Here is a 72,089-nt window from a genome sequence, read left to right as displayed (position 1 = left end):
GCTTTTATCTAGTGAAATAGAAGGCTTTGCAGACTTTTATGAAAAAAATTACTGATTTGGAAGCAAAAGAAAGAAAATTCTTGAAGCCTGAAACAGTAGATGTCCATGAAGTTCATAGACTTCAGTTTGCAGTCCCCCGATAGAGCAGTGTTAACTGTATTTATAGCTGGCAGACACTAACAATAACTTCTGTAAATGATCCATTTGTCTCTCTTTTAGAGACCCTTTAATCTCAGACACAAGTCAGTCACTGAATGGGCTAACTTGCTGGCATGAGCAGTTCATACAAGCAGCACAGTAAAACCCTAGTAGTACCTTTCATAGATTCTTCAGCATGAGGTCACAGGTGCAGTGAACAAGCCAGGGTACCACTGTTTAGCCAAAAAACTAAGCAAAAGTCACTATCTCTGGGTCTTCCTATCAAATACTAAAGAGAACTAATTAAAAAAAAAAATTCATGGATGCCGACCAAGGATTACCACAAGGGTGAGAAGTCTTCTCTTCCCACAGGCAACCCTGCCTCAAGATTTGCATAAATCGCTGTTGCCAATTGGTGTCCTTGGCAGAGATGATCAAACTCCCACAGAAAGTAACATCTTCATGACTCAAACCTTGAACTGGAGAAAATGACCAGTGTGATGGTAGTCAACTTGAGCTAAACGTTTGAAGGAGAGGTGAAGGGACTGCCCCTGCCTCTGCCCCTGCCCCTGCCCCTGCCCCTGCCCCTGCCCCTGCCCCTGCTCTCTTTCCAGCATAAACAAGATGTCATCACCTTCCCCATCAATGACTACCCACTCTCCACGTATGAGAAAACTGATGCCCAGTGCCTTCAAGGACTATTTTTTTTTTCATCTCTAGCATTGCATTAAAATGTATTGAAGGAAAAACAAGGACAGAAGAGTGGTCTGCTGTCCATAAGGGGGTAAGCACCAGTATTAGACTGATAAGCAACAGTCTAATAAAAACCTTCTTAGACCGAAATCCATGACCAAGTCAGATAATCTGGGAGTGTGTAAATAGAAACTTATTGCACATTATCCAACACTATTCCTCCAAGAACATATGTGCTTCACAATAAATTAGCTTTTAACAAGTGTTCCAATAGTAAATGCATTAACATCTTAACAGCTTCAGTTACAAATAAAGTGTCCAGGCCAGGACACTGAGCTTCCTAAACAGGCAGTATGGCTGGACCTCATTCAGATATGTCTCTAGTACAGAATCCATCTAGACACTGAATCCACAGTGAGTCCCTGTGTATCTGGAGTAATGGGTAGCAATGGAAATCTGCAGGATCTCTTGCAGTTCTCATAAAGAACCTTTGTGACTGGAGGCCAGGAGGGAACCATGGCTGGGAAATCTGCAGGATCTCTTGCAGTTCTCATGAAGAACCTTTGTGACTGGAGGCCAGGAGGGAACCATGGCTGATCCAGGGAAGAGAGATTTTATTAAAACGAATCATGGAAAAGCATTCACTTCTAATATCGTATATTTTCAGTAGTTGCTGCAGCTTTCATTCAAATTTGTTGAGAGCTTAAAAGACTTTGATTGTTTTGAATGTTGGAATTGAAGATTTTAACACCATAGCTTAGAGAAGATATCTGTCATAAACCTGATCTGTAACGGTGGCCCTTGTCAAGTTCATAAAGCAAATCAGATTTGTGTCCTATTCCCAAAGTCTCATTTCATTTTTTTTTTCAGTTTAAATGAATATGTTACTACAAATCCCTGTGACAACTGTCTCACTTTTAAACTCTAATTATAAAACAGAAAGGACAGAACACCCACAGGACATTACCGTAAGTACACATAGTAGACAAGGGTTCAGTCACTTTGTTTTGGTTTGGTTTATAGAGATTCCTATTTTAATTTTTCTCACTATAACATGAGGCTGCCTTAGAAAGGGTAAGCTGTGGGCTGCTACTATCATACAACTCCTTAAGACCATCAGGATTACAAGATGTCTATTCAAAAGGACTCCACAATCTGGATCCAAGCAAGCCAGGCAATAGTTTAAAAAGATAAACATCCAACCAGGGGTTTAAAAGCCAAAGTTCTTCCAAACAATTTGGAATCTACCATTTCAACTTCTAGCTTTCTATGTTAGCACGCCCTTATGGCCATTACTAAGCTGGCTTAATCTCTAGACCATGGAATGGGACGACTTCTTTTAAGCTCATTTTCAAGTGTTCCCCAAGTCACTATGTTATTTGACTCACTATTACCAGTTATTTGTAGAGCTATGTATTTCTCAGCTATCTCTATATATGACATTCAGAAGTTTATCTACTTTGGGCTATTCGTCATGGTGAAATCTAAGATGTGGGAGATGTTTTCCCTTCTTCTGTAAAAGAGAAGTATGACTGAATGGTACAGTTTTATCCAAAACAATTGTGGTTTACAACTGTCGACCTGCCATAAAGAACAGTTCCCTCACTCACTTGCAAAAGTGGTTCATATGATAAAAAGGACTACAGTCACTCAAGAGAGAAGAACAAGCTAAACAACATATATCAGATATGCTAGATTAGGAGAAGGACACATGAATGCTGAGAGTGAAGGGCACATTCTTGAACCTCCAGTTCTGAGTGACCCCAAAATGAAGACAGAGGACTTTAAACATTGTCCTTCATGGGACAAACTTTTGCACTGAACTTTTTCTATTCGGAGCCTAAAAATATAGGTGAGACACAATTGTTGCCTAAGCAAATAGTAGAACTACCATGAATGACATAAACTTGGCTGTTGTATTTCCTAAGATAAAATAATACCCAGAATCACCTGCGAGACCCCAAGGATCATAGAGCTTTTCTAGGACCTATTGATGGGACTCTTCCTATCGATACTTCCAATGATGACACACAACTTTTGGCATCTACTAAGCAAAGTCCATGAGAATCCACCATGACCCACATATCTAGAAATCAGGGAGTACCAGCAGAGTGTAGAAAACACAAGGCTCCAAGTATGGTTAGAATGCTAGCATTATCAAATACCAATGCCTAAAGAGGCCAGTGGAGAAATACTGAGAGACCAAACCTACTTGGCATCTCTCAGCTTGGAGTTCCTCTATGTTATACCACAGTGCAAAATGGCCACCAGATGAAATGGTGATGACCAATGGCAACCTCAGACCTGGAGGAGTCTTTCTTTACCTACAGTCCATCACAAGCATAAACTTTAGAGAAAGGAGCAGGAGTGAAGACAGAAGAGGGTAGGAGGAAAGAAGATAAGAGAAGGAGGTGGGGAAAAGGGCATAGGAAATAAGAGAAGGATCCAGAAAATATGCTACTTAGCTATAATCCTAAAGAACTTGAATTCTGCTCTAGCCAAACTCTAGCTGTGTAGCTTTGGGAACCTCAGTGGATTTCACTGGTCCCTTCATCAGTGACCGACACAGTTAAGCTTCATGGGTATTGTGTGGCTTCAATGAAACAGTGTGTTCAGACAAGTATTTTGTATCATGAGCAGAGTGGAAGAATCCTATAGAGCTTCCTTACCCCAGACATAACTAACTCCCTCTGATTTCATTGAAAAAGATCACGTTTTCTGCTCTTCAAGAGTGATGGACTCCAGTTACCTAATGAGTTCTTTTATGACTGGAATCTGGCCCTATGTTTTGGAGCAGCTATAATTTAAATAGGGTGAATTGAAACCCGTGGTGCAACTCAATGATTTTCAAAAACATCATAAGGACCTCCATGGAGGTCTGAGGACCCTGCAATAAGCTACTGTCTTAATTTTACTTTTCTTTCAAACCTAGAATGTATAGTTGAGGTCTATGAGCCAAAAAAGGGAAAGAAAAAAATAAATATATCAAACAAGAAACTGAAGCAATAAACTGAAAGAAAAAAAAAAGTTAATTTACCTTCTTGGACACTTGCAGCCATTAGCTAACATGTTCAATTGTCTAGGCAAAAGAGTTTTAGACATAAGCACATGAGGTTGAGTCTGTCCCATATTGGAATTCCCCACTTATTTATGCAAATAATTTTATCATAATAAACTGACTGCTGGATGAACACTTTGTATTTTTCTTCATATATGTTACCTTCTTGCCATTAGCCTAAAGGACTCCAAGAAGACCTATCTCCCTGACTCCCTAACCCCACCCTACCCTACCCCCAACTTTATGGACAGCTTTTCTGTCTCTGTCAATCATAAGGACATCCATGGAGGACACAATAAGTACATGGGGAAAGATTTGAGCCCCCCCCCCAATAAAGACAGCCTCCAAAAGAAAAAAAAAGATATTAAATTACAGCTGTCACACAGGTGCGGCCACCAGAAGCAGCAGGCTGTGAAGTTTTAGGGGAGTGAATCTTCACACCTATTTGTGAGACTACACTGTAATATAATAACACCTTCTCCCATCTGCTCCACTCATCTCATTGTGAAAGCTTACAGTCCCATAATACAACTCCCCAGATGTAATCAAAGCTATATTTGGTCTCAAAGGGGAAAAAAAATCCAGTAACTTATTTTCCATTAGAAAGAACTAATAAATGAAAATTGTCTGCTGATCATTCTTGGCATACTCTCTGACTCTGTGCATGAATTTATATAATTATATAGCCTCTGGTTATTAATGAAAAATGGATTTTACATGAAATCCTGTTATGGCTTCATGCTGGTGGAAAGTCGTGATTCTTCTTGAGATCCAACAAAAATCAAAACACTGCATTTTAAATGTCTTTAATTTCACTCTACATAACCTCTTAATTGTACTGCAGAAGCCTTAATTCCATTTGATTTTATTTCAATATTTACATTAGTTAGTCTGTGGTACTCAGGAAAAGACAGTCTGCTGTTAAAACTTAGATACAACTTCTATACAGTGACATACTAAAAGAAGTATAAAGACCAAATTTAATGAAAAGAGAAGAGAAGAGAAGAGGAGAGGAGAGGAGAGGAGAGGAGAGAAGAGAAAAGAAAAGAAAAGAAAAGAAAAGAAAAGAAAAGAAAAGAAAAGAAAAGAAAAGAAAAGAAAAGAAAAAAGAAAAGAAAAGACAAGACGAAAAAATTGGGAATGACCACCAAATAGAGTCTCCACAATCCCTGATTGTATAAAGCAACATATAGGAAGTAGAACAGGGAACTTTCAGATTGAATTGGTTAATGTAAGATAGGAAAGAAAGTTGTGTGTATATGTGTGTGTGTGTGTGTGTGTGTATACATACATACATACATACATACATACATACATACTAGCACCAGGCCAGATCACAAAGTCATGAAGCAAGCCCATAAGTACCTGCTAGTACTTATTAATATCACAGAGAAAGTGGTTGTGGATCAAAGGTATGCACAATACCATGAAGCAAGCCCTGCCTACACACCTGACTAACTCGACTCCCAATAAAAATCAGGTACTAAAATGTTAACAAGGGAGCTAGAAGTTTTACTGTGTCTACGTGGCTTCAGGGTCTACAGCCAGCTCTGTGCTACCTACCCAGAGCCAAGTAAAATTTAACCAAGATTCAAACCATTAAGGCTCATAATAGCTCAAGGAGCATAACTTGGAGAAATGGCTGATGGGATGCAGAAGCTGAATGTACACTCGCATTGGCTGGGGTTGTTGGGACAATCAGCCGCAGCACAACCCATGAGCAGCATAACCACAGACCTGTCTGTCCCAGACAAGGATTAGTCGGATAGCCTCTGTGTATATGCATGACTTGCCCAGAATGTTTTTTTTTTTTTTAAAGGAATTCTTCAGGTCTCCATCTACATGGAGTACAGGTCCTCAAATTGCCTTTGTGATGGTAAGATACTTCCAAGGTTGAGACACCTAATTGTTTTTACAAACTATGATCAAGATACTGGTGAACACAAAAAGGAGTAGAGTTTTCAAAGTAATTTCATTTCAATTTTTAGAGAAGCAATGTGTTCATAATAATAATAACTGAACTATTTACTTACTTAAACCACAATAGATTTTCTTCAACTTATCTTTAATGTCACAATTTGATCATAAGAAAATCTTGTTAGGAGCTGAAGGGGTTTGCAACCCCATAGGAAGAACAACAATATCAACCAACCAGACTCCCCAGAGCTCCCAGGAACTAAACCATCAATCAAAGAGTACATATGGAGGGACCCATGGCTCCAGCCGCATATGTAGCAGAAGATGGCCTTGTTGGGCATCAATGGGAAGAGAGGCCTTTGGTCCTTGGAAAGCTTGATGCCCCAGTGTAGGGGAATGCCAGGACAGGGAAGTGGGTAGGTAGGTGGGGGAACACCCTCATAGAATCAGGGGAAGGGTGCTGGGATAGAGGGTTTCCAGGGGGTAAACTGGGAATGAGGATAACATTTGAAATATAAAGAAAGAAAATATCCAATTAAAAAAAAAGGTGGAAGAATGGAAGGCTCTAGAATGTACTGGAAGGAGTAAGCAAGGGACTGAGATTTGAGAAGGTGAATACTTCAGTTAAAATCAGTTAAAATATGTAGTCACGGATGCTTCTTTTTGAAAGCTGAAACAAAAATATGAGTCTTTAAAAATATTAAAGGCTTATTTTATTTTAAAAGAAAAAGAAAAGAAAATCTTGTAAGGAGCAACATGAGACACAGTTCCAACTGTACACTTAAAGGTTTTCAGTTGTTTTATGATTAGTGGGTTATGTGACGAAGAGCTTCCTAATGTTCAGGACCTCAGCTACAGGATCAGGTTTAGGAATCACATGTGTAGCAACCCTAGGCACAGTGTGGAAGGATGAGCTTCAAGAAAAAGGTGCCGGTGTGTAACAATGGGGAGATGGACAGCATGCCTGTGAAACAGAAACGGGAATGTTCCAAAGCCAACCCTTATTACTGTCAAGGAAATGACTAACAACATATTAAAAGTACAGTGGCTGGGAAGATGGCTCAGCTAGCAATCTGTCTACCACATAAGCATGAGAAACTGAATCCAGACCTCTAGAACCCACATAAATGGTAAATGCGCCTATGAACATCTGTAGCTCCATTTCTAACTAGAAATAGAGAGGCTGTGGATCCCTGGAGCTCAGTGACCTGCCAGCCTAGCAGAATCAAAGCACTGTAGGTTAGTGAGAAACATTGTTCCAAAACACACACACACACACACACACACACACACACACACGCGCGCACGCACGCACACACAAATTCAGAGTGGCAATTGTTTGCTTACCCATAAAGAGAATTTTCTCTAAAATAGTGCATAGTTTATTTAATTTATTAAGAAAACTCATTAAGGAATTCTCATCATGAGATAATCCAGAAAGACAACAGGACTGTGTTAGTGGATGGCTTAGATGCCAAAATACTTGAAAAATACTTGATTTATGCATGGAAGCATATACAGGACTCAATCTGCTTCTCAGAATCTTGGAGTCAGTTACAGAATATACTGTTTCTATTAGCATAATAGAAAGCAACAGTTGTTTTCTTTGACTCTGATGGTGTGTCTGTCTAGCTCATGAAAAAATGTTATTCTTACTGATAAAAATAATTCCGATGGGAACCATGTACTAAGCCTAGCACCTTCACAGAAGCAAGCAAGGGTGTGCTGAGAACCACACAGACCCAGTGTACTGCTGCATCTTGCTGAATCTCCACTCTTTTACACCATAAGAATGTCAGTCTGCTTCTTGTAGTTGTGTGTGATGCGTATCACTGATAAGTATAGAGCTTTTTGTCCCCATGAATAGCAGTCCAGAGGATCATTTTTCTTCTCTCCTTTGAGGGAATAAAGAAATCACAGGCCATACTTTACTGAACTTTCAAGTAGGACATTTGGTGCTTAGTGCTCAATACTCGGTATTGAATAAGAAAGTACCCTTCCGTGGTGAGCAGCTTCTGCCCAAGCAATTGTTATTGGTGCCTGCTTTCCAGAAATAGGAAGATCTTTTTAACCCCCAGATACATACAAACTCTTCCAGGAAAGTAACACCATAGCATTTTCTGTCACTTCTCCATATGTCGTTTTTAGTGTTTATGTGCTTTTGTTTTGTTTATTTTTTTAGTCCTTAATTCAATTTTAACTGAAATTGTATTTGCAACTTTAAATAACTGGCTGGGGGGGTGTATTTCAACAGTAAAATATGTACCTAGTATGGATGAGGTCCTAGGCTCAATCCCCAGAAACTGCCCCCTTCCACAGATAGGTGATAGACAGACAGACAGACAGACAGACAGATAAATAGATGATAAATAAAGGGATTGATGATTGATAGATGATTTAGATGATTAGTAGATGATAAACATAGGAGAGAGAGAGAGAGAGAGAGAGAGAGAGAGAGAGAGAGAAAAGAAATTACAAAGCCAGGCCACTTCAGTCACATAGATCAAATTATATGCTATGTATTCTCTCACAAATGTAGACTATTCTATACAGATTAACTTCTTAAATGCCCATGTTTCTATTGTGTAAAATTTAATATCCATGAAATTGTTCACTAAATAATCATTTTAAGGTATTTTAGAAAGCAAATTTTAAAGACATTGTTTCTCATTATTATATAGGTTCCCTATGACCATTCTCCCCAAACTTTTCTTCGTTACAAGAAAAAAAAATCCTTCCAAGGTTTTCTTCTGAACTTCCCTGAGGTCCAATGGCACCAGGCTCTTCCAGGGGCTTCTGTTCTCAATTCCCAATGGCAAGTAAACACTAACTCCTCACGTGGACCACTCTCTTAAAGAAATGCTCTTCTGTTGCTGAACTTGCCAATTTGAGTTTCACGTTACATTGAAGAACTGTTTCTGAGGGAAATGATGGAAGGAACCCAAGGACCACAGTTTTCCAGGCCAGAAAGATGCACAGGATCACTAGAAGACAGAGCCTATCTCTGCTGCACTTTTAGGAAGTCCCAACTGTCTTTTATCTGCACCTGGGACATTCTTGCCCATTCTCAAAAGCCTCAGCAAAATTTCCAGAACTACTTCCTTAAATTCCCTGGCACTCTAAAGATAAACAAGCTTGCTGAATGTTATTAAAGGCATTTGATCAAAAGCCTAGGTTGATTTCATTATCATTTCTATAGAAACCAAAGGTAGAAATATAGAAAAGCAAAATATCCAAACCTACAGACTAAAGTTAAAATCCACCCACACAGATGGTTCAACTTGCTGTACAAACCTAGCGATCTAAGTTTGATTCCAGGATCATGTGGTGGAAGGAGAAAAGCAACTCTTGAAGGCCATCCTCTGAACTCTGACCTCTGTAGTGCACAAGCATGCACACTAATAAGAATGAAAAAATTCTCATACAATACTGTAAGTGTAGGGATACATGTAGTTATCAGCTATTGAGACCTGTGGCTAAAAAATTATTCTTTTCTTGCCTCCTGAATCACTATTAGACACTGCTCTCCTAATACGCCCTTCATTCATCCATATGCACACAGCTTAAGTTATCTAATTGATTTTACTTAGCAGATTTGAACAGTTCATGCTCTCCTGAATAGCTTCCCCACATGGTATCTGAAAGCTCTGCTTCCTTTTAGGGTGCTTGGGTGTGTAACTATCCAGCTGGCTAGTGAAAAAAAACAAAACTGCTCAGCTTAACATGGTGGTTGCCCAGGCTTGTAATCTCAGTTTTGCAGAAGTGGGGCAGCTCAGAGGTACTACACATTGAGTTCCAGAGCAGCCTGGCTATGTAGGAAGAGCCCTTAGTGGTCCTGGGTGGTGGTGCCTACCTTTAACCTCAGCACTTGGGTAGCAGAAGCAGAGGATCTCTGTATTTTCCAGACCAGCCTAATCTACATAATGAGTTCCAGGACAAAACAAAACAAACAGTAAAGAGTGTTTTAAACCAGTTCAAAGTTGAAAAATTAAAACACCTGCACAAATAACTAATTTATATAATTAGATTTTGCCATTCATGTATGTGTACATTATATATATATATATATATATATATATATATATATATATATATATATGTGTGTGTGTGTGTGTGTGTTTATCTATATATTTTTGTTTATATATATATATATATATATATATATATATATATATATATATATATATATATATATATATATATATATATGATAATCCCTGAGTCATCATCCCCCATATTGTAGTACTGTATCAGAAACCTTTGCTTATCTTTAGCCATAGTTTTTAAATTGCCACGTGTGAGCCGTGAATTGCCAGGAACACAAAAGGCTCCGAGTTCAATCTTTAAAAAAAAAAAAAAAAGGAATGAAATAAATTAAACTGTCATTTCTAAGGTGACTAATGGCAATGGTACCGAAGAGCTGACCCCTTATTTTTAAACATATAAAATACCTTGACATTTTTCATCCATAGCTACTATACCCATGTTTAAGAGTGCTAGACAATATTAGGTACGTTTTACTCCTACCGTCAGCAATATCGGGGAAACTACATTCTTTGGTAATGCAATTTTAACTCTCCACATCCCAAGCTAATTTCTTTCATGGGAAATTTTTGATCAAAATACGAAGTCAAAAAGGAATTAGAGACAGAGAGCAAACACAAATAGGACGGAGAGGTGTATTTCACCTGCTTTCATACCACCTGAAACAGGAAGTAATGGCAAGAGTTTTTCTAAAAATGCTGGTGACCTCAGGTCCTCACACACACACACACACACACACACCCCACACACACACCCCTGGCTCCTCAGCAGTTCTGACTGTTTTCTTCTAAATAAACACCTCAGGGCAGGTTGCAAAATGAACAGAGCAGAAGGAAACCTGTAGAAATCCTAAGTTAACATCAGCCCAAATGGCCGCCTTATAAAAAGAGGGGTCTCTTAATACTCGGCTCCAGCCTTCATACTTGCATGAATTCCATAAAAGCCTTGAGTTGTGCCTGACAGGCGAGAAGCACAAGGCGGGGGTGTGGAGAAAGTAGTACCTGTGGTTTGGCAGATTCGCCTAATCCTGTACCACACTTTCTGCTGGAAACAGTGTGCCTGTGAAAGACTAGCCCTGCTTCAACAACATGGGCACACGTTGCCAAATTGTCAGTCAGAACTGGCATGATCCCCACTTGCCAATTTGTCAGTTTCCTACTGGCAAGTCTCCTGCTGTCTACACAGGGCTTAGTAGGTGGTGAATCTTAACATACATCTACTATGGGCCAAAGGGCCTAACATTGACCCAGGAGTGAATGCATAGCCACTTCCATGACTTTTCCAACCTGAACCTGTACATAATATAAGGTTTTTGACACAATTAAAGTCCTCTAAAGAGTGTAAATTGAGGAGTTTTCTCCTGTCCCTTGAAGACCCGAGTAGAAGACAAAAAGATCTGCTTGGCTTGTGTTTTGTTTCCCTGTACCAAAACCAAAGTAAACTGTTATCTTAGCAATGATACCCAATCCAGTTGATTTAGAACAGTCGTTGCTATGAGCTCTCTGAGCCATTGTTTTCAAATAGCTGCACTTTGTATCACTGCTGGCCTGCAAGCAGCTCTCTAGGAGATGCTTGGGGGCTTCCAGGTTAGCACACAGCACTCTCCTCCCCTTGGTTCTGGGAGGAGGAAGGGAGTCATCAGAGCAGCTGGGGTGAGCTGCAACCTGTGGACCTCTGGCTCTGTGCACTTACTCCGGGCCACTGTCAACAAACTGTCCTCCCTCTGCGAACAGTTTGTAAGAAGCAAGCCAACTACTTCACCCATGCTCGGGTCGCCATGGTATCCAGCCAAAGGTGCCTTGCATGCAGCTAGGCTTATGTAATTTCAATTCTATATAAAAATTCTAGGTGATAACAAAGGCTCAAAGATAATGGCCAGAGCCTGAGGATTTGAAATGGATTTACATTCTTTTGTATCAGAGAATATGGAATCTCTGGAAGGAAGAATTTTTTGTCAACTGCTGGGAATTACCAAGGTTTGTTAGTATACACCTGACTTAAGTTTTCACCTTACACACACACACACACACACACACACACACACACACACACACACACAAACACTGTATCTCAGTCCATGTTCAACACAATTAGTCTTCAACCTTCTGAGTGATTGGTTCGTCTTTCCCTTCCTGAACATAGTTTTTTCCATCAAATGCCTAATATACCTCTGATTCTGATGAATGGCTTTATTTCTACTAAATTTTAAAAAGTGCTTAAGAGTTTTATTTTTTCCAAAGGGACTATATAAGAGAAAAATCAAAATAATACAGGGTCAGAAAAGATATAAAGTCCTAGAGTTTTACAATTACAATGTCCTGGAGCTGAATCTTTAGATGCTCACCATCAACACAACCCAAATGGTACTCAGAATGGAGAGCTGTGTGTGTGTGCAAAAGCACTGGTGGGGTGCTGGGCTGCAAAATTAGTGATAAGACCTGATGTTCCGAGATGAACCAGCCAAATGGCTAGCTCAGCGTGGGAGACTCTTTACGGACCAGAGCACTAGTTATTTATTTGATACCCTTCCCCCACCCAAATCAGTGTTCTTGCTTACAAATCTAAAGGCCATCTAAATTACTATTTAATTACGTTTTATAAGCTATGTATCAGGGCTTGGGGAAGGTAGCTCAGTCCATAAGATGCTTGTCATATAAGCAGTGAGGACACATTTCAGTGTCCAGAACCCAAGTGAAAAGCCAGGTGGTGCGTAGTTGCAATCACAGCATTGGGTAGAGACAGAGCCAGGCAGATCAGACTAGCCTAACTTGGGGATACCAGACCAATAAGAGACACCAACAAAACAAAGTAGACAGTGTCTGAGGACGAATGACACCCAAATTGCCCTCTGGATCCTATAGACACATGAACACACATGTATATGTACCATGTGCTCACATGTATTCACACATGCCCATACATGCATACACACATATATACAACACATACACATGAATCTATATATCAAACAAGAAATCTAACTACTTTCAGGGATCACGCATGTTTGCAATCCCTGACTTAATACTATTAAACATCCCAATTTGTGTAGACACAGAATCAGGCAGATCTGTTTCCTTAATTGCTATCTAATTGTTTTCTTCACTACACACACATTTCACACAATGTTTTCTAAACAAAGCTTTCCCTAAGGCTGCTTTTGACCTTTTAAAGCAGAGGCAATAAGCACAGAAATTGTGATGTGCGCAGAAAAAGCACTGGGTGTGTTATAAAATACTTAAAAGTCACCGCTACAACTGTCATGACTTGTCATGTACACTGCCATGATGCTATTTTTTTTTAATATAATGGAGATAAGGTTGCCAATGACAGACAAAGAATACAGTCACACACAAAAGCCCCTAGTACTAAAGTTTCCTTCAAAGGACCAGGAAAGGCACAAGGATGTAGAGGAAGCCTTGTTCACATCTTCCAGTGACTTCAAACCTGCTGATGCCTCCGAGAACTATCTAGAGCAATATTGTGCTTAGAGGGGGGTTTATTTTATTTTTCATTTCTCACTGCATCCATCTGGAACAAATCTCCCTGGGTGTGTTACATCTTGAAAACACTACGAAAAAACATTCATTAGATCTGGCCCCTCCAGATCACAGAACCCGGGCTGCCCAGTACACCCTGATACTCTGACCGGAGCAGGGGGGTGGGGGTGGGGGTGGGGGCATTGCTGAGAGGAAGGGAGTTGTTTCAGGTGTGGCTTCTGGCATTGCAGTTCCTGGGAGGGAGGATGTCTGGATGAGTGCGCCATCCCTCTGGTCTTCCCAGTGTACCTATGCAGTGTGCCAAGCCAGGAGGTGACTGCAGCTGGCTGCTCACAGAAGGAAACTGCTGTCATTGATGTCTATTAGAGGGGACCCTCACAGTGTCCAAGAGTCAAAAGAAGCAAGGGAAATTCCAGTCACATTATTAGTATGAAAACAAGTACAGAAGTTATTTTAGCTTTTTTCCCCCCTTATTAAAGTTGGCCTTCATTGAATCCCTAAAATTTTATCATCAAACCTTTTTTAGATAAACATACACACACACACACACACACACACACACACACACACACACACACAAACAAAGTGTAACTTAAATCACTTAAAATCCCTGAGCCTCATCATCCAGAAGATATCTATCTAGGCTGTTTCCCTCTCTGTATTGTTTAAATGTATCCATTCTTGTACAGAATTGAATTATATTTCAATTTTCAAAGTTGAGCCAAGGCTTAATCTTACAGATAAAAGGGTACTGAGGTCTCTCCATCTAATCTTTGCATATATAGGTGCTGATAGAATGCTTTCTTGGCGCTGCTGTGGGGGCTGGGGGACTAATTTGCTCTGGTGCCACCTCCTAGGGCCTCCCGGTACTTATATCACCACGCTTGTGCTGGTTTCCCCAAGTATTCCTCCTATATAAACTCGGGGTTTCTTTTGCTGTAAAAACAAAGCTATCAGTAACATATACAGGGCTCTGTGTGAGGAACGTGCGCATGCACACACACACACACACACATACACACACACACACACATACACACACACACACCACTTCAGGCCTATTCCTTTGGAGCAAACACAAGTAGGCCTCTCTAAATCCTTTGACTCATGGCCATGGCTACTGGGTTCTTTCTCTCCTCCCTAGCTACCTACAGAACTTTGAACAAGCCTGTAGAAGCCATCATTCCTTATCTATCTTCTGTTTATGTAACCTGTTACCTGTGGCTGACTTAGAGAAGGGAGTGTCAACACCCAGGAGAAGCTGAAAGTGCTTAGCGGATGCAAAGGAATCCAGTCTGCCTTTCATCATAAATTGCAAACATGTGGCTTAGGAGAGGGAAGCCTGAGGAAGGATATGATTTGGATTTCCATTTTTTATTTCTATCACATCAAACCTTAAGCCATTAATAAGTGCTGGAGCAATAAAGTTCCTCAAAGACTGGTGGCAGTACTGGTCTTTGGAGATATATCAAGTTGTTATTTTTAAACACACCTTCCATCCTAAGATGGGAACCCTTGGGTTTGGGGCTGCTGGCAAGATGCTATTTTATATTCATAATTGATAGGGTTTTAATTCCATTATCCCCTGCTGATTGTATAACTATTTGAAACTAGAGTCCAGAACCCAAAGCACAGCGAGAGGCAAATCAAGGCAAATAAGACTGTTGTTGGCAAATACACAAATCTGGGGATTCCCTTCAGGGATAAAAATTCTATTGAATTTCAAAGGAAAATATTCATAATGTGTTTTCTTGGTATATTAAAGGCATATTGAGTCCTTTAAGTGAATATCTGTAGAATTTGGTCAACATCAACTACAATAAATAAATTTCAAATGGTTATCATTAAAATTAAGACAAAGCTGTACATGTCACCTAAGGAGCCCCGTTCTTCACTTCCAGCATGAGGCACTCCATTCTGGAGAAGTAAGTCCAACCAGTTCAAAGAGACAGGGAACCAACATTTTAAGTACTCAAAACACATCAGACCAAAGTAATTGTGGAGCATCTACACAATGTAAAATTAACTTTTAAGTACCAACAAGAGGATAGTTAAAAGAATTACAGTTCACCTACTTAATACAATATTATGCAGTCACTAACAACAGCCAACAGAGCTTAGAAATACTTAATGTTTTACAAAATCCAATGCGCAACACAACTTATACATGCTAGTACAATTTTTTAAAGGACATGGAATCTATCCTAGTAAATATTATGTGACATTATTATACCTCTGCCTGCTGAGGATGAATGGCCTGAAAGTCATTCCCTGAACTAGACTGTATTATCTAATGTGTCTACAATCCACAGGTTTCACATAGTTTGTTTGTTTGTTTGTTTGTTGCAACTTTAAAGTAATTACCTCCATAAAGAAGCTTTTCAGTCAAATGTTCAGTGAAATTATTTTACAAATATTTAGAGGATGTCTTTTAAAAATTGAATGATTTTGTTTTATAAAGAGAGAAATAAAATTTAAATTGACACCAAAATGATAAAATTGGAGGCATTTTATATAGAAGGAAGATGATGGATAATTAATATCTTTCCAACAATTAAACCACATGTCCATCATCAAGTAAAAATGTTTGTAAATTAACCTTAAAACTTTGTGGTAAATAACCATAGAACATCTTAAAAATTTGATTTATAGAAATCCTAAATATGACATTTTAATATTATCATGTGTGAGTGTGTGTGCATGTGTGTGTGTGTTTGTGTGTGATTTAACACTATTTCCAGAATTGAGCAGCACTTTGAGTAGGTTCATTGTGCTATTAAATAAACTGTTGTGTAATACAAGAAAAAAGTATTATTTTTCTTGCAACTGTGTGTGCTGCCTTCCATCTGAGAACCACTGATTGCAATACCTTAGTAATTTGCATGATCACTTTGACACTGGGCAACTTTTATGGAATTTGGTAAGCAATCTGGTTTGAACATGAAATGAAAACCTACCTTTTAAGGGTCCTGTCCTCAAACCTACCTTTTTACAGACGCGTCATTTCAAAAAATAAAATCATGTCAGCAGAAAAAAAAAAGCTCATCAAGAAGGAGTTAGAGGAAGGAAAGATTAATATCCATGATGAACTGCAATTTAGAACCATGCGCACACCGTCACAAGTGTTTGATGTTTAACCTTTATACATTTTTAATTCAAGAGCCTCAGCCACACTGACTTTATTTTTCCTTTTAAGCCCCTTAAATACTTTCAATGTAAAATTCAACTTGACCAATAACTATTAAACAGTTCTCAAAGACAGTTGTAAATTAAAGGAAGAGTATGTAAAAAAAAAAAAATGCCATTATGCAATAAAGTAATAAAAAGCAATCAAGTTTGGATAACAGAAACACATTCTCAAAATAACCAAATAGTTTTCATCCTATGTAGAAATATTATGATTAATAACAAAATGAATGTGAGGTCACATCTGCTTGGTTAGGTTAAGCCATGTAGAGTTTTTGAAAAGTGCTACGTCTAAGCAGAGAAAATCGATCAAGCATGCCAAATAAAAATTAAAGTGTGAGCCAATTACAATTATTCTAGTGATCAGCTGTGATAAAAATAAAAATGAAATTTTCACTTTAAAAACTACGTCTCAGTTAAGAAGTTTTAGTCTTCAAATATAATCCACTTTCTCTATTGTACTCCACAACAAGTGATTTCACATTCTTTTGTAAGTAAAAATTTTAAGAAAATTAATAACTCACTGCTGCTACACTAAGAGAAATAAACATTCCCTTCTGTTTACTCCAATCAGAGTTTAAGATTTCTACAACAAAGTACTTTAAATGTCAGTTACTTTACATCTATAATGTCATGTTATTTTAGAGAAAATTTTCAAACATTGAAGCTAAGGTTAATTTTTTTCCATGTACTAAGATTATTAAATATTTCAGGATATATCTTTCTTCTCCAAGAAACAGGCAGTTTGTAAGCAATCACCGCAATTACCGTTATCACTCTATGTAATAAATGCTTTTTTAAAGTCCGCACCTTTCTTACCACTGCAATACAACCTCGGGCTCACTATACTGACACCTCCCCAGGCTGATCAGTAATCCGGTCAGTTAATGAGCTTTATAGGGAACTCTCACAATTCAGCCCAGTTTAATAGACATAATCCTCTCCTACAACTTCTTTCTAAAGTTTGCTAACAGGTCTCCATCAAGGATGGAGCCAGAAAGAACACGTTGGTGTCCTGAATCGGAAACGTGCCTTTGATCTCCTACACAGCTGCGTTTCTGTGCACTTAAGAGAAACACGAAACTCACCAGATTTGATTGTTTGTTTTTCATTTGGGCAGTCTTCGAACAGATGAGCCTCAATGAGCTGTCTCTTCACTTCATTCTGCAAAAACCCGGAAGGTGCGACAGGTGCAGAGAGAGCAGCAGCCAGCCCTGCCCGTCCAGGAGGTCTGAGCAGAAGGATGACCGGCTCAGGGCACTGCAGAGCAGGGAGGGGAACCAGCTACAGGTTGCAGTGATTGGCTTTAGCGGCTGCTTTCTAGCTTTGCCTCCAATAGGTGGGAAGTTTACAGATGATGGCTGTGTGGCGCCTCTGGCTGACTCCCAGAGAGCCCTAGTGCCCTTATATCAACTGAGAAGAGGGTAAATGAGATTGGTAATGAACCTTTCATCTGGTCACATCAACTACCGTGTAAAGCAAAGGGAGTCACGTCTTTGTGTCCTTCGTTTTTCCTTGGCTTCCTAACTGGATAATAATTACCAACTTCACCCTACACTGTCTGTGAAGCACATTGATTATTAATACTTGCATGAAACATTTCCTGACCCAGGTCCTATTTATAGCCTAAGTCTCCTTTGTTTACAGCGCCCTTGTGGGATCAGGAGGGAAGCTACCATTTGCCCTGCGCAGCATGGGGCTTGCCTCTCCAAGGCTCATTACTCACACTAAATATGAAATAACATGTCCCCAATGGTAACCAAGCGATGGGTGACTCCACCGTCATTCTCTTCCTGTTCACTCATGACTGGGCAGGGCAGTTAAGGTGACGCAGGTGCAGAGCTTCTCCTGGTAGTGGTTGAGCAGGTGCTGCTTCTGACAGCCTCACCTGGGGAATGCGCTGGCTCTCCCTGGAGATGCCCAAGTTTGCTGCTTTCCCCCCACACCGTTAAGAGTTTTTTAGAAATAGAATCCGGAGCCCAGGCCACATATCTTTCACATTCGTAAAAGTGTTCAAGAACGTAAAATACCCATGTCTTCTTTTCTTGACCTTAGTTATGTCTTACTTTTCTTTTTTACCATGAACCAGGAGAAAGGTTTTTCTCAACTACCACCTCCCCCAACTGGCTCCTACATTCCTGATTCTTCACTCTGAAACTAAAGATGCTCATTTTCACCAACTTCTAAAAGGCTTAGAGGATTATCCAGTAGTGACCAAAGTAAATTAATTAATTAAATGCCTTAAAAGAACATGGTAATAATACACAATATATTTGATCTTGCCCAAAGGTCCGCAGTTCTTGGTATACACATTCACCAGGAAGTGTCATCAGTAATATACCTTAAAGAGGTTGTCATTCCCCATATCAGGTCACAGAAGCCCCAAAAGTTTTGTGACATATTTGAATCCCTGGAGTAAGCTGTTGGTTCACAGGGAGCCCCTGTTTCCTACTGTCTAGAGCTGTTTTCTTAGGCAAGTACCTTACTATGTACTTTCATTTTCTACTATTGTGTAACCCATCCTCACAAGCCCAGGGTCTTAAAACAGCATGCACTTGTTCCTCTCCCCCACTTCCCAGAGCCAGGGTCCCCCTATGGGAACTGCTTAGAGCCTCTTCAGATTACAGTTCCTCTGTGGGGCTCAGAATCCTTTCACAAACTCACGTGGCTATTGGCAGAATTCCACTCTTGGAAGTGTGAAACTGAGGTCAATGGTTTTCTTGTAGTCAGTCAGTGACCACTCTCAAGGGCCACCAATAGATCCTCACCATGTGGTACTGCCACACCACAGAGGCTTGCTCTGTCTCACAGCCAACAGGACAATCTACCTACACTACTCAAAGAGACTTATCTAACGTACTTAGTTCTGTCTATGACCACATCATCTTGGACATAGTCTTTTTATTTTTTTTTTGGGGGGGGGGTTCGAGACAGGGTTTCTCTGTGTAACCCTGACTGTCCTGGAACTCACTTTGTAGACCAGGCTGGCACTTAATATTATTAAATATTACTTAAAATATTTGTGCCTCTCTTTCTTTATGATCATCCCACATAACCTTTGGTTGCTTGTAGGCCAGGTGTAAGCTTTGTGCTTATAATCATTATTCCATATTTCAAAACAACACATTCTGAAGCATTCACACATTACAAAAATTTCCTTTAGACATAACTCAAATGCAACACAACTTCCTACAAAGGCAGGAGAATATATTTGAAAGTAACTGTTCTCCTTTTCCTGCCCTGACCTACCTACCTTCTTTTTATTTTTAATCTTATTTTTATTATAATTATTTTTTTCAGACATCATATTCTGGTTACAGTTTTCCTTCCCCCTACTCCTTCCAGTTCCTCCTCAGTGCCCCTCTCATCTGGATTCAGACTCTTTCATCCCTCATTAGAAAACAGATGTCTAAGGAATAATAATAAATTAAAACAAGATCAACAAAAAGCAAACAAGTTGGAATATGACAAAACAACAAAACCATAACCAAAGGAAAAGCATAAGAAATTCATATAGATACAAAGACACACATGGTCTCTCTCTCTCTCTCTCACTCTCTCTCACTCTCTCTCTCTCTCTCTCACACACACACACACACACATGCACACATACTAGACACAGACACACATGTTCACACACAAGCCTAGACACAGAGACACGTATGGTCAACACACATGCATAGACACAGAGCTACACGTGCTCACACACACAAGAATTCCACAAAACCCCAAATAAGAAGCCATAATACACAAAGGAAGTATAAGGGGAAAAAATGCCCTGACTTCACATTATGAAACAAAGAACCTCCAAAGATGCTATTGACTGTGTTTTCTGTTGGTCATCTACTCCTGGGCATGGGACCTGCCTTTAAGAGAGGATTGTTTCCCATTGAGACTCCCTTGGAGAAAACTAAATTTTCACTTGCAAGTGGCTATCAATTACAGCTATCTTCTGGGCTAGGGATAGCGGCGTGTGTCCACTTCTCTCAGTTCTAAGAGAGACCCACTTCCCTTCTGTGCCACCAAGTTGGGCTCCAGACCCTATTTCTCAGGGCTTTGGCTGTGAGGACCCAAGGACACTTGATGGAATAACAGAGTCAGCTGAAGCTAGCTTTCTTGGAACTGTCCTGGAAAGAGTGGAAGATGCTCAAGGAAATTCAAGCTGGCAGTGCGGGAGCAGGAAGCTAAGGTGATGAAGATAGCACTGGTATGTGGAACACTGGGGCCTCAGAGGTCCTCTATGGGATGGTAGAGAGATAACAGTTAAGGCTCCTCCCTAAAGGCCTAGAGAATGTGTGAACCACAGAGACCAGGTTTGAGATAACAGGCATGTACGTACAGTGTAAGACTCTCCAAATCAAAGATACAGTAGGGCTTTGTTGTGTCAGGAACACCAATTGATGCCACGTAACCAGGCAGGTGACAACAGAGGAATCCCAGTGTCTGGTCAAGAAAGGTGGGATCTAAGTGTCTAAAAACTTCAACCACACCAACATTAGCTATTTTCTCCATTAAAAACAGATATTCTTTTTGCCTCCAAAGAGACTGATAACATAAAAGATTAAGTTGGAAACAGGAAATTTCTCACTGTCCTACTTGAAATGACAAATAATTATAATCATACACTATAACCTTTTCGTTAAACATGTATAGGACATGATATGAATATACAGACCACATTAAACTATGTTTTCTATTAAGTTACCATTTCTTGTTGTGCTGTCTTTAAGGAATATATCAAAATTGACTGCATCACCAGCTTCAGCTTCAGCTTCAGCTTTGGGCTCCTGAAGTAAAAGTTGTGTGTCTCTTTTTTTAGTGTGACTCTTAAACATACAACTGCACTTTCAATAGCCAATGATTGTCTGCCTATATGCCAAGCTCCTGAGTAGGCCCTGAGCCTCCAGAGGTTATGTGAAAAGAATGCTTTCCTCCCTCATGGTTTTTACAAGGGAGGAAGAAAGCTATTGAGGTACTTTGTGGTTCGGTGCCGTGTATTTAAAAATGGGAGGTCATCAGTAGTTTATAGAGTGCCATAAACAAGTCTTAGGGACAGTGGAGACCTTCATGGAGTAAATGATATCTCAGTCAAGCTCTGGAGGGAAAATCAGCCCATTGATAGAGGAAAAAGTTGACTCTGGCAATAAAGATATCAGGAGCATGGACTAGAGCTGTCCACAGACATGCAGTATATAAGGATCTAGGAGCTACTTAGTTGAGCTGTGATATAGGTATCTACTCCTCCAGATTTTTCATCCTTTTGAATAGTCCTGAGATGACTCATTAAAAGCTGACTGTGCCATTCTCCGGGATTCTTTGTGCATTACACCCCAATGCCCAATGCTCATGTCTTAACTTGCTTTATACTCTGCAATGCTTGATTTTAAAAAACAGGATGATAACAGGTAGGAAGTCAGCCATTGACATTCAAGAATTAACCTCCCCAGGCACAATCTATAAATATCTCTGTGAGTGATGATATAAATGGTGCCTAACTTCATACTTTATTGGTTCACTTAATGTCTTAGTAATCACTTCTAGCTTCTATAGATATAGATATATGCTCTCCACCCCCATTCCATTTACTAAAGTGGTTAGTTCACAGTAAGTATATCAAAAGGGACCATAGCACAGTCTAATATTGAAACTGTGAAATACATCAATCTGGTTTCATACAGTTTCAAACACGTACCAAATATCACTGCACTAACATCCAATATTTTAAATCCCCAGTAATATCTCTGCAAGTTCAATCACCTTTGTTTGTTCTATGATAGGTCTAAGGCAAGGTGTGTAATCCAGTCCTGGGTGAAGTAGAAACTTAAGGGTTCTTTGGAAAGTCAGTAGTGTTGGATGGTGTTCTCTTGGGGAAAACACATGAAGGAGTGTTTTCCTGAAGTAGACACAGGTGAAAGACTAAGATAGACTTGTGAAGAAACATGTTCACTGAAGCAGACACAGGTGAAAGGATATTATTCTACTAAAGCAAGCACATGAATGGACATGTGAAGAAGGATTCTTCACTAATGATACACATGTATTGGTCTGCCTTACACTGTGTAGTTGAGCTCCATTTGCTGGGACACCACAGAGAGAAACTCACCAAGAAACTTCTGGTCACGTGTTGTCGTTTCCTGCCACTGCCACGGATTTGGGCTGATTGGCAGAGTGATGTCAGCTGAGACAGACTCATACTGAGGCAAGACTCATGGAAGACACATGATGTTGGAGAGAGTATAAAAAGGATTCAACAGACTCTGATGGAGCCTGGGAGCTTGGCTTGCTTGCATAGTGAAATGCTTGTTGGTCTCACATCTTCACTGATCTTTGCTTCACTGAGAGAGTTCTCCTGGCATCCCTTCTGGTCCCTCCCACTGACTAGTGCCGAGGCTGAGGCCTGGGTGTCTCTGCTAAGTAGTGCCACCGCTGCTGATTCATGTTTGTTATCTCATCTCTACTGAACTAGAGTACTGATCCATCCCTGAAGTGTTTGCAAGTGGATGGAGCTGCAGCTGCTGACCTGTAAACTAAACTATAGATTTCCAGACAATACAGATAGGAGCTGCTCCAAAGACCCATTTCTAAACAGTTCCACTTCCCCTGTATTCTTTCTTTCCCACTACCTCTGGTGGGTGATGGGATAAAAGGGAGGTTAAAGCATTTAAGAACCACCATTAGAAATCAGTTTTAAAAAACATTAAAAATACATCTGGGGCCTAAGATACATTGCTTGATTTCCCTTCTATGGTTATCAGTTCACCTCATCAAGTGAGTCACAGCTAAGGAAATGGGAATATGAGAAGAGTAAGGTAGGCGGACACTGGGCTATTCTCTCAATAGCTCTCTGTTCCTGTAGCATTTCTGATATAACTTGGTCTTCTCTATAATTCTAGCTACTGCCCAACAACCAGTGACCATAGATCTTATCAAGTATTCTTCCACCACGCCTCTCGATGTTCTCTCCTCCCATTGTCTTCTAAACTAATTATGCTTGACAGTCACTTTCTCACATGGCTTCTGGTATTCAAAGTTGTGGGTTGAATTGTGACACACACGCACACACACCCCACATATGCACACAAGTAGTTATGTTGAAATCCTAATACCCAATACCCAGCAAAGATATGGTAAAGACCTACTTTCCTATAAAGGTTTTGAGGGTAACTGCTTAAAAGTTAACTCTTTGCAGAAGTAATCAAGATAGGGTCTTTAGGGTGGGTCTTCATCCAATATGATTACCATCTTCATTAAAAAGGAAGTGAGTTGAACACAGAGACATTCACGCACACAGAAAGAACTCCAGGTGGCAGAAAAGTCAAGCTGGTGTGTTCCTTCTACAAAATGAATAATGCCAACGATTGCCAGCAAATCACCAGAAGCTGAGGGGATATAAAAGAGGCTCCCCTTTGCAACCCCCCATAAGGAGCTATTGCTTCCAACACATTGCTCTTGAAGAAGTTCTAGGCTCCAGAATCAAAACAATAGTTTTCTGTAAAAACTCTTCACTTTGTGGCACTTCCTTTGGATAATTCGCTTCCCTGAGGATGACTTGCTTATAAGGAGTACACAATGGCAGACGTGGCTGGCTTTACTGCTACAGAAGGAAAAGAACCACTGGCTTGAGTGTCTCTTTAGCTTTTGCACTGTGGGAATCGAGCTGACATGACACGATGCTACCCTATGGAGAAGCCCACATGGTGACACATCAAAATCATCACCATCACCTAAGTGACTGGTATCCTGCACTCTATACAAACACTCCCAGGGAAGGCTACAGCCCCAGTTAGTAGCTTTTAAGAGGCTCTGAGCCAGAGAAATTCATGCTTCCCATGTCTATAACTTTGACCCACAGAACCGTAATATTATTCTTGTAAACCATGGGATTTGGAGCCGTTTCCTACACCACAATAGTTAACTAATATAGGGTGTTGTCTTCATAATGTTTAATCATCAGAAAGTCTGCTTTTGTTTTCTAGTTTCCATCATTTATGCAACTAGTTTTGCATCAAATCTCCTGTCTTTTAAGCTCAGAGACTTTATATTTGAGTCTGCCTGATATTTACAGCCCAGTGTCATATAATCGAAAGCACATGGAGCTATCAATCCTGTTCATATACATTTCACATATACATGTAGCAGTACTCAATCAATTTCCTCAGCTGACCCTGGCATCCCATGCTTCGCTAACCACTCCAATGTTCTAGGTTCTCAAATGAAGCACACACACACACACACACACACACACACATCCTTTATATTTTGATATGCATAAAACAACTCAATGGATTGGCCACTTCCTAACCCCCACATGGCTAATCCACCTCCTTCTGATATTCCAGAGTTATTACTCTAAAACCTATATTCCATCCTGGCTGACCCAAACCCAGATGGGCAGCCCTCTTAGGCTGCATTCCCCTGGATCCTAGATGGCAGCTGGGCTCTCTGTCCTGCATCTCTTAAGTGTGGTGTCTCTCCTCTTCTTCTTCCTCTCTGTCCCTTGCCCAGGAATCCTAAAAGTCCTGCCTCTGTCTCCCTGCCCAGTGACTGGCAGCCAGAAACTTTATTTACCAATAAAAACCAACTGGGGGCAGGGTTTCCTTAGTGTCTTATGTGCAGATATGTGGATTCTCAAGCAATTTGGGGACCCAAATTAGCATAATATAAGCAGCATTGGGTCAAACCCACTACATACACAAGCTTCAAGTGGCCATTTTAATGAACCTTCCAAATAAGTATAAAGCAAATCAGACTTTTCTTCCTTGTAGACAGTGGCATGAATTTATAGGCCAGAATGCTGATTTCCATCTCAGCTGGTCAGAAAAATCTTCAAATAACTGCTAAGAAGAAAGAGTCACTGTTTCTAATATCATACCAACATTTCATACTCTTAGGTACAAAAATGAAGCCAGCGTGCATTATTTATGTACTGTCACATTATGTCTGGTCATTAATAATAACTGACATTCTACCAAGTAAATTCTGAATTCCAGAGAAGCATGGGGAAGTTACATCTTAATGCCAACAGTAACTCCCTTATTTAAGAGGCTGATCATCTCCAAAGGCATCTCTAAATGCAGCTCATCTGCCCATTGCCACCCTTGCTCATTTCCAGACTCTCAAAATCATAAGCTTTAATTCCTACACTATCTAATTACAAACCCAAATGTTGCATTTCACATTCAGGGGCCACATTTAGAACATTTCCTCAAATATCTCTTCTTATCACAGAGAATTTAAAATTCTCATTTTATTGCAATTTCCTTAAGTGACTTGCTTTCAAATACCATTTCCCTAGAAAGAAAAAAATTAAAAATATTTATACTTTACCCAAAAGGATTCAAACTATTCAGTGTACTGAAGTATAATTGTTACCATCTATTCTAGCTTGCTTTCCTAGTGCTGTGACTAAAACCTGGCCAAAACCAATTTAGAAACCAAAGAGTTTTTTATTTGCCTTCTGGTTTGCAGGTGATCATGGGAGGACTCCACGGCAGGGACACAAAGCAGGAACTTTTAAGGTAGGAGCTGAAACAAAGACCATGACAGGAATGAGGCTTACTGGCTTGCTCACCTATCTTTCCAATCCAGTCCAGGCCCACCTGTCCCGGTAGCACCACCCACAGTGGGCTGGGCCCTCCTACATCAGTTAGCAATCAAGAAAATCCCCACGGACATGCCTCAACAGTTGGAAGTAATTCCTCAACCAGGGTTTCCTCTTTCCAAGTGTGTTAACAAGCAAGATTATCTATCACATTGACTTAATGCATCTACTTTTAAATGTTAACTGTATATATTCCTACATATGATACTGTGTTCATAAGAATTTTCACACAATTGTATATTCTACCTTGATAATATCCACCTACTTCTCTACCCTGCCTCTCTTCCTCTCCCATTAGCCTCCCTTATTTCCATAATTTAATTTCTCCTTTCATGCTCTTTTGATGATTCATAGCAAATAAATTAATAAGTAAATCCTCCTAGGAACCATAAACAATACAAAATACATTTTTCTTTATGTTTTCTGACTTAATTCACAACATGATTATTGCCATTGCATTTATTTTACTGCAAACAGAATGATTTCATTCTTCATTATACTAGAAAACAACTACCTTGTTTATATGTACCCGATTTTCCTTATCCATTTTTCTGTTGGCTCTGTAGTTTAGCTATGTGGATATGTCTTCAATAAATATTGATGTGTAAATTTCACTGTAATATGTTGATCTAGGATCTTTTGGGTAGCTACATAGGCATGGTACAACTGGATCGTACGGTAGATCTATTTTCTGGGTTTTAATGTTCTTATAATCTTTCTCTCCCCTCCCCAACCCTTCAGCAATGTTCCCTGAGCCATAGATTCAAGAACTGTGGTGTAGAGCTGTACTTAAAGGCCACTCAAAAGGAGGGAAATTATGTCTGGTACTGGAAACATAGCCAGCTTCCTGAGTCTAATAAGTTCATGGACCACAGAAAATAAGCTACTACTGCCACTTTGCTAGACCAGTGTAATTCCTTACTACATTCAGAATTTTATCCTTATATCCAGGGATAAGGACAGCTACCACCCCTCTTGAAAGAAGCCTCTCTTTACAGCAAATGGAAATGATAACAGAAAATCACAACAGCACACAATCCAAAGAGAAAAGAATCCTAGGGCAAACAGCCTCATATACATTTATTTTCAGTTTTGTTTTCTTTCTTTTTTTATTTATTTAATTTTATTTTTTGTTTATTCACTTTACATCCCACTCACCGAACCCCTGATGGTCACCCTCTCCCACAATCCTTCTCCTCTCCCCTTCTTCTTCTCCTCTGAGCAGGCAGCAGCCCTGAGTATCCCCCAACCCCAACCCTACCTAGCACTTCAAGTCTCTGTGAGGCTGGGCACTTCCTCTCCCACTGAGACCAGACAAGTCAACCCAGCTAGAAGAACATATTCCATGTACAGACAACAGCTTTTGGGATAGCCAAAAGTTCCAGTTGTTCAGGATCCACATGAAGACATATGTGCAGGGAAGCCTAGGTCCAGTCTGTGTATGTTATTTGGTTGCTGGTTCCAACTTTGAAAGCCCCAAGAATCCAGGTTAGTTGACTCCGTTGGTCTCCCTATCCCCTGTTGGAGTTCCTATCCCCTTCAGGGCCAGCAATCCTTCCTCCTACTCTTCCATATGAGTCCCCAAGAGTCTACTGTTCGGCTGTGGGTGTCTGTATCTGTCTGAGTCAGCTGCTGGGTAGAGTTGTTCATAGGACAACAGGCTCCTGTCTGCAAGCATAGCAGAGTATCGTTAACAGTATTAGGGACTGGTGCTTGCCCATGGGTTGGGCCTGTTATTGGTTGGTCATTCTCTCTTAATGACTGACATTCTGAATGAGGTGAGATACAAGTTCACTGTATGTTCAACTGGCATTTTTTTTTGACAGTTGGAGGGGTAGAATATTTTTTCTGGTCATTTTTATTTCATCTTTTGAGAACTGTTCAACTCATAAGCCCATTTATTGACTGGGTTCTTGAACGTCTTGATCCTTAGGGTTATTTTAGTTCTGTATATATTCTAGATGTTAATCACACACATTATGGAAAATATTCTCTCCCATCCTGTGGGCTACATCTTCATTCAATCAACTGTTTCTTTTACTATATACAAACTTTTAAGTTTTTACATTTTGTTTATTTGGGTATGTGTATTGTGAACACACACATGCCACAGCATGCATGGAACATGCATGCATAATATCCCCTGGAGGGCAGAAAAAGAAAGGACAACTTAAGGAAGTCTTCTCTCTCCTATCATGTAGGTCTTGGGGTCAAATTCAGGCTGTCGTGTTTGCCTTTACCTACTAAGTGGCAGATATCTCCACCTACTGAGGCATCTCACCAGCCCCAAATACCTTTTAATTTATGAATTTCCATATGTCATTTGTTGACTTTATTTCATGTGTGGCCGGGATCCTATTAATCAAATTTGTCTATATCTACAAGCTTTCTCTAGCAGTGTCAAGATTTTCTCATCTTATACTAGGGTCTTTGATCCATCTGGTAGAAGTTCCCCAGGGTGAAGGCTATGGACCTAGCTCTATTCTTCGACATGTGAAAACCCAGTTTTCCTAGAACCATTGAAAAACTGTATTTTCTCCAATATGTACTTCTGGTATTTTTGTCAAAGCCTCTCTCATGTTCCGTTGAGCTACATGGAGTGCCAAGCTGGCTTTGTCACTGTGGATCTGTGGTATAACGTGAAGTCAGAGATGGTGATACCATTAGCATTTTTCTTTTTTTCTGCTTTAACAATGAACTTTTATGAATGGTGGCATGGGAGTTGTGGGGATTGCACTGGGACTGTAATTCACTTTTAGTGGTATAGCCATGTTCACAACATTAACTCTTTCAAACCAGGACGATCGAGGCTCCTCGTGTTGTCTTCGGTTGCTTTCCTTGTGCTTTAGAGCTTTCATTGCAGAGGACTTTTTTGTTTTGTTTTTACTTCCTGGATTGTTTATTCCAGAGTATATTTGGAGATAGCTGTGAATGGAATTATTTCCTTCATCTCTTTCTCATGTGTTTAGTATTGGTAGATAGGCAAGCTACTGGTTTTTGCATATCAATTCTGAGCATCACCAGTTTGCTGAGAGCATGTGTCAGAACTAATGGCAGAGCCTTCATGGCCTCTATTGTCACCTGCAAATAGGAAGGGCGTCTTCACTTCTTCCTTTCCTACTTGCATCCTGTTTTCTCCTTCTTTTTATTTAAGGCTAAAAGTACTATATTGAATATTAGTGGAGAAATGGATATACCATAAAATTACAGCAATTCCCAAGCAAAGAAACCAATCATTCCTTAAATGACAAGCTTCACGGGAAGTGGCAGAACACTGGCAGCACCATGGGCACTAACACATTAGTTACTGTGGGTGTTAGTGGGAAGGGGAAACGCAGAATAAGACTGGCGATTAATATTGGATGGCAGGGGAACGTTGAAGGAGAAAAAGGAAATACAAGGGACAAGTGAAGGAGTTTGGACTAAAATAGAATAAAGATGAGACATAAGAAAGTGGAGTCAGATAACCTACAATAATCCAACCACCATACCCAGCTCTTGAGTGACTGAAACATGGAGACAATGCAAATCTATGCCAGCCCATGTTCTTTGGGAAAGATTAGCAAAGTATAATAAAAATAATAGAAAAATAGAAGTGTCAAATAGAAGAGGAAGAAGAAAGGAGGACACACAATGATGATAGTACAAGACAACACTGTCCTGATGAACTGAAACTGGGTATTAAATAAAGGCAGACTAATATGAAGGGGCGAGGGCAGCTTAAATGCCACGTGTCTTCTTCTGGTCTCTGGGGATTCTGTATCAGTCTCCACACCCTGGAAGCCTCAAGCAGAGGTAACACCCAGCATTCTTGTTTTGAACATTTACCTATTTCTTTTATGAATATCAGAGATGAAAATGATTTGGTCCACAAATGTGCCAGCACAGGTCAGCTCACAAGAAGACCACAGAACACCCTATTCACTCTTTACCAGTACTCTCAAACAAAACAAAATGCACTCGTGGATTCTAACAAATAAGTAGTTTTTTTCACATACCTTGAAGGCCAATCAAGTTCAACATTCATTTGTACATTATAGATCCATGTATGACCATTAAGGAAGTGTCACACCCTAAAATGAAGACATGAAATCCATGGGTAATCTAGAACAGCTTGGACGTCACTAAGATATTTATTGGTGGTAAAGTCATGATCACCTTTATGTTCCTTACATTCTTTTCATGCACTGTGCATATAACAAAGGAGACTGAGAAAAATCTCAACATAAAAATATTAAAAAGTTGAAGGATATCTGTGTTTAGGACCTTATAAACTTACCTAAGCTTTTCCTGTAGGTGGAAGATAAAGAGAGGATTGGTGGTATTTAAGTGATGGAAAGTAACCCAGCCTGCATATTCTATCTTCTCGTGTAAAGCAATAGCTATAATACATGCAAAAGCAATTACTACACTGGACCAGAGAAGCTCCAGCCCTGGAGGGTAGATGATGCTAAACTAGCTCTAAGTGGACTCTTTCTCAGTCAGAAACAAGAAAAACAGAAGCTCTCACCGTTAAAATTCCCCCTCTCTGCAGTGGGAGTTCCTGTGCGGTCCTAGGACACACAGCAGCAGACCAAATGCGCATGGTCCTGACTGGGGGGCAGACTACCTGTGTTCCTAATCTGCGTGATGCCAATTTTCCATGCCTGTCCTTGAGCAACTTCAGCCAGTTACAGTTCCTTCACCTGTGAGTGATGATATTGATATTGATAATTGATATTGATCTCACTTTTGTGGCTAAATGATATAATACACATGTAGTACTTAATCTTCATTGCTAAAACCTGTTGTCTGCTTGACAAATTTTATTTTTCACCATAAACTTTACAAAGGAAAGCTAAAGAGTCTGTGTGGCTTTCCTTTACTCCAATACCTAGATACCACCACTCATTTCTACTAACATTTATACGTTATTATATATTAACATATGTGTGTGTAATTGACAATTAAAATGATTAGTTAATTATTTATTTATTTACACCCCAAATGTTGCCCTCCTTCTGGTCCCCTCTCCCAGAGTTCTTTACCCATCTCCCTCTCCTTTGCCTCTGAGAGGGTGCCCCATCCTGCACATCCCCCTTTTCTGGGGCATCTGGTCTTTACAGGATTAGGTACAGCCTCTCCCACTGGGACCAGACAAGGCAGTCAGTCCTCTGCTGCATGTGTGCCTTGGACCAGCTCCTGTATGCTCCTTGGTTGGTGGCTTAGTCTCTGAGAGCTCCCTGGGGTCCAGGTTAGTTAACACTGTTGGACTCCCTATAGGGTTGTCATTCCCAGAAAATTGGAAATAGTTCCACCTGAAAACCCAGCTATGCTGCTCATGGGCATATACCCAAAAGATGCCTAACCCTATACCATAAGGACAACTGCTCCACTCTGTCCACAGAAGCCTTATTTGTAATAGCTAGAAACTACCAGATGTGTTTCAACCAAAGAATGGATACAGAAAATGTGGTCTATTTACAAAATGAAATTCTATTTATCTATTAAAAACAAAGATATCATGAATTTTGCAGGCAAATGGATGGAACTAGAAAATATCATTCTGGGTGAGATTACCCAGACCCAGAAGGACATGCATACGATATGTTCACTGATAAGTGGGTATTAGCTACAAAATACAGAATGCCCATGATACAACCCATACACTGTGGTAGGGTTGTAAGTCCTACGTCTGCTCTGCCACCGGGCATGGCCTCTTGGGGAGGTGGAAAGTGGGACTTGGGGAATTTGACTGAGCTTATCACACACCATCACCAGGAAAGTGCAGTCCGAGGTGTGGGACAGCGAGAGCTGGCTCAGGGTCCCTAGGTCTGTTCCCAAGCTCTTGGACATCCAGGTGCCACAGAAGTCTCAGAAGAGATGAGAACAGAATCTGGGCCCCTGAAGGCTGAATCTGGGGCCAGGAGACAAGGGTGGGAGCTCCACAATCCCACAGTGGTTGTCCTTGGCTTGATGAGCAGCAGGCTTGGGTTTGATGGTGGTTGTACCTGGGAGTGCAGAGAGGCCTTCTACAGGAGATTAGACAGCGGCTCTGTAGGCAAAGGCCTTCTCCGTGGCTCCCCACAGCAGATCCTGATGAAAAGAGAGAGTCCGCGGTTCTGAATAATTTATTGCCATGATGAAAAGTAGACGTGCAAAACCATACCCCACTTCTCAGGGCAGGCCTGAGATTAAATACCTTTTGCAGGGAGGAATGTCTGGGAAGGAAATCTTATTGGCTAAGCCCTCCAGACCTCTAGGTACCTCATTAGAATGTCGATCTCTATCTTGAGCCTGCATGTCCATAGGTCACATTCTTTTCCTCATCTACATGTGGAGGGGCTTGGGGTGTTGCCCTTATGTGACTGATGGCCACAAATCTGTGGGGAGCTGTGGCTGGTGACAGGGGCCTGGTGCTCAGGAGTAGGCAAAGCTCCTACTGTCCCTTCAGGGTCTCTGGGGCTTCTTGCCTTAGCTCACTCGGGGACAAGACTACCTTTCATGGTCCACTTCCCCACAGACTGTAAGAAGTTTAACATGAAGGAAGGCCAAAGTGAGGATGCTTCAATCCCACATAGAAGGGGGGACAAAATAATCATGGGAGGCAAAGAAAAGAAGGGACCTGGGAGGGAGATGACAGGGAGAGGGAGAAGGGGACAGGATCAAATATGGGAAGAGGCAAGAGAGAAGCCCTGGGGGCTAGGAGAATGCATGGAAATATGCAGCTGCCAGGGGTGGGAGGTAGGGGGAACAAGACCTGGGATGTGAGAGGCATCCAGCACTCAATGTGAGTGACCTTAGTCAAAATGCCCAACAGTGGAGAGATGGAACCTGAATAGTCTACCTCCAGTAGCTAGACAGGACCCCTGGTGGAGGGATGGGGACACCAACCCACCTTCAAAGTTTTTGACCCAGAATTGTTCCTGTCCAAAAGAAATGCAAGAACACAAATGGAGCAGAGAGAATGAATAGCCAACCAGTGACCAGCCCAACTTGGGATCCATCCCATGGGCAGGCACCAAACCCTGACACTGTTACTAATGCCATGTTGTGCTTGCAGACAGGAGCCTAGCATGGCTGACCTCTGAGAGGCTCCACCAGCAGCTGACAGATGCAGATACTTAACAGCCAACCATTAGACTGAGGTTGGGAATCTCTATGGAAGAGTTAGGGGAAGGATTAGAGGACAATACTTTTTTTAAAGTATAAGCTTGTGAGTTTATAACACTACATGGATTTAAAGTAAATCAAATGCTTAAATCCTGTTAGAATGAGGAACATAGGTAGTAGGGAGTAGCTTCCTCACTAATAGTCTAATGTGGTATAGTAACCAAATTCCACAACTCCACAGATATTGAGAGAGAGAGAGAGAGAGAGAGAGAGAGAGAGAGAGAGAGAGAGAGAGAGAAACAGACTGATAAGTGAGTTCATTTGTCTCACCAAGATATCACTTCTGATACACCATTTATCAACAGGGAAAATACTGCCAAGGGCGGTAGATCTTTTCTAGGTAGAAGCTTCACTTTGTAAAGAAAACTCCTGCTTTACGGGTCCGTAACTATGTGTAGTTGAGCTGGAGAAATGGTTCACTGGGTAAAGTGCTTGGCGCACAAGCCTGATAATCTGAGTTTGGATTCCCCATAACCCACAGAGAAGCCTGACGCTGGGGGACAGAGTTACAGGAGATCCTTGGGCCAACTATCCCAGCATACATTAAAAAAACAAAAAAACAAAACAAAACAAAACAAAACAAACAAAGAGAACCTGTCTCAAACAAGAAGGCAAGAACAGACCCTCAAGATTGCCCTCTAATATCCACATGCATATTGTTAGCCCACACTCATAAATACACACACACACACACACACACACACACACACACACACACACGGAGGAAGGAACAGGAAGTGAGGGAGGGAGGGAAAGGGCAGGAAGGAAGGGAGAAAGGGAGAATGTTTCACGTAGCCCAGGCTGACCTCCAACTTAAAACTATGTAGCATAGTCTAGCTTTGGTCCTCTTCCTTCTGCCTCCCAGATGATAGAATTGCAAACATGAATCAGCACGGCTGGTTTTTCTTTAAATATATCTGAAAATGTCCTTTAATATCATGTTTTCTGTGGTTATATACTATATGATATAGACATTTAGAATCCTACCCTAGTCTACGTAGGACTATCTATGGATAAATGAATACATACAACCTCACCATTGGCTAATTTGACTTAAAAATGATTTTTTTTTTATCATGACAGTGCAAACACATAAGTGCTTTATGTTTATTTAGTCTGAATACGAGCTCCCACTGTCTCTGCTTTTGCCTGTTCAGGATGTGTGAGATTTGTGAGAAAACAAGTAACTGGCAGAAAATTAACAGAGCAGACAAAGCTGGGGGAAATGAGTTGGGCATTTTATGCAAAGCCTGTGTTTTGGCTGATGTTCAAATTCATTTTTTTTTTTTGCCCTCTTATTCATGTAGGACTAAAATGTGTGTTCTCTCATTTCAAGAGGAAGGAACTCAAAGCAAATAAAGGGATTGCTTGAATCACAGCAAACGTCTTTTCCAAAGGAGATTATATATGTCACATACAAATTAGATTTGAAATGAGAAGGGAAGAGAGAGGAAGGGATTAGAAACTGCTTTGAAACTGAGAAAAGGAAACAGTGAATTAAATAGCAATAGTAGCTACATGCCAACCTATAAACTCTGGCCAGGCTTATTCATAGTGTATGCCCTTGATACTATAAGTTGAAGCTATACACCCTTGAATGGGTAAGGACTGTGGAATATTAGAATAACACATTTTACTTTTTTTGTTTGGTTTTGTGGTGCTTGGATGGAACCCAGAACCTTGTACATGCCCAGAAAGTGCTCTACCCCTGAACTACATCCCCAGCCCCACATAATAATATTTTAAAGCAAGCTTGTCATATGCCTTATGAAAATGTATTTAACTCTACCAAGAAACCATGAGAAGAGGGAAAAGAGTCAAAAAGATTAAAGCCAGGGTTAGTAAACCCCCACCCATGTGCCAAAGCTGGACCACTACCCATGTTTCTGCAGACAACAACCTTGGAGTAGTGTTTGTGTATTTTTTGCTAAATAAATAAATAAATAAATAGAATTGTTTGTGACATGTGATATTATATGTTTGAGCCCATAAGTAAAACATTATAGGAACCCACTGTCTCAGACATTCACTTCCTTGGCTATTTTGAGACCTAATGGGGGCATTGAGCAGCTGTGACAGTGACCACAAGAGTCTCAAAGCATAAAGCATCTCTATCTGGCACACAGTCTTTGCTTATCTGACACTCGGTTGAGTACTAAGAACAGAAGATCCAGATATTTACCATATTGAGGGCTTTATCCATAACTATCCTCTCATCAAAGAGGAGTGATCATAGGAGGGACATAACATTTGAACACATGCATTTGCCGTTACAAGGAAGACTCTATGCTAAAGAGTATGTCAGAGGGACTAAACCACCAACCAAAGAGTACACATGGAGGGACCGATGGCTCCAGCTGCGTATGTAACAGAGGATAACCTTATCTGGCATCAATGGGAGGGGAGGCCCTTGGTCCTGTGAAGGCTCGATGCCCCAGCATAGGGGAATGCTAGGGCCGTGAGGCAGAAGTGGGTAGGTGGGCGGGGGAGCACCCTCATAGAAGCAGCATGGAGGGAGGATGGGATAAAGGGGTTGTGGAGGAGAAACTGGGAAGGGGGAGAACATTTGAAATATAAATAAATAAAATAACCAATAAAATATTATGGTAAGAAAAAAAAGAGTATGTCAGAGTGGTTTGTCTTAGCACTACTTAACACAAAAATGGCTGAATATTTTGCATGTCATGTTTCCTCCTTACCAAAATGTCATAATTTCTTCTGAATACTCTCACCTACAACCATGTTGTCAGACACATATGTCTCAGCAATCTGCTCCATAGAATAATGACGTCCCTGCATTTTAAAGCAACTTTTTTCCCTTATGTTTTTGAAAAGCTGGAGATCGAGCCCAAGGCTTCACACCCGGATAGGCAATTGCCCTACTTCTGAGCTGCACCCTCAGCTTTCACATGCCTTTCTAAGACGGAGCACATCAGTTGCACATGTGTTCCGATGATAAGAGTTCATAAAAGCAGGTGACAGCAGACGATTCAAACTCTTTACCTGATCATCCATGTCTAAACTTCCACATTTCTCTTCCCATGTCTAAATGCCTTCACATTTGAGATGGCTGCCTCATACTCTTTAAATCCTACTGCAAGTAATTAACAAGATCCTTTTGCCCGGCCCCACCCCACCCCACAATTGTAACAAGGTTTCCCATAATTCCCAGCCTGGCTTGAGACCTGCTCCTTCTACTCAGCTTTCATTTCTTATCCACTGTGGCATTTCCCATGAGTTCTGTTTCTCCTTCTCAAAACATGAATAACAGTACACATTAAAGATAATTGTTGCTCCTGGCACCACTTATCTAACTCAGAACAAATACCCAGTTGTACTTGTTAAAATTCAGGCCCCAAATAGGAACTCCAGAAACAGTCTCAGAATTCTTTATTAAATTAAATGTTTGTAAAAACTCTCTTGGGATGGCAGCTATAATTTGGGGCAAGGAATGCAGTCTGGTGATGCTTGACTCTCAAGTATTCAAATTATTAGATTTTGGAAGGATGTAGATGTAGATGATGTTAACTGTGTATCTGGCATTTATTTGTTATTTGGACCCCTCTGAGAGGGGATTTAACCTGTCAGGACCTGTGATCCCTAATATAAGAAAGGCAAATTTCAGTGTCATATGGCACAGTGCCAAGAAGATAATGGATTTTGAAAGAGCAAACATTTTTGTGATTTTTTTTTCCTTAAAGATCAGTGTGGTTTGAATATGAAGTTATACCAGGAACCTCCTGTGTTGAAGACTTGGCCCCAATACTGTAGATCAAATAAAGATGTGACTGAACCATGAGGGTTCTGACCTAACCTACAGGTTAATTCCCTGATGGATTCATAATTTGATGCTATGATTGAGACTTTATGAAAACTTTTAAAGTCGGTGCCCATTTAGAGAAAGAGGATCACATGAAGTCTGCCATGAAAGGACATGCCCTGCCCTGTCCCTTTCTTGTCTGTGTGCTTCTTGAAGATCAGTCGGTGAACTGCTCTGCCCACCACACTCTCAGGCAGAAACGACAGATCTGCCCCACCCTGGAAAGAAACCTCAGACAGTAAGAGCCACAGTAAACCTTCCTCCTTTCATTTGTCTCAGGGATTTGTTACGGCAGCAACAACAAAAGATAATAGAGTGGCATCCTGATGTCTTAAAGCTTGTGTTCCATTTTCACACTTTACCTATCTGATACACCTAGGCAGATGCTCTCAAACGTTGTACGTGCCATACTTTTGTCAACGTCCTAACCAGTTGTTTCATTAGCTATGATTTCAGATGACCAGCTGAGGAGTAGGCTTGAATGTTATTATCTAAGCAAGAAAGGCTATTTGACCGTCTGAGAAAGGACTGAGACAAGGTTACCAAACATCTTCAGGCAACCACTACTGGCCCAGGAAAGTTCAGGAACATATAAATGCAGTATCGCTGATACAAATTAGGAAGTAGCCTGAAATGGAGGGCACAGGATACAAGCTGCCAAAGAATCTGCAGAGCACCTGTGTCACTTCATGACATCAACCATAAACTTGCATCTGAAGAGTAAACACACGACCTAACCATGACTCCACACACAGCATCTCTTAGAGAAGAATACTCCCAGCTGCAGCCCTAGAAGCCCAATTCCTATAACCACTGGCTGCCTAATAATTGGTCCAGGCATAGACTCAGGATTGACTGTATTCATTCAAGCAAAAGAAAATAAGACACTTGACCTAGTGGTCACTGGGGGTGGGGGGACATTGTTTTGTTTTGCTTTGCTTTGCTTTGTTTTTCTGTTGTTTGACAGATAGGTTTTAGCTTCTCTGACTCTAAATTTCCTTATGTTGATGAAATGTTCTGCCCTGTAAGACCTAGTGAAAAGGAATATCTCTGTCCCAGTTACGATTTTGTTGTAATAAAATACCTTGTAGAAAAGCAACGTGGGGAGGAGAGAGTTTACTCTTACGACTCTTAGTTATATATGGACGTCAATCTCAGGTCTCACTCTGTAGGAAGGTCAAGGAAGGAACTCAAGACAAAACCAGGACACAGAAACTGAAGCAGAAACCATCTCACTTTCATGACCTGCCTTTTATACCATCCAGGAGTACTTGTTCACTGAGTCCTTGCAGAACCCAAGGTGAGCTAGGCCCTCGTCTTCCAATCAGCAATCAAGAAAATGCTCTACAGACTGGTCTACAGGCAGCCAGATATAGACATTTCTAAACTGAGGTAGACAACTTCTTAGATAACTCTAGCATGCATCATGCTAAACAAACAAACAAACAAACAAACAAACCAGCCAGGACATCCCTTTCTACATAGGTAAAGCCAACAAGATGACTCAGGCTAAGAATGTTTGCCACTGTGCCTGACAACCTGAGCTCAGACTTCATGATAGAAGAAGACAAACTCCAAGAAGTTGTCCTCTGATCTACACACACACACACACACACACACACACACACACACACACACACACACACACGGATGGTACATGTGTGCTCCACACATGTACACCCAGATACGTACACTAAAATATAAAAAAAAATTAGCTATGGTAGCTTCTGTCTTTCATAGCTGTAATGCAAGACTGACACAGGGCCCAACTCATTTGGCTGCCAACACCAGACAATTCCATGCAGGAAATTTGAGAGTAAAGCTGTCATTTTAAAATGACTTCAGTGGGTCGCATCAGTACCAAAGTACTGTCTACAGACGCTCGAGGTAGAGCATTCACCAAATACAATTAATTTCTGGAAATGAAAATTAAGAGGATGCCCATACCCTGGGTTAATGCTTCCAAGTGCTGGCCTCCAACCAAGAGGCCATACTTTGTTTCCTGACAGTGGATGCTTCCTAATGCCTGGTACCCATGAAATTAGCCACACATGTGCTAAAACTTAATTCATTTTAGAAATTGTCAAAATTAAATTAATTTTAGAAATAGTTTCATTCCTTGCAAATAGATGTTTTTTGGTCAAGCCAGCCAAGTAACTAGAAAGCCATGATTATCTGGAAATTTTCATAGCTACATGATTGCAAAACAGAAGTACTTAGGGGTCAAAGCTTTATGGCAAATATATCTACTCATTTAAAAGTGGCTATTGGATGCCACAGATATTAAGAGTGTATGGTATTGAATTGAAAGGTATTAATTAGTAAGTTATACTATTTGGTACATATGGAAATCACTAAGTAATTCCTACACACTGTCAAATATGAGTATATTTCTCTCCCACTGTGGTTTTTAACACTAAATGTGGGGGGGGGGGGGAGTCCCAATTCTAGCCAGTTGTTCAACTCCCTTCATATAAATTGGGTGCCTATCATTCAATTCACTTCTAACACTAGCTACTTGGCATTAGCAGAAAGCCCACAATTAATGACTTTGTCCCACAAGACTACCCATATTTTCGATGGTGAAATCAAATATAGACCACTCATACTTTTGACTATTTGACTAAAAATCAAGTTTCCTTGGCTTCCTCCTCAGGTTTGAAGGTTTATTACAAAAAAAAGCTCACAAAATCCATAGAAAATTTGATTACAGTTGCTAGGGGTTTGTTGTTGTTTCATTTTGTCATTTTTTTTATTAATAAAATGGATACAACTTAAGAACAACCAAATGGAAGATGTATGTTCGGGAAAGGTATAGAGGGAGGCAGCCCTTCCAGAGTCTCCATGGACACACCATCCACCAAAGCTCAATTATTTTTCTCAGCAACCCAGAAAGTTTGCTGAAGCCCATTGAAAAGCCAGCTGTGTTTATCACCACAGATCAGCATTCACCTTAATCCCATTGTTTGGGGACATTAGAAGGCCCAGTGGCCTCTGAGGTTAATTAAATCGCTGGTGTTTAACTCGGCTTCTAGGTTTCATCCCATCCAGAGATTGCCATTGGAACTGAGAGTCATCTCAATAGCATGGACAGAGGACTGGTTATGACTGACAAAAGATGCTTCTGTAATCAAGAAATTAAAAGGTTTTAAGGACTTTGTATCAGGAACCCGGGCCAATACCTTATCTATCTTACAATTCATATTTTACATGTCCTATATCTTATACATGCATATACCTCATGTAATATATACTATATCTTATATCATATATTTTATAAGATATTGTTAATATATAACATAAAAATATAAATTGTAATATGTCACAAGGTCACAATATGGAGAAAGATTAAGCTACAAGGTCAGCTATAAGTTAAAGATCTAGAAAGCTTCCTTTAAAAAAGCAACTATAATGTATGAGAGACACTTATCAAGAGATGGTTTACAGATTACGCAGACGGTGCTGGTACGGCCTGCTGAAAGTCAGATCCATTGGAGGAGAGGGTGTATGGAAAGGTGGTTCCCCTGTCTCGGGCTTCTGGTCCTCATTTCACATATTCTGGCTACTCACAACTCTGAGTGAGAATTCTGAGCAAACCACCTGCCAAACTGGCCAGAATCTAACTGAGGACCTTGATCTGAACCTAGAGACTCGAGTGCTCAATTCTATCAGGCAGAGTCTCAGAACAGGCACTAGCTACTCCATGGTCCCTTCAGTCTTGGGCCCTTTTGTCTGTCTGCCTCTGTTCTCATTTTCCGCATAAACAACTGAATGGGAGAGAAGGAAAACCCTCCCTGGTAACCTCATCTTGCATTTGTTCTTAGATGACTCCTAAGTAACCTTACATAATGCTGCCTCCTACCACACAAAGCTAAGCAAAGACAGTTTTAAAGACCAAGGAGACCGCAAAACTAAAACAGGCTGTTGTTCCAGCAAATTAAAAAGAAAAAAAAAAGTGGGGGGGAAACAAAAATCTATTAAGATACTTCCCATAAGGAAATCCTAAAAATTAAAGATGAGCTGTAGAAACTGAAAAGAAAAAAAAAACGTATAATATCTCTGTATAATTAGCATTAAATAGCTCTATATATCTTTATGTTCGGTCATAAGAGTCACATGAGTAAGCACAAGATTTGGAAACCTCACAGCGCTGAAGAGTGCCAAGGTATAATCACCACGGGGACAAGATCGGTGCTCTAGAAGAGTTCTACAGCTATTGCAAAGTTAGCAAAGTATCACAATCTTGAACTTGGGCTTTGTAGGCCAAAGAAGACAGATCTGATCATGCAACACACTAACTACTGGACTCCTCAAGGGGCTCCCTGAACACTGGCTAATCTGCTATTTTGGCTGTTATCGGTAACAGACTTGGTGGTATGTTGTTGCCTTTAGTCTACTAATTATTTTCTGCAAGGAGAAGGATCTTTGGCCTTACTGAAATGTGTAACTTGTGTTTACCATTTTTAATTTGCTATTCTTTTTTGAGAGAAGGTCTCATTATATAGGCCAGTTTGCCCTTGAACTTGCAATTATGTGCCTCCATGCTAAGTCTTATAATTGGAACTAAAGTGCTAAGGAATTATTGATTTCCTAATGCTGTGGTTATAGTTACTAACATTTTATGCCCCAGGAATTCCTCTCATACCACTCTCTGGCAGCCCAGCGCCCCACATACAGCATAGCTCCATAACATCCCCTTAGAACCCCTTCTCAATGTTTACCTTTGCATCACTGCTTCTTAAGACCCCAAAGGCTATTGATTTCATTTTACTCATAATAAAAGAACATTTTTCTTTGAATGGCAGCCCTAAGCATAACAAAACACAACAGGGGAATTGCTGCCTGATAGTTAAGTTGTCTTGAAGACGGTCAAAAGAATTCTCATATCACTTTAGAGTGTCTGAAGACACAGTCAGTGTCTAGCAATTGACAAATTGCTCACTTCGTTTTAGCCACAAAACTAACCTAGATCACCGCCTGCTGTAATAAAGGTCACTTCCTGGCTGTCTTGGGAACCAGCCATCGAGCTGAGCTCTGGTCAGTTCCACTCATCAGCAATACCAACACTCAACCGCCACCCCTTCTCACATTAGCATGCTATGATTATTCCCAGCAGTGGAGCTGGGCCTCCATGGTAACGCTCTTCAGGGAGCTGGGGAAGCTCTTTAATTATTAAAATGAATAATTCTTACAAACACGTTTAATTGGGAAATATTACATGTTAAAGGGGCACTAATGGAACAGTTCTGAGAGCCGAACGGAGTGATAGAGTATGCTTTTTGATGTGAAGTTTAGCAGTATATCCTCATCCCATCAGGTGATGCATTATTTAGTTGCTTTAAAAAAAAATACCTATCATTTTATTTCTAAGTGGAGATGGAATTATTGAACTCACAGAAACAACACTTTGAATTATTCCCATTTGAACCATTATAAAACCACAAAAGGTACATATATAAAGCAGAAACAGCAGATCCACCTTGTCTCCGATTGCTATGAAGTCAACCCAAAAGGCACCAAGCATTACATCAGCTAGTTTACACAGAAATGTATTTAGTTTTGTGGGGCTTGACTTCGTATTTCCTTTGTTAAGAGACAATAACGGTGTGTATTAAAAGCATTTGAGTAACTACCTACACATACATAAACCTTAAGCATACTTACCTGTGGCACACCACCATGTAGGCGTGTGATTGTCCATGTACACTAAGCATCATTGTAGGTGAGACCTCCATAGGTAAGCAGAACTCAATTGTATTAGTAACACATCACACATAAACACAGGCAATCTATTATTTCTGGCATCATTCTTGCAAATTCTCTATGAACAGAGTTTCTAGCATTGAAGTAGGGAAAAAAATGAGGCAAGCAATCTTCAATTCCTTCATTTTGAGATTAAAAGGCTATCTGTGTTAGGGGACATCACTGAACTATGGGGGATAATGACAGTAGAAAAATAAAAGATGGAAGTCAAATGTGTCCCTCCTTCAGCAAGGGACCATCCTCCAATTATCAGAAGTTTCACCTTCAACGTGGAAGCAAACATCTTGGAAGTCGAATGCTGCTGGCACTAACTCCAAGGAGGCACAAAACTAATTTTTAAAAAAAAAAAATAAATAAAGGAACTAAAGAAAGTACACAGGCAAGGTTTAAAGCCTTTTGCACACTAATTGAGACTGCACACTTGTCAGCAGATGATTGATGAATACACTGTCCACAGAAAAGGTAATGGCATACACCCATCCCACCCCCGCAGTTTTTCAAGGGACATCGAACTCCTTGTTAGCACTAGAAAAATCTCAGAGAGACCCAGAGGGCCACTGGTTTAATATTGAGCTGACCCGGTGCCCCAACCCCTCCCCCCCCCCAGAGCATCCTTAGGATTAGTATAGCCTGCTTCCAGGGATTCTAGCTCCCAGCCTCCACCTCTTACTGTCCCACAGTGTGCCCTCATTGAATTCACTATTCATGATGTGAAAGCACATCCCAGCATATGCTCCAAATGATGCAAATATCAAATTAAACTGCTGCTGTCTCCCAATTCCCTAGCCAGCTTTCCAGAGTCTTCAGCTTTCTAAATCACCCTCTTGTTTCGCTGGGTCTGTCAGGCTGCCCAGTCCTCTAATGCTGAAGGAAAAATCAAAGAGCTGCTTGACTGGAAAGGAATAATTACTATCAGTGACATTTCCATTAGGAAATCGCCTACTGAGCTCTCATCTTAATACCAAATACTCACATTAATGTCCCTGTCCAACTCCACTCCTGACACTAATATTTTTTAATTCTAATTCTAATGATTTATAAGGAAGGACTATAAATGGTCAGACTGTAAACTAGTGGTTCAGGAGCACTCACCTGATACATACTTCTACTCATTGGCAAATCCATGTGTCTGATGGCTTGATGTAGTAATTCTCTGTTCTGTTTGCATCATATGACCATGGTGTTAGAAGTGCGTAAGGTTCAACAGCACAAGCCACACAGATTATCCAGGAAACAGACAACTGCTTTCTAAGCTTGCCTTAACAGCCAAACCTCTCAAATGAGATTTTAAAATAAGTGAGTATAAAGAACATTATTTATTAGTATAAGCTTATCAGAGTAACTTTAATTTATAAGTTCACTTATGCAAGAATTTTATTAATATGTTCTTCACAAGAAGAAAAATTATAGAAATCATAGATTTAAATAGAATTATATAGTCAGTTCAATGTTTGATTTGTTTTCATAAATTTTATTTGCATAAAAACTACCTGATTCTCATGGCTTATCAGAGGTTCATCAGCTTTAGAAAAAAAATGGCAAGCCACATGGATGTAGGGAGCCTGCACTGCCACCTGGTTCCATGGTGATGTCCATGTCTGGGTCCATGGTCCTGATGTGTCCTGTGCAACCACTGAAGGCCACACAGATGTCTGCAATCTGTTCCCTAACCTGAAGCCGTGTTGGTGTTCATGGGCTATGCAGCTGCTGGGGGCCATACTGATCTGAGTGGTGTGTCCTGCCACCCAGGGCCATGCTGATGTTCAGGCCCATGTTGCCACAGAGGGCCATGTCTGGGTCCATAGTATAACTGTGGCCTGGTCTGTGTGGAAGTCCATGGCCTGGGTTACTCTTAAATGTCAGGGGAATGTCCATGGTTTATGCTGCAACCATTCACCACCACGATGATATCCATCATCCCAAGTGCATCAGACAGCCTCCTTACCCAGGTCCATGATCAGACTATAACTGGGAGCTCTGTTCATGGTCTAGGCTGATACCAGAAACCATGTGCAAGAAGCCCATAATCCACACTCCCACAGTCCGTAAAGAGCACGTAAGTTACTTCAGCAGTGATACCAATGTGCAGTTGAGAAAGGGATATGGAAGACTTCAGTGACAACTCCTACCTCCACCCCAACCCCCACTCCTTAAAAACAAACAAAACAAACAACAAACAGAAACAGCCTAGACAGGAAGCCATCAGAGTGAACTCTTAAATACTGTGATGGGATGCTGGGGTGCTGCCCTCCCCACAGATGACTTCCAGCAGGGATACAGAAGGGGAAGGACTTAGCCCCACCTAGGAGGCAGACCACTGAGAACTTAACTAAGCCCTGGTGAATATGTAGATGATACAAATTGGACTTTTGTTGACATCCCATTGTGGATAGAGGACTTCATAGAGTCTTACCCCTAGTGAAGAGCTAGTAGCAATTCATCACTGCTGAGAGAGGGGGTCTCCCCAGAGTTGAGCCCCTCATTTGTTATTCAATATGAAGTGGTCAGCCCAAAAAGCAAATACATAGCCCACAACACTAAATAGGCTCAGCAGTGTGTGAGTGAGTGTGTGTGTGTGTGTGTGTGTGTGTGTGTGTGTGTGTGTGTGTGTGTGNGTGTGTGTGTGTGTGTGTGTGTGTGTGTGTGTGTGTGTGTGTGTGTGTAAAAGAGAGAAAGAGAGAAAGACTGAATATAAATTAGAGCAGTTGGGGAAGTGTATGAGGGGTTGGAGGGAAAAAAGAGAGATGGGAAATGATGAAATGATGTAGATACATCACTCATATATATAATTTTTAAAACAAAACTTAAAAAAAGAAATTTAAAAATATTGTCCTAATGTCTACTGAAAATCATGACTACCTTATAGTCTAATTATTTGTTAAAGTCACCCCAAAAGTATCAAAGTTAGCCACATAATATCTCTTAATTACTTTTCTATAGTTCAGAGCTTTTCTCATCCCCTTAAATTGAAAGGTCATCTTGGTTTTTTTAGATCAATGTTTTCAGTTTCTGTGGTGTCTCTTTCTTTATCCTCATTTTCCTGTTATTTTATATCAGGGACAGGAACGATGTGGCACCAGCACCACTACCTTCCTGCCATTGATTCTGACAGCTATGGGTCTGCATGAACCTTCTAATTTCTTCTCTCATGCATTTGGTCAAGCAGCCATTCCCAATGTAAGTCACATGAATGGAAAACTATTTCTTAGCCCCTCTTTCATGACTCTTTATCAAATTTGACTTTGGAGGTTAAATCTTATACAGACTTAAATAATTGGTATGGCATTTACCAACTGTAAAGTTGCATTTCTTCTGAGAGATCTACTCTGATCTATTCATCTACTCTGGAAACAATGCCCATGCCCTACAACTGTGTGGTGTACACACGACACTGACAATGTCCCTCATTCATATTTCCATTGTCTTTGCCACTTTCAACTATTTTTCAAAGAAATTTTAATATGGAGATCTTGGCTTACAAAAATGTCCATGACTCAGTCATAAAAACAACGAATTTTTCAAAATATTCTAAATGCCTTTAATAATTGCCAAATAAACAAATGATCTGTACTATTGTTAAATGCTATTCTCAACTAGAAGACTGGGCATCTAGTTTGGTATGACAGTGCCAAAATAAGTGCTCCAATTTTTTTTCCACAAAATATTATTGAAAGAAGCAAAAGTTGAAAACATAATCTATTTCCAAAATTGAACTCTACCAATAGTAGTAGTCCAAATCTTGGAGGGATTTGTGCTATTGGCATAGTTAAAACACTAGATCAGAAATTATCTTGGGAGACAGAGGCATTCTTAGAAGAAAGAAAGGTCAGGACACTTTGACCTGACTTTTAGCTGTGACACTAAAGTGGACTTATTTCTTTTTTTTTTTTTTCTTTTCTTTTTTTTTTCTTCTTGTTTTTAAAGTTGTTTCCTTTCTCTTTTTTTCCACTTATTTTTTAGTTAGATATTTTTTTATTTACATTTCAACTGTTATCCCTTTCCCCCACTTCCCACCCGCCGGGGGGTCCCTATCCCATCTGCCTCTCTGCTTCTATGAAAGTGTTCTCCCACCCACCCAAGGGCCTCTCCTCCCATTGATGCCCAACAAGGCCATCCTCTGCTACATATGCAGCTGAAGCCCTGAGTCCCTCCATGTGTACTCTTTGGTTGGTGATTTAGTCCCTGGGAGCTCTGGGGTTCTGGTTGGTTGATATTGTTGTTCTTCCTCACATGTTCAGGATGGCATGTTCTTGACTTTGTCCAGGTTCCTTATTTCTGATGATTGATCTTCATTGTCAGCTTGCCTGGATTTAGAATCAGCGGGTGAACTTAAGAAGTATTTTCTATGAGGTTTCCAGAAAGATTTTACTGAGTAGGGTAGACCCGTTACAAATGTGGACAGTACCATCCCTGCAGCTGAGGTTATAGACTGGATGGACATGAGAACATGAGCCCAGCACTAGCATTCATTTCTGCTTGCTGACACAATCACCCAGCTGCTGCCACGATGCCTCCCCTGCCTTAGTGCCTCGTATCCTCAAAACGGGGGTCAGAATCAATCTTCTTTCCCCAAGTTGCTTTTATCATGTTTTGTCACAGGCATGAATAAAAAGTACCCAATAAATTGTCTTTACTCAATTTGGAGACCATTTGCCTAGGCTCAGTGCTTATCAGCAGTTGGTAACTATCTCAGTTAGGGTTACTATTGCTTTGATGAAACACTATGAGAAAACACTATGGGAGGAAAGGGATTGTTTGACTAATGCTTCTATGTCATGAAAGGAAGTGAGGACAAGAACTCATGAAGGGCAGGAAGCCAAAGGCAGGCGCTGATGCAGAGGCCACAGAGGCTTGCAGCTCATAGCTTGTTCAGTCTGCTTTCTTATAAAACCAAGGACCACCAGCCAATGGGTGGCACCACCCACAATGGAGTGGACCCTCCCCCAATCAATTACTAATTACAAAAAGATGTCCTACAAGCTTGTGTATAACCTGATCTTATAGAGGTATTTCCTTAACTGAAGCTCCTCCCTCTCATGATTTTAGCTTGTTTCAAGTTGACAATAAACTAGTCAGCACAGTGACATTCTTTTCTGTCCACTCATAACCTGTCCAGGGCATATTATTTGTTCATCATAGCAAGTCTAAGGTAGCAATATTTTGACACTAATTGCTTTGAATGTATAATAAATATAATATATACATATATTGCTTAAAGTACACATGTTGTGATATGTATTTACATAGCAAAAGAGTTAAGAAAAATCTATAGCTATCTACTATTGATTACCATTTCCTATCTTTCATGTGTGCATAAGCATGTATTCAACATGCATGTGTATGTATGTGTGTGTGCACATGCATGTGTGTGTATATGTGTGAGAGATGGGGGAGAGGAGCTCCTAAAGTCTCCTTTGGTGTCCTCTACAACATTATTGACTAGTCATCATACTACACACTACCTCTCTCCACATACAGGCTGAAAGTAGGCACTCCAGCCCAGTGTCATGGAGAAGGAAACACACACGAGATACAGAGAGCAGAGTTGTTTCTGAGCTCCTCCCTTGCAGAGTTCTAGAAGCTGAGCTGGAACTATATCAGTAGAGGTGCTTCTGAGACTCAAAAAGTGAGTTTTAAGTACAAAACAAGTAAGATTCAGGCTATGATAAACAGACGGCTTAATTGCCAATCCTGTGACTCAATTAGAGCGGCAAAGTGAGAGTTAGAGAATCAGATGCCAACAAATGCTTGCTGACAAGAGCCTGATAATAGTTGCCTCCTGAGAGGTTCTGCCAGTGCCTGACAAATACAGAAGTAGATGCTCTCAGCCAACCATTGGACTGAGCACAGGGTCCCCAATGAAGGAGCTAGAGAAAGGACCCAATGAGCTGAAGGGGTTTGCAGCCCCATAGGAAGAACAACAATATGANCCAGCCAGTACCCCCAGAGCTCCCAGGGACTAAACCACCAACCAAAAAGTACCCATGACTCCAGATGCAGAGGATGGCCCTGTTGGACATCAATAGGAGGAGAAGCCCTTGGTTGTGTGAAGGCTTGATGCTCCAGTGTAGGGGAATGCCAGGACAGGGAAGCAAGAGTGGGTGGGTTGGTGAGCAGGGGGAGGGGGCATGGGATAGGGGGTTTTCAGAGAGGAAACAAGGAAAGGGGATAACATTTGAAATGTAAGTAAAGAAAATATCTAATAATAAAATAAAATAAAATGAAGAAAATCAGATGCTACTAAACATCCTCTGCTAGAATGAGTCTGGAAGAGAAGTCCCTGCTAAAGTGGGACATTAGTAGAGGAGGCCAGGTGTGTTGGTGCATACTTTTAAGCCAAGCACTCAGGAAGCAGAAGCAGGAGAATCTCTGTGAGATCCAGGACACCTTGGTCTACATAGTGAATTCTACGACAGCCAGGATTGCATAGAAAAGAGCCTGTTACGAAATCAGCAACAACAAAACACAAAGGCTATGGGTACACCCCAATACATGTGCACAGGCACACAGTGCTGTGAGGAAGAAATCATTGTTCTTTCCCTTGATACGGAAGCCCTACGGAGGGTTCTGGGTAGACTGACTCCTTATACACAGTAAGGAGTCAGAGCTCCCGTGCACCAGAAACTGAGACAGTCAGACCTACTCAAAAAGCACAGATGATGGCTTAGCTAGGGTTTCTATAACTGTGAGGAGACACCATAACCAGGGCTACTATTAAAGAAAAGTATTTCATTAGGGCTGCCTTACAGTTCAGAGGTTTATTCCATAGTCATCATGTTGGGAAGCCTGGTGGTGTGCAGGCAGAGGTGGTGCAGGAGAGGTGTAGCTGAGAGTTCTACATCTCCAGATTAGACAGCAGGAAGGGAATGCCACACTGGGCTTGAGCATCTGAGGCCACAATGCCTGCTCCCAGTGACACACTTCCTCCAACAAGGCCACACCCACTCCAACAAGGCCACACCTCCTCCAACAAGGCCACACCTCCTCATAGTGCAACTCTATGAGCCTAGGGAAACCATTTTCTTTCAAACCACCATAGATGAGAAGCATTCAATGTCCACATAGGGAAAGGTAGATATCCTTCCTGTCAAAGGTGTAGATACCCACGTCAGGGAGTAGACACATTCCTGTGACACCATCTTACTGTTTAAGGTTCTGGCTCTAGGAAAAGAAAAAAGGAACCCTCCCTTGGCAGTGAGGATGAAGAGATAGGCTGTCTGCTTAAAGCTCAAGTAACTGGGATAAATTTAAATGTGCTGTGATGAAGTGACCATGAGGACTAATGAAGGTTATGTTTCTCGCTTCCCCACCCAGCTTATGATTCAGTCCTTCTTATCAGTTTATAAGTAGGCTGCCTTCCTATAGTCACTTGACTTATTCACGGCCATCCTAACCACAGAATATATTAAGACAATAACTTCTGCCATATATCACTAGCACATGGCTTTACACAAGTCCCACCTCCACTTCACCTGGTAGTACATGCCTGAAGTCCAAGCACTTAGCAGGAAGAAGGGATCCCAAATTCAAGGTATGCTGGGCCACATAGCCAGACCCTGTTCTCTTCCTTCCCACCAAAAGGACATTTCTGAATGGACCTGTAGAGGTTGTGTCTCTAGCTGCATATGTAGCAAAAGATGGCCTAATCGGCCATCACTGGGAAGAGAGGCCCCTTGGTCTTCCAAACTTTATATGACCCAGCACAGGGGAAGGCCAGGGCCAAGTAGTGGGAGTGGGTGGGTAGGGGAGCAGAGGTGGGGGGAAGGGTATAGGAAACTTTCGGGATAGCATTTGAAATGTAAATAAAGAAAATAATAATTAAAAAAAAAAAGAAAGAAAGAAAGAGGGGAGAGAGCAAGGAAGGAGAGAGGAGGCGACTAGGGAAAGGAGTTTAGTTCTTTTACCTGTTGCCTGTGCTCTCTACCTTATGAAGTAACATGGAAGCAAGAAGTTTGCCAATGTTTGTTTTTACTCAGTTCAGCTACTATGATTACTTACCTGCATCTTTAGGTTAATGTTCTCTTCCAACTAGATTCTAGGATAAATCATCCTCCAGGAATGTAGATGCTTGGGCACAGAACCTCTCGACAGACAGCTTCATCCCCAGTTTATCCTTTAACTTCTCCCCATAGAGCTTCTAGCTCCCAAATTAAGTCGGCAGAGGCAGATGTGCTAAGGCTATATATACCAAGCCTTAAAACTGCTTTTAGTGTTTCCTAGAGATTTGTCTCACATGTAGAATAGCTCCAAAAAAAAAAAGCTAGAACTTTTCCTCACATCAAAATGGCGCTTATGATATCCACTTTGTAGAACTTCATGAGGGACTGGGAGTGGGAGAGCACCTGCCATAATTCTAGCCACAGTAAGTGTGTGGCCTCAGTTTCATGAGCCTGTGGTTACAGTGAGGTCACACTGTCAATAAGAATGTAAATGTCCCTGACACATACCGCACCCATATAGAAGTATTGAAAGAAGGGAATGTGAGATAGAGGGAAGAAGAATGGGAGAAGGAATGGAGGGAGGGAGGGAGGAAGGAAGGAAGGAAGGAAGGAAGGAAGGAAGGAAGGAAGGAAGGAAGGAAGGAAGGAAAATGGAAGAAGATGGGAGGAAGGAAAGATGGCAGAAAAGATGGAAGGATGGATGGAAGGAAGGAAAGAAGGAAGGGAAGAAGGGAGGGAGGATGAAAGGAAGGAAAGAAGGAAGGGAAGGAGGGAGAGAGAGAAGGGAGGAAGGTGATGGGAAGCAGAGACAAGAGGATCCTGTAAAGGGGTAAGAGGTTAAGAACACCAACTGTTCTTTCATAGCTCCATGGTCACCATGAGCTGAACAGCTTCCCCACCATACATGTCCCACAATGACATTCTGTCTCATCACAGATCCAAAGGCAACAGGACCTGTGAACTTGAAAAGAAAGATACAAAACCGAGCCAAATTAAACATTTTATCCTTAAAAAAAAAAAAAAATGACTATGTTGGGTGTTTTTTAATCACAGTGATAGAAAGCTGGCCGATCTCAGCACAGAGAGCAGGACGGAGTCCTTCAAATAGCCATCCTGGTTATTTTAGGCCTCCCAGTGCTCACATGTAACTCAAAGAAAACTTGTATTTAAAAATATGGATCAAAAAAATGTATATTAAGTCAGTGGCCCAGAGCTATTTCAGCACTCGCCTGTGCAAGTGTCCTTGTTGGCAGCCCAGATGGTGCACCTGTGACGTCCCCACTTCCCACACATCAGCGAGGCACATCGCCACAGAGCTGACACTCTGGAGAAATTCAGACTCCAAATGCTGAGGAGTAGAGCATATGGCTTTCCAGAAGCCGGGCAGGCAAGCGACATGTGTCTTTACAAATGTCCCTAGCTGCAATGTGCTCCAGCTGCGTCGGAACACTCTGTGTGTCTGTGCTGGCTTTGCCCTCCTCTGTTCACAAATTAGCTTTTCAGCTGGGTTTAAGTACTGAAAACAGACAGCTTCGGAAGAGAGGGAGGATTGCCAGGCAGAACTGAAGAGCAGATTCAGATGCTGGGCTGGAAAAGTCGTAGGATTTAGTCATTTTGTTGATGAATGCAACAGTTGTGACCATGTTCAATCACAGATCTATCCATCCATCCATGCTAAAGCACTGAGCTTTCCATGTGCCTCTGTCAGGGGCAAAGGTGACATTCTTGCTCCAGAAGAACCCCAATTACACAGAGCATTAAGTGCACACCTCCACACCACAGTCCCAGTCACTATCATACTCCATTATTTCTTACATGGCCTATTTCAGACATGAGCATTCATGGCTGTACCAACATGATAAACATTGCAATGTAGCAACTCCCCTCTCACCAGCCGTCATCTTCCCAATCACTGTGGACCACTGAAACCTAGCACCCTATCATAGACCTTCACACATAACAGGCATTCTCTCTCTCTCTCTCTCTCTCTCTCTCTCTCTCTCTCTCTCTCTCTCTCTGTGTGTGTGTGTGTGTGTGTGTGTGTGTGTGTGTGTGTGTAACAGGGGAGTAAATTCCCTTCTGAACTTGATTACACTGGTTTCTCCTCTCTATTTGAACTCAGCTCTCCAGCCCCTGCATGAGTTTCCAACTTTACACTTTACTGTGCTCAGACAGCTTCTTGAGTGACTGAAAACATGACAGTTTGAGGATCCTTACAACATAATTGTTTTTCAAAATCTATGTTTGCTTCACTCATGTATGACTGTCAGTTCTACTGGATTGAGATTATTAACTGTATCTTTGTGCCTGGGAGGACATCTCCAGAGAGCATTAACTAATCATAGGGAATATGCTATGAAGATGGGCAGCACCATCCCATGGCTATGTGTACCAGATGGAGTAGAGAAGAAGGGGAAAGGGTGAAGGGCAAGCATATTCTTCTCTCTCTCTCTCTCTCTCTCTCTCTCTCTCTCTCTCTCTCTCTCTCTCTCTTTCTCCTTTTTGCCATGTGAACCTCTCAGCTATTCTGTTCACCCCTGCCATGATGGAGTGAAGCTTAAGATGAATTAGGCTTTTCTTCATTTAGTGTATGAAGGTATTTTGTCATAGCAATGGAGAGTATAGAATGAAATCTAGGCTACCAGAGGAGTTGCTGGTAATGCACATGGGGCTGGAGAGTTGGTCAGTTTGGTGTAACTCAAAAAGCGATAGAGATTCATATTTGTTAAATTACAAAATAGTGGGGGGGGGGGGGGGAAACAACCCTCTCCAAAGCTCAGGCACTATCACACAAAGGGACGTCAAAACAATGTAAAAGTCCAAGGATGAGGAGATATTCAACAAGAAATACATTATGTGGACACAGCATAGCTATTCCCCTTACACACTCATTGAAGCTGGGGTTATCTGTACAGGACTTGCTCCAGATTGATCTCTGCCAGCATTTCACCACGTATGGGGAAGGAACCTGTGAGGCCCACTCTTCCCTCCGGGCCTTTTGGCACCTAATGGCTACAGAGGGAGGGACGTCATTGTCTCCAATTGATTGTGTTCCAACAAATAATCTCCCTGCAATGACACTCATGCAAACAACCTTAATTAAGCTCAGTGGGACACACACACACACACACACACACACACACACACACGAATACCGTGAAAGTAAAAGAAGAAATTGTTGAAATGCAATGGGTTTCAGTGGGAGAAGGAGAAATAACTGGGATTCATTATATACATATATAAAACTGTCAAAGAATAACAATCTGCTTCGAGGCAATTTTTAAAGTGCCAACAACAAAAAAAAAATCATCTGGTCTCCCAACAACAACATTCACATACACATACTCACAGTTACAGTCTGGCTTCTTACCATCTCCTCTTCTCTCATCGTACATTTTCATAATGTCATACCTGCTTTTGAATGTTGATTTTTCTCTGGCATCATTTTTTTTTTTCATTTTACAGGTTCTCTCTAGAAGACAGATTTATTTCTAAGTCTTCAGTTTCGCAAAATTTCTTGTAAGAACCTTTGGAGATTTGAACTGCTGCTCTTCCTCCTCTTTTTCAAGTCCATGGCCAATGAAGTGTGCATGCAAGGATCACTGGTCAAACAAAGCATGTTGTTACTCAATAGCACTTCCAGAACAGAGCAATGGTAAAAGGTGAATTGAGACACAGCCGTGTATGCTTGAGGTCACACTGGGACCACCAGCTTCCTAGCCATGGGCCTCAGGTAAAGCCAGCACTGAAATAGGCAACTCTAGATCCACTGACTCACATGGACCAGGACCAGAGGGATATCTTGTGAGGCCAGAAACAGAGAAACAGAGGCATCCAGCGGAAAGAGCAGATGATGCTTCCAAGCTGTGTTCTGAGCTGCCACAATCTAGCTAGGTCAGCCTCACCCAGAAGGAAAGAGAGAAAGAAAAAAGCATGACATTGCAACCCACCAGCAACATGGGTCTAGAAGATGGAACTAAAAAGAAGGCATGACATCGATATGATTCCATTGACATGGTGACCATGTACAGCAGAACATCACATGGTGATTTCAAGTTCTAAGCTACTGGTCAATCTCTGTCCCATGGGAAGAAGTGATGGAGAAATGATGAAAACAAGTTAAACACCATCCCTAGCATCATCACCACCCCAGGTAGTTCAGCTAATCATAGGCTAAAGCTGGAACAAAAGGATTGTTCCCCAAGTGGGCCTAGTCCACACCATAGGCACTGCAACAAGTGTTTGTTGAGGGGATGAATCCTGGCTCCTGGCTCAGGATCTTGGTCCTGAGCTGTACACCACACCCACAGCACATCTCCACTTCTCCCTTGGCTTTCCTTATGTCTTATCTAAAAACATGGAAAAACATTCCCTGTATGATTACTGAGGTCACAATATTCTTCCAGTTCCACAAAATAATTCCTCAGTTAAATATGGTCTACTCTCCAAAGACTAATTTATCACCCATAAGGCAGAACTAGTCCCTCCTACTCCCTTCCCCCCCTTTCTAAAGATAAATGGGGTGGGGGTGTTTATTGAGAAGAATTCTTTCAGCCTTTGCTATCCAGAATGCCCTTTGATTCCTTTATTGGACCCTCTATGTGAGAGGTCATTGGCCTGTGGACTTTTTCACAAATACTGAAATATTGTTTTTATATCATCAAACTAAGTGCTTTAAGTTCTCTTTTTAAACTCTATATTTTCCCCCAAACAAACAAACAAAAAAACAAACCTCTCTTGGGTTTTCAGAAGAAAGTTAAGTGTCATCAGAAAATGAGATTAAATCATTTCTTCAATATTTCATATTATACTTGTTTGAACAATCTCCTTTTGCCTTTATTATCCAGTATATTTTTATTGGCCTAACAGTGTTAGAAATCATCCTTAACTACCTAAATATTTTTTAAAGTATGATTTGTTCTTTGAGATGAAGTTTTCTAAAGAATACTATTTTCTTTCCTATATAATTTTAAAACATCTCATTTCCTCAGATATGAAACCTAACTTGACCATAAAATTATACCAACAGATGAAATATGCAAAGATGGTAGAAATAAAATATTGTCCCTAGTAAATGGCTATCATCACAGGAATCATAACATGAATTCATCTTTTTTTAGAGTATTAGAAAAGGACCAAAAAGAACCTAATAATCTCCATCCCTCGGCTCAGGATAATGTCACTCTGAATTTTTTTCTAGGAAATTTGCATAACCAAAATATCCCATCTACATGAATTATGGAAATTAATAAATTCTGCTCCAAGAATGATTATTGATATTCTTGGTCATATTCTCCATGCTTTTATTCTCAGCTTACATAAAGCAATTGAAGAAATTCTCTAGGATTGGGTACTTTTATGGGAAAAGTATTTGTAATCGATTCTAATTTATGAATTTATTCTAACTAAATATTGCAACAGGATCCCCTCTAAACTATGAACCATGTGAAGACTTTGTATTCTACAGAGTTAGAGACCTGACTACAAGTCATAGGTCTTGCAGTACTATTCAGGCAGCTCACTGAACCATTAACAAACTTGTTGTCTGCCCTATAACTGTCTCTTATAAAACAGGGATAGTCAAAAACCCACCGCATCAGATTGTTGTTAAATTTAAATGAAAAAATATATGTGAAGATAAATACAGTTCCTGACATATGTAGTTATTTAATAAATGCTATCTTCAAACAAAATATGGGGGAATAATTTTATAACATTTTAAAAAGAGGTTTTTCCATGCATCATGCAAAAGCAAAGTAAATGGATTGATGAACTTAAATACATAAAATATAAAGTTTTTAAAAGATGTGTTATATTTTTAATTATTTGTATGAGTGCAGGTGTCCTCAGATGCCAGGAACTGGATTGCTTGGCCTCCTATAAATGGTTCTGAACTGACCCAGGTGATGCTGAGAATTGAACTCAGGTCCTCTGCAGGAACAGTATGCATTCTTAACCTCTGAGCTATTTCTCTCACTCTGTACTGGCTAATTTTGTGTCAACTTGACACAGCTGGAGTTACCACAGAGAAAGGAGCCTTAGTTGAGGAAACGCCTCCATGAGATCCAGCTGTAAGGTATTTTCTCAATTAGTGATCAAGNNGGNANGNNCCCTTNTGGGTGGNNNCATCNCTGGGCTGGTAGTCTTGGGTTCTATAAGAGAGCAGGCTGAGCAAGCCAGTGGAGGCAAGCCAGTAAAGAACATCCCTCCATGGCCTCTGCATCAGCTCTTGCTTTCTGACCTGCTTGAGTTCCAGTCCTGCATCCTTTGGTGATCAACAGCAGTATGGAAATGTAAGCCGAATAAACCCTTTCCTCCTCAACTTGCTTCTCGGTCATGATGTTTGTGCAGGAATAGAAACCCTGACTAAGACATACTCCAAATGTGAAGTTTTGCTTTTAAAAAAAAAATAACAAAAATATTGCAATCAAAGTAAAGGATAAACAGCACCTGAAAGGAAAGGATTTGTAACATAGTCACTAACAACAAGGTAAAGAACTGCAATGCAGAGAGGAAGAAAAATAACTAAAGGAGAGGAGTCAACAATTGAAATACCGAGGGCCGGTAAATACGCGAACAGATATTCAGTCTCACTAGTAATCAAAGAAATGCAAATAAACAGCAGACTGGCACTGATTAAAGAGATGGACCAGACCTGGCATCTCTGAGTGCACACCCAGTAGGCCAGCCTTGTGCACTTCCGGGAAGTGAACTTTGGAGCAAGCTTCTTTGATGGCTACTGGAGGTGGCACATTAAAACTCAAAACATGTGTTTCCTTTACTTGTGGGTTGTCTTTTATAGTCTGCTTACAACTTTTCCATAATCAGACAAAAACAAAATAATTTCTGGGTTCTCTTTTTTCAAAACTGAAATGGTTTACTTCCCCTTTTCTTGTGGTTTTAATGAGAAAAGCTCAAGCAGCCTTGTAGGGAGTGATGATGACGACGATGATGATGATGATTAATGATAATAAATAGTAATACCCCTGATATCACACAACAACTCAGGGACCACAGAATAGCCTTCTCACCCCATTTTCACGCTTGCTGTCAAGGCACAGAACAGGAAGAATTACTCCTCCTGGGAAGACCCATGAGCCTCCTGGCTTTATTAATCACTATGCACCTGCCATTGTCTGTCAGATGGCCCTGGGGTGGAAAGGAGGCTGCATTCAGGATCCTGGAGCACCTTCTCCACTATGCACTAACAGAGGCTTCCCTGACCGTGACTGGCCACCTGGGTAGTGTCTCCCTGCTCCTTGCCATGATACGTCTGCTACACATTCCCAGTGTGTGATGCTAGTCCAGTCCTCAAACTCCTGACCAGATCTCACCAATAAAGTGGGAGAATTACTGCCACACCCAATCCAGTAGTGACTCACATGATAGGCCCAAAAGCTTGGACGCAGTCCTGAGGCAAAAAGTTCATGGAAATTTAGTCTCCTGGAACTGTGGCATCCTGTGAAATGAATGCTCCAAATGTGTCCTTGCTTTAGTAGGTGAACAGATCTGTGTGCTTTCCTTCAATATTGTTTTATTATAAGTGCCTCTAAGGATTGATTTTGACATATAGCTAAGTTAGATTAGCCTCCACCGGTGACCCAATACCCTAGAAAACTTGTTGAGCCAACCTTGGGCTTTGATCTTTGTAAGAATGTTACTCATTCAGATGAAAATGCCTCCAGCGTTGATAGACAGTGATAGAAATCAGGCATTATGTTCTACTAGAATAGAGCTAGTAATCTCAGGGCTAGTCTACATAGTATACTTAGAACAACAGCTGAGTCACTCCCATACATAGGAATTTACAATGACCTAGGAAGAAGGAAGGTTGTGGTCTAAGAAGGAACTAGAGTAAATACTTAGAACAGCTGAGTCACTCCCATACACAGGAATTTACAATGGCCTAGGGGAAAGGTGGGCTATACAATAGACTAGAATTGGAACTATGCCAAGGGCAAGAAGCCCTTGCCACTAGCTTCTAATATTAAGCTGACATTAGGTGGGGCTGCTTTTGATCCCAGTTGTTAACACTGATTTTTATCCCAGTTTGTTCCTGTTATCTTTTATATATGCATTCCTCTGTTTTGTTGTAAAAGTCATTTTGCATCAGATAACTTCAGTGTACCTTGGATGACCTTAATGCATCACTTAACTTCCTTGTCTCCTTCTGTGATCTAAGTCTGATGCTCGCTTTGAGAAATTACATTCAGATACAGCACTCTCTCTGTGTCCGTGTCTGTTTGTCCCTTTTTTCACCAACTCCCTGCCCACCTGTACCGGGACCCCGATTCTCCCACAGGTTGAGGGGGGCTGGCTGAGGCTAGTCCATGGCAAATTGCCCCTTCCCCTCTCCTCTGTACTCCCTCTGGAAACTGCCAGGTGATTAAACCAATCGCCTGGTGGTGATCTGAGACCTCCACTTGACAGAACCTGAGTCCTGGCTGTTCCCACTCTCTTCCCCTCACATTGTCATTCTCTCAACACTGGGTACGTTTGTGCGCACCCTCCTTCCTTCTCACAAATGGAGTCAAGAAAGGCTTCTGGAATTCATTAATACTTTAAGATAAATTATCTCAATAGCAAAAGATTTCATAACCATGAGATCAGAATATAAACTTAAAATCATGAGGTTATTGTGAGAATTCAAAGCATTCAAATATGGATGAATAACAGAGGCAGGTGGTTAGTCCTAACATCACCTCAATGATGAGGGCCCGACACACACTTCCAGAGGACCCTGGGTCAGCTCTGGTCAGATACAGATATCAGATATCAGTGAGGCTTAAGGATTAGGTTTTGTTTTATCTAAAATTTATTCTAAACCTCATTAATACTTACTGAGCTGTGAAAAGTAATAGGTGCTTCAAGATTACCTAGAGGAGGAAGAGAGAGAGGAGGAGGAGGAGGAGGAGGAGGAAGAAAAGAAAACTGAAGAGACAGGAAATGAAAAAAGGAGAGAGGGGGGGAGAGAGAGAGAGAGGAAACCATCCAAAGTACAGAATTATCAACTTTTTCCAGAAAGAAATCCTCAAAATTGGAAACTATGATAAAGGACCTTTACTAATAGACTCCTTTATTCTCAAATCTAGCAAATGAAAGCCAGTAAAAAGGGATGGGGAACATGAGAGATGGTTATAAAACAAGGCTGTAGATCCTGATCACAGTTGGCCATGGTACCCACTAGAAGCAGAAAGTCTCAAGTAGCCTCATGCGGCTTAGAGGGGCAAAGGAGGCTCAAGACACACAGTCAGTCGGCGGGGGTCAGTGACAATCTCCATTCAAGGCTCACAGTCACTCAGGGATCGACATTAGCTCACATTTGGGGAATGTATAGGATAGGTTTTGCTTCCCAAGGAGGAAGAATTAAGTGGATATATTTTCAATCCCAATTATATAAATTCTGTGTCATGCGGTGGCTCCACTGTAGAGCCAGGCAAGGCGGCCAGAAGCTGTTGAGTCAGCATGGAGGAAGGGCACTACTTCCAAGGGACCCCAGCTGGAGACTTCCTGACAGAGAGGAGGAGGTAGACACAGTATATTTGATTCTCCCTCCCTTCTCAAGCTGATGATTCCAAGATGACCCTGGAGGCTACACTGACAAAGAGTGCTGAAAATAAAGGAACTATTTTTCTTCTCATTACTTTTTTTATTCACATTACATCCTAATCATAGCTCCCCTCCCTCCTCTCCTCCCATTCCACCCTTACAAATGCCTCCCCTCTTACCTCCTCCTTGGGTACCACCCCACCCTGAGACATCTAGTTTAAGGAGGACTAAGCTCTTCCTCTCCCACTAAGGCCCAACCAGGCAGTCCAGGAAGGGGAAGGGGATTCAATGGCAGGCAACAGAATCAGAGACATCCCCAGCTCGAATTGTTAGGGGACCCACATGAAGACCAAGTTGCACATCTGCTATAAATGGAGGGGAGCTAGGTCTAGTCGCTACATGCTCTTTGATTAGTGGTTCAGTGGGGGCTCTGTGAGCCCCCAATAAAGGAACGTTTTTCCCTGCCCCTCTAAGAAGTTTTAAAACCCTAATCTTTTTCTCTCTGTATATAAAGATACCTTGCCAAAACAAGTAAACACAATATTGTTTAAATAATTTTTAAGATTCTACATAATACATAAAAAAATGCATACACACAAAAGAAAATGCACACACATAATTGGGTACATGAGTGGAGAGTAATAGTCCTGGGAGAGCAAACATAAAGATGTAGGAGAGATAAAAGGCAATGAAATAAAACTAATTTGCCAACAATCTTCCAACTTGATTTAGTGCAACCCTACAAACCACCCAGGCTCCAACACTCTTCAATGGCCTGGCTGGGTTTTTAGGGTTTGGGGTTTTTTTTGTCAAAAGAAATAGAATTAGTGCTCAGAACTAGACTAGAGACCATCTGCTTGTTTCGATGACTAAAAGTGACCTGATAAATAAAGGGAAAGTGTGTCATGATTGAGCCCAAAGAAGAATCTCCCTTGAGGAAATTCTGTGTCAGATTTGCTTAGTAACACAGCCAAAGAGAAGATCCAAAAAAGGCAGACTATAATTAGCAAGTAAAGTAAAGAAAAAAAAAAAAATCTCATCATTTGGACTTGAAAACTCACTACGTGTTATTTAGCACACTAATATGTTGCCAAAAGCAGTCAGGCAATGGAAAACAAATCATTTTTTTTTAATGACTTGTATCTTCTTCGTTTCCAACTTATTTAAATTTAGGACAAATGACATGATCAACCTCCTCCGAGCCAACTTTGAGAGTTGGGGTTTTTCCTAGAGTATGATTTTCTAAGAACTAAAACCCTTATAAGTGTAACAGGCTTTTCTAACCAAATAAAGTTGCCAGTTGGTTCTGAGCCGATGGCCTTGTCCAGGGAGTTCTGCAAACTTTGTGTAGAGCCAAATACATAATTCTAAACTTTCACAATATGTGCTGACAGAGGAAAGAAAGAATTTTATTCTGGTTGAGTCAGTTATGCAGTGGAGCCCAAGGCTTGTGGAAGAACATTGCTTGGACTGAGTCATTTAGGATCTGAATTTGTAAGACAGGGATCAAAGTCTAACTGTCCAGGGCACAGGAGTTGCCATACCATTGTGTCACTGAGCAAAAAGAACAAAGCTAGTCAGCCATGAAACTGCGAATGGAATGGAGACTCTCGACTTTAATTCTGAAGTCATACTTGACTCGGTCCCATTCCAGTTTTGCTAAATATCACCACCCAGTAATGTCACCTGCAATGCCTGGAAGCCCTCCAGTCTACATACACGGCTTCACTGATTCCTTTTTGGAAATGCTAACAGGGCTTAGTCACCTAGGCTGCAGGAGAGGAGCGAAAGTGGAAAATACCTGAAGTTTTGTTATGTAACTGTAAGCCAGGCTTAACTTCCTATGTCTCAGCCAACTTAATAATAAAAGCAGTTTTTCTTTCTTCTGAGCATATGGCTTAAGGGAGAGTGGCGACTTCAAATAAAGTAGCATTAAGAGAGAACCAGGTGGCCAAGTGGTACCGTGCCTCCATGGCAAAATAAAAACAGACAGATTGAAAATGTGCAGTCCATGGGTTTGCGTTAAATATGCTTAGAATCCATCGTGCAACAGCAGTAGCCTAATTCTTGTTTTCAGAGAGTGCAGAAGGTGATGGGAGTGGTCAGCAATGGCAGTGCTCTATGTAAAATGCTAAGGAAGCCCAGGATGGTTCTTAAGCACAAATGAGCAGCTAGCCTGAACGTGAACAACCAGAGAAAGCTTTCCAGATAAGGTGGGAGCTCATCTAATGAATAGAACTAACATAATATTCCCAGCTGTAGAGAAGACAATGATGGTGGCCTAGGTAATTGGTTACAGCTGATTTCTCTCAATCACTAATTTCACAAGTAACTATTGAATGCACACTAGGCTTCAAACACATAGTAAAAGGAATTCCCTTCTTTGTTTTATTACACTCACAACAGCAGTTGTACCAATGATAACATTTAAAACAGCATACGACTTCTGTTTATTAATTCTGTCATTTATCCAACAAATACTAGACAGGATGCCTTAAGAATTAACCAAGAAGCACTAGACAGAATGTCTAGGAAAATAGCTAAAATTTAAAATTCAAATGTTTACTTGACGTGCTAACATGAATGAAAATCAAAATCAGGCAATGTTGGGCCCATAATTTATTTTAATTTCATAGGTAAAATCATACTTATTATTATTCCACTCCTTTGTGCTATAAAAAAATGTGCTTGTGTGCTAGTGTGTGTGTGTGCATGTGTAATATAGTGTAATATGTGAGTATTCATGTGTACATATAAATATGCACACAAATATGTCCATGCATGTAGAGACCAGGAATCTCTCACTGAACCTAGCATTCCCTGATTGCCTAGGCTGGCTGTCTGGCTGTCTGTCTGGCTGGCTGGCTGGCTGGTCAGTTCTATGGATCCACCTTTTCTCTACTACCCCAGTGCTACAGATGCATGTAGCCATGCCAAGCTGTTTTTATGTAGGTGCTGGGGTTCTGAACTTAGGTCTTCCTACTTGTACAACAGGCAATTTATAAGCTGAGCCATCTTCCTAGCCCCAATGCATGATGATTAAAAAATGTACTTACAGGGTTATAGAGATGGCTCGGACATTAAAAGCACATACTGCTCTTGCAGACAACCCAAATTTAATTCCCAGGACCCACATCAGACTGGACACAACAACCTGTAACTGGAGCCCAGGGGCTCCACAATCCCCTTCTGACCTCAGTGGGTATATGCACTCACATACATACATCCACTCAGAGATGAACACATGCACAATTAAAAATAAAATATTTAAATACAGTTACAAAGTCTTTTCAGAGATCTAGAATTCTATTCATATATAAAAACAAGGTAGTATTTTTAAAAAATTGTGAATACCATGTATATGATTTTATATTAGCTATACATATGCACATATATAAATATAGTTTTAATATAAGGAAGCACAATCCTTGGAAGATGCTTCTGTGAGCAAAAACTCTTGCTGTGCAAGCAGAAGACATGGGTTCAATCCCCAATACCATGTAAGAAGCTCAGGAATGACTGCTCATGCCTCCTCGTACTGAGGAACAGAAACAGGTGGATCCCTGTGTCTCATTGGCTGGCAAACCTAGCCAAACTTAAGAGCTTCCAACCCCATCAGAAACCATTTTAAGGCAAGAGGGCTGAGAGCAATGAGGGAAAACACTCAGTATTTCCTCCTTAGCCTCTGTACATACATGCGTGAAGGAGTGTACCTGTACACACACACACACACACACACACACACACCACACTAAAAGGTACACAGTACACACATGTATCTACCACATAGAGAGATAAAGAAAGAAATAATATATGTGGAAACAGGAGCATATATGGAAACACTGGCAGTAATATACTAGCAAATACTGAATTTGTCAGAAAAAAAACTTTTAAAATATCCTGATTTGATTATTTTCCATCTCTGTAGAAAAAAAACATGTCCACCAAGGACAATTTCAAACTATCCACTTTTGTAAGATTTCTAGAAAACTACAGTCTGTCTTCAGGATCTGGAACAGACAAACTCAATAAAACAGTCAGGGGGTGACAGCTCTTCAAAGTCGCTCACACGCTCTTGAATATACTAAAATAATAATTTATATTATACTCTAAAAGATTGCAACACATTCTGCTATGTCTAAATAACAAGTAAAAGAAGATTGGAGAAATGTATTATTAAGAAATACAGAGATGAATGGAATAATCAACAGTTCATCAATCAAAATGAAAAAGTTTTTAAAAAGAAAAATACAATGACAAGTTTGCAATCTCATAAAATTGTAAAATAAAACCAACTATCCTAGTTTGTTTTTTGTTGCTGTGATTAAACAATGACCAAAACAAATGTAGGTAGGAACTGGTTAATGTGGTTTACAAGTTATCATTCATCAACACAGGAAGCCAAGGCATGAACCTGAAGACAGGAACTGAAGCTGAGTCCATGGAGGAATGCTTCTTGTTGGCTTGCTCAGCTTCTTTCCTTATACAACCCAGGACCATCAGCCTAGGAATGGCACTGCCCACAGTGGACTGAACTCTCTTTCATCAATTATTAATTTAAAAAAAATGCTTCTACAAACATGCCCACGGGTCAGACCAGTTCCCCATTTGAGTTTCTTTTTCCCCAGGTGTGTTGACAACTGAAAGCTAACTATGACACTATGACACATCAGTAACTGTAGAAAATGTAAAGAGACTACACACCCCCTCATTAAATATCAAATTAAAATAGAATAAATAAAAGTGAATTATGTGAAAATATATACCATACAAGTATTAACCAATAAAAACTCACATGGCTACATTAATATTATACAAAGTACATTTTAAGACATGAATGGAGGAGAAATCCAATTACTGAGTCAATCTAAAAAACTTCTAACATTCACTCAAAAGAACAACAAAACTCACAAAATTGATAGGAATAAAAAACCTAGTAAAAATCACAATTGGAGTGCCCTCTCTCTTTTGTCAGTACTTGATGGAATAAGAATTTAAATGTCAGTGATATTACAGGAAAGTTTACTGACATTATTGATCAACTTGGCCTCATTGTAATGGACCAATTCATTGACAGACAGAACCTTCCAAATCTTACACATGAAGAAATAGACTATTTGAATAAATGTATGTCTATTCAAGATGCCAATTTAATAGTTAATAACTTTCCCAAACAGAAAGCAATAAACTCAAATGAGTGCTCTGAGGGTGTAGGGTTCTCCTATATATTTAAGGAAAACAATGGCCAGTTCAATATATTGGGGAGTGTGGCACCAGGTAGGCGTGAAGCTGAAGTAGTAGCTGAGAGCTTAAATATAGATCCACAAGCAGAAAGCAGAGAGAGCCAACTTTAAATGACATGGGCTTTTGAAACTTCAAAGCCCACCTCCAGAGACATACAACCTTCAACAAGGCCATACCTTCTAATCCTCCCCAAACAGTTCCACTAAGTCTCTATGTTCCCATCCACTACACTTTTATTCCTCTCTGATTTAATTCTCAATGTCAATTTACTAGGCAAGCTCTAACCTCCTCTATGATCAATCTATCTATTCATCTGCCCATCTGTCTCTCTATTTCTTTCTTTCTATCTATCTATCTATCTATCTATCATCTATCATCTAATTCTATATGGTCCTCCTTTATTTGTTCTTTTCTTTCCCTATTCATTTTCCTTTTAATAGGTTGGGACTGTCTTAAATGAGCAAATTATATATTTTTATCTCTCTTTTCATTCAATCTTTTGCCCAAACTGCCTTATTCTCCTACCTTCTGACTACACTTCCATCCTACTACTTTTCACTCTTCTGCTTTTTCTCTATCATCCTTTGTTCATGACAAGTCTTATTCTACTGTTTCCTGTCCCACTTATTCCCACAGTCACTAATACTTAAATGCACACAATACTGTCAGTGAGCCCTTACTTCCTAAAGTGATTTCCATTTGATGGCTAATTGTTTTCTACTTGATTATTACTGTATGCTCAGTGATAGCCTATGATTTTATTATAGCTAGGATAGTGATTGTTTTTGCAAACACTATTCTACTCCCAAAGAAGCACTAGAACCTGAGCCTGGTGCCCCAAAGATTATGCTAGGGAAAATAAATGACACCTTAATGTAACTATAACTTAGTCTCCCTTGAAAACTACATACACTTCTAAAAGAAAAGTGATTAAAAAAAAAAAAAAAAAGAATCCAAACAAGATCTAACCCAGATGCACAAGTCCAAACACAAAAAATCAGAGGAAGAAACAGCCTAAACATGAACTCATCAAAAAAATACACAGGTGGCAAGCGAACATGAAAAAAGATGTTTAATGCTATAGGTCATAAAACTGCCACCCAAACAAGATATCAGCATTTGATTAATATAACATTGAAGGTGTGAAGCAGAAAAGAAATATGTGGTTGATAGGGGAAGCCATGTTTAGAAGAAGTTTGAACAATTCCTTAAAAAAAACACAACACACACTTATCGTATAGTAAAACAAATACCCACTTTGGTATTTAGCCAAATGAACTGAAACTTGCATTCACAGAAAGTTCTGTACACGGGCTTATAACAATTTTTTTAATAACTTCCAAAACTGGGAGGCAATCATGATATATTTCTGTTGGTGAATAGAGTAATAAATTGTTCCATATCCAGATAATGAAATAGTATTGAATTATAAAAATAAGCTGTCAAGATATGAAGATATATATAATAAAAATTTACTAAGTAATAGAATACAACCCAAAAGGCAATATAGTATATGTAGCAGTATGACATCCAGAAAAAGGGCAAAAACATATAAAGAGAATATAAGAAGGACAATGGCCTAGTGGGAGATGAAGAGATACAAAGAGAGAGCAGAGGACTGTTAAGGCAGTGAAACCATTCTATATATTGTAATAATAATCTTTGTCAAAACCCATGGAAAACACAATGTTACAAGTGAATTCTAATGTAAACTATGACATTCCGGAACCAGTGAAATGCCAACATAGGTTCTTGCTTTTAACAAATATTTTTCTCTAGGGAAGAATGTTGGCAACAGAGAATATAATATGTATACACAGGAGGAATGTAGAATTTCATCCTTCCTGCTCAGTTTTGCTATGAACCAGTAACTGCTGTAAAGAATTTGTTTACCAATTACTTAAAAGAAACATGCCCAGAGACTAGTGCAGGGATACTTTGAAGCCAAGCCTGGGCCTCATAGAGAGGCACAAATGTTACTAAGTTCCAGGGTAGCAATTATACAGTGTCTTCTGCTCAGCAGAGCTCTTTCTTTCTCTCTGATCTAGGTCTTGCTTGTGGCTTCTATTCCCCTGGTCTCCTTGGTGTTTCAAAGTAGTCCTGCTACCCCGTCTCAACTTTCCACTCAAAAAGAACAACAACATGGCAAGGCAAAAGGACACATATTGCCACAGGAAAAGCTTCCAAAGGCCATTGAGAGATATCTGCTTCTACTCATTGGTCAAAACATCTAACTGCAAAATGCAACTCTATTAGCCCAGCACATTAGGTCTTTCTCTCTTGGAGAACAAGACTGGTGCTGTGTGGATGGGCATCAGAATCTGCCATGCAAAACCTACATGAACATGAATGGTTTTTTACTTATAAGCAAACATAACCAGGAGATAAGATATATTATGCCTGGAAGGAGAGGTACATCCTAAAACTTTCCAGTTCACTATTCCCATGCACATTGTTCAAGATTCTTATAAATAATACAACTTATAATAAGAGCTGCTAGTTATGTCCAGGTACTAAAATATTTCTATACATTTAAACATTTAAGTCTTAGAATATTTCTGTAGACATTATCGTTTTTTCTTATTATACTTGCATAAAAATCAATTTTCAAAAAGATAACTTGTCCCATTTCACACAAGTATTTAGTGAAACACCTAGAATTTGGAGTGTCTGATCACTTCAAAAACCATTGTTCTAAAACTCTTTTCTCTAAGATGATTCTTTAATGCTCAAAAAGAATATACATGCTGTTTCTTACAAAGCCTGACCATTCTTAACCCCTTAGCAATATTTTGTACGAATATTTCTCTTTGGTAGCCTGTTTCTCATTAAAGAATAACTCACACAATTTTTCTTCACTTTCTGTACATTGTTCCTGAATAAGTTTTAAGGATGACTTTTTCCTTCCCTCTAAAGGTCTCTTAGACACAAGCATAATATCTCCCTTGGTTAAGGGCTACATCTCTCCTACTGACACTACAGATTTCAGAGATATATTGGATAGTGTTTTATAAAATATGACAGATTTTTTTTAAACAGTCAAACCTTAGAAGAATGTGAACAAATAGCACTTAGAAGGAATGGCTTCCTGTGCTCTGTTATCTGAAGACAAAATTCCTTTTTTTATAAAATATGAACAATTCCTAGAGAACAGCATTTCTTACTAAGTACATACTCCTTGCTGTAACAGCAACAACAAAGCCCTAACTCTTTTCAGACAGATCTCTTGGAGCTAAGAAATGTACATACTAGATCCTAATCCTGAGTAACATTTGAAAAGAAGGGCTGGAGTTTTGATATTTTTTCCTCCATGGGCAACTTCCCAAAAGCATCCTTACAAAGAAAGGCTGGCTATACTTAGGAAATTAGACAACCAGGTACAATAATGGGTTGTTCATTAGACAGAAGATGAGACTTTCTTGTGCCATGCTTCTCACAGGATGGATCTTGGGTAATGGATGGTTTCTCAATGGAGACTCAGTAACCGCAGATTGCATTCTCAAAATAGAGTGTCAGTTTAAATATAAATAGATACCCAAAACAAGCTAGACTAGAAAGAAAACAGACTGGAAATCTCACTGATGTCTTCACAGACCCCACTGAAGCTGTGGGACACACTGCAGATTGATGGTTTCTCTGGGGTGTGTCATACCGTGCTAAGAAGCTAATAACTAGGATTTTCATTGGATAGTTTGGAGGTATACAGTACATAACTAAGTAATGGGAGATAAAAGTTATTTGTTAATCTAATTATTTACTTTTAATGGTTCTGAGCATTTAACCCAGGACCTCATACACCTGTGAAATATATTTATAGTCCAAATGTACACATACTGTACATTTCTCTCTGTGTGTCTGTCTGTCTGTCTCTCTGTCTGTGTGTCTGTCTGTCTGTCTGTCTGTCTGTCTGTCTCTCTCTCTCTCTCTCTCTCTCTCTCTCTGTCTGTGTGTCTGTCTGTCTGTCTGTCTGTCTGTCTGTCTCTCTCTCTCTCTCTCTCTCTCTCTCTCTCTCTCTTTTCTTTAAATTATAACAATGGAGAGTCTAAAGTCTAAAGTCTCATGCATGACAAGCATACAATCAATCAACTATGGAGTAAGCAGTCTGCGGTCCTAAATTATACAAAAAGATCTGGACAGGTAGTTTGCCAATGGGGGAGGCAGCAGGACAGGTTACACTATAGTTCCACACCTATTTAGAGTCTCTGGACACTATGGTGTTCCTGATTGGACAATATTATTTAAATTTAGCTCTCTGATACTCTTAAAGTACGCTTTACTCTTCAGTGCTCTGGAACTAATCAATTCCTAGAACAGAGTCTCTGGTCTACGACTAACAATCCTGGGGTATACAGAAATTTTTACCAGAAATTCTTGCCAAAACATGAACTCTTTTAGAAAATGGAAATGTAATAATTAACTGAGTCCTTATTTAGACAACAATTCAATATATTTGTCATCTATAGGCAATTTCTAGTATATATGTTTATTTATGTATATATACATATATACATACAATATCTCCAATGAACAAAGATATGAAAGTTCTCAATACTGTAAATAAATTCATGATCAAGTTTGCTCCATCCCAGAGGTACAAGGATGGTTTAACGAATGGTGACAAATATGATCAAAATACACTGTGTAAACTCCTAAAAGAATTAATAAAAAGGCCGGGTGTGGCAGTGCACGCCTTTAATCCCATCACTCAGAAGGCAGAGGCAGGTGGATTTCTGAGTTTGAGGCCAGCCTGGTCTACAGAGTAAGTTCCAGGACAGCCAGGGCTACACAGAGAAACCCTGTCTCAAAATAATAATAATAATAATAAAGATATAGATGTAATGAAGTATTTGTGATCTGCTTGGTAGGAGCATGCATGGGATTGACCTAGGCCCTCTGCACATATGTAACAGTTGTGCAGATCGATCATCATGTGGGACTTCCAACAGCAGGAGCAGGGGCTGTCTCTGCCTCTATTCCTACCTCTGGAACCCTTCCCCCTACTGAGCTGCCTAGTCTAGCCTCAGTAGAAGAAGATGCACCTAGTCTTACTGCAACTTGATATGCCAAGGCTGGTTGAAATCCTTGGAAGGCCTCCCCTTTTCTGAAGAGAGAGGGAGGAGAGGATTGGGGTGTGCAGTGGAGGTTGGGGCAAGGACTTGGAGCAGGGGACTTGGTTGTAAAGTAAATAAATTAATTGTAAAAAATAGAGAAAAAGGAAGAGAATGAAACAAGCAAGTGGTTGATCCTACAGATGGTCATGTATACTTTGCACTGAGGATTCATTCTGTGGCATGCATCATTGCTTGATTATATCATTGTACAAACATGCTGTCTACTCACACAAACTAAAACAGCTACAAAGTTAGGCAGCAGAACATTTCCTCTGTACGAAATCCAGCTTCATAGAGTTGTTTTTGAGATTATTGGGGGGGGTGGGGGGTGGAGGGCAGATAGAAAGATTGCAAGAGCCAGAGGCAAATGTGTACATCCAAAAAGTGTTCTCCAAACACAACAGGGCAGATGAACATATAGTACAAGAACTACAACGATGTGCGCCAATGCCATGCAGGGCTCTATAAAGCTGGAAACATGAAGCCTGAAGCTTGGTCTATTGTAAGAAGAAGCCATCTACCTCTGTTGTGAGCCTGATCTACTTAGATGAGAATGTCATTAGCTGGGGATGATTATGTTTTAAGGCCATAGATCTTTGTTGTAAGCTTGTTTTACACACACCCCACACATCTACTCACTCTTTAGCCATACCACAGTGCATATGGCATGATGGTAATCATGTGTGTGTGAGGTCCATTGCCACAGCTTGTGTCTCAAATCCAACCTAGCATAGACTCTCTGTTAGAAGTCACAGAGCAGGGAAACATATTCTATGCTAGTAATGGAAACTCCGGGGAAGACGTCTTAAGACAGACGTGTGCTCTTTTTTTACCAACTCTTTAAAATGCCCCATTCACAGTAGTAATTTAGTTGCAGACCTCATTTGTCAGGAGGTTACAGTCTAGACTCAACCCACAAAATGATAGGATAGTAATTAAGATCTCAGTGGGAGGTTGCTTCTGAGTTTAACCACAGCTAAATAATTGACAAGAGGTGATAACAACTGTAGAGAAGTCCAAAAATTATTCTCCTTTACTCTCTGATCTGGTGATAGTCTGTTTGTTATAAGTAAAGCTTTATTAGAACACACACCAAAAAACATAGTCTGTATGTTATATGTAAGACTTTATTGGAACACACCATGGGAGCGAGAGTAGTGGCACCAAAGAAACTAATAAAGTACTGATTTAACTGTTTTAGAACAAATGTACTTAACAGACATCTATATTCCACCCAAAAGGTACAGGATATGCATTCTAGTCAGCAGCCCAAGGAAATGTCTCCAAATAAATCATAAAATCAAGTCTTAGAAAATACAAATGAATTAAAATAATTTAAATATCTTACCCTATCATGATAAATAAGACTGAAACTC

At 40.4% G+C, this 72,089-nt stretch overlaps 1 long non-coding RNA gene across 1 annotated transcript; it reads right to left on the bottom strand.

The window, feature by feature from the left end:
• Window positions 1-30,101: 30,101 nt before the first annotated feature.
• Window positions 30,102-60,290, bottom strand: LOC110316400. The gene is made up of 3 exons (XR_002380267.1): window positions 60,058-60,290; window positions 31,920-32,209; window positions 30,102-30,871 (listed from the first exon to the last, which is right to left on the bottom strand). It is a non-coding gene; the product is annotated as an uncharacterized LOC110316400 (long non-coding RNA).
• Window positions 60,291-72,089: the final 11,799 nt, after the last annotated feature.

This window comes from Mus pahari, chromosome 1, assembly GCF_900095145.1.
Source record: "Mus pahari chromosome 1, PAHARI_EIJ_v1.1, whole genome shotgun sequence".
Classification (NCBI taxonomy): Eukaryota; Metazoa; Chordata; class Mammalia; order Rodentia; family Muridae; genus Mus; species Mus pahari.
The sequence above is the reverse complement of the archived record's forward strand: the minus strand, read 5'-3'. Positions and strand labels throughout refer to the sequence as shown.